Source organism: Sciurus vulgaris, assembly GCF_902686455.1.
Source record: "Sciurus vulgaris genome assembly, chromosome: 4".
NCBI classification, from domain to species: Eukaryota; Metazoa; Chordata; class Mammalia; order Rodentia; family Sciuridae; genus Sciurus; species Sciurus vulgaris.
Window position 1 is genome coordinate 34,765,601 of NC_136464.1, and position 72,089 is coordinate 34,837,689.

General features: G+C 36.3%; 1 protein-coding gene and 1 pseudogene across 2 annotated transcripts; one reads left to right on the plus strand and one right to left on the minus strand.

The window, feature by feature from the left end:
- Window positions 1-4,764: 4,764 nt before the first annotated feature.
- On the minus strand, window positions 4,765-47,241 carry LOC306658894 (cytochrome P450 2C42-like; the record flags this gene model as incomplete). Its single annotated transcript, XM_079136200.1, has 7 exons — window positions 4,765-5,039; window positions 6,810-6,951; window positions 14,998-15,185; window positions 17,947-18,088; window positions 36,341-36,517; window positions 39,700-39,860; window positions 46,965-47,241. The coding sequence occupies 7 exons, from the start codon at window positions 47,239-47,241 to the stop codon at window positions 4,765-4,767; spliced, it is 1,362 nt and encodes a 453-aa protein (XP_078992326.1).
- Window positions 47,242-47,744: 503 nt separating this feature from the next.
- On the plus strand, window positions 47,745-48,885 carry LOC306660053 (ubiquitin carboxyl-terminal hydrolase 12-like; annotated as a pseudogene). Its single transcript has one exon. The product of its transcript is annotated as a ubiquitin carboxyl-terminal hydrolase 12-like (transcript).
- Window positions 48,886-72,089: the final 23,204 nt, after the last annotated feature.

The following is a 72,089-nucleotide window of genomic DNA, read 5'->3' on the forward strand; positions in this document are numbered from 1 at the left end:
CATAACCTGTACGATTTCTGTCCTGCATGGTGACACAGGGTTTCCCAGTCTAGAGAAGTTTGACCCTGACCTCTTTCTGGATGCAAGCGACAACTGTGAGGATAGTAACTATTTCATGGCTTTCTCAGCAGGCAAACAAGCTCTGTTTTCATTTCTGCATCAGTAGTCAAGTGAGATCAGAATAAGCTTTGTGTGGAGTCTACTAAGAGCTATACACACAGCCCTTTCTTGGAGGTCAGAGGCACTATTTCCAATGTCCAGGTTGGTAGTTATTTTTCTCAGTGACTAGAGCCCCCACCCACTAATTCTGCTTCCTGAAGCTGCAGAGATTCTTAGGAGCTGCTAGAAGCACAATTCTACCAAGAGTCATCTCATCCAACCTGAAAAGCCAGTTCAATCAATAGCATTACCAAGCATCTTATATGTAGCAATCCCAACTCACATCCAGGGACACAAATGTGAATGAGAAACTATGCTTTCCTCTCAGAGAGAGGAAGATGAATTAACGGTCAATGAAACTATAGTGTGGCCAGTGCTATACTAGAGGCTGCCATGGGAGTCCAGAGAGAGGAGCTCCTGACTGGTCTTTTTGTGGCAGGGAAGACCAGTCAGAGGGTAAAGGAAATATTTTTAAGGAAGTGACATTTAATATTTTCTCTTACTTTTTAACAGTCTTTGAAAGAAACAGGTGACACACACTGAAGAATGTTAGTTGAAAAGTTTAATGAGGAGGCTGGTGTGTGATAAGCTTCTGTATTTGTTAATTGGTCATGGAAAGCTGAGGTTGGGCACCATCTTGAGGAGGCCACACTGCAGGTTTCTGTTGCAGGAGCCTGGAAGATCATGGCAACATTGTCATAGTGCTCCCAAAAGTGCCTATGTGTGGTCCAGATTGAACCTTGTAGAGAGTGAAGCAGACACAAGGATTGTCCCCAGGGGGATTTAAGTCAGAAATACAAAGGGGAATCCAACTCATTTTCCCTTTGAATCTGGCAGCTCACGTGACCAGCTTCAGAGAGATGGGAAACTGAACAGGAGGGTGTGTACACACTCAAGGGCTCAGTTGGGAAGTCTTTGTTTGTGGGCAGCAGAGTTTGTGGATTGACTCCTCTCCTACAGGAGCAGAATTCTTGGGAGACCCCAAACTTCCAGTCTCCCAGCATAAATCACCATTTTCCTAAGTGTGTGTTGGTCTCATCTTTCCAGGGAAAATATTACCCAACAAAACCACAGAGGCCTTATTAGACTTGAGCCACAACTTTGGAATTCCCTTCATTTTATTCTGTAGCATCTCCACCCTGGGAGTTTCTCAATCATGTCTGTCTAGACAAACTTCAACCTACAGTACTGGCCACTAGTATCTCACTAGTATCTTGTACTAGTGAGAAGGGAACCTGAGAGTTACAACATCTTCAGGTTTATGCCACTCCAATTGACAGATCAGTGAGCAAAACAAAAAGAGGAAGGGGTTAGCAACTTCCAATCCTTTCACTTTCTCTCCCTCTCTCTCTAGTTGGTCTGGAATCCTAGAGCCCATCTATCCTCCTATGACCAACCTTAACATCCTCTGAGGTTTTCACTTTGACCACCCTCTTGGAACTTCTGAGCCTGAATCCAGCTTCTCCTTTGTCTAGTTTTTCTCTCTTGGTTACAAGAACACTCCCCTAGGGGTTGGGGGAATATGCTGGGGATATGTAATGATTAACTTTAGACTTCCACTTGACTGGATTAAGTGATACACAAGAGCATAATTTCTGGGTATGTCTGTAAGGGTGTTTCCAAAAGAGCAATACTCTGGCAATACTCATCAGCATAGACTTCGAGTGACTCACACCACTGGTTTACCTTGTTCTCCAGACTGCAGACCACCTAGCATGAGATTTTTTTTCTCCACAACCACGTGAGTCAATTTCTATAAAAAAATTTCTTATCACCAGTTTATCATCTATCTATCTATCACTTTGATCATCTCTCGCTCGCTCTCTCACTCTCTGCAGATTCCTTAACTAATACAGGAAATTGATTTGCTGCTCTTTCCTTATCAAATAGTTGAAAGTTGGCTGGGCCTAGGTTTCTAGATTTTAAATAGTTTCTCTTAGAATCCTAGAAACAGCCAGGTCAAGTGGTGAACAGCAGTAATCCCAGCATCTCAGGAGATGTGGGGATGTGGCTCAGTGTTTAATCTCCCATGGAATAATCTCCTGTACCCAAAATAAACTAATCTAAACTAAAATCACAAGATCTATCTCTAGTACATTCTAGTCTCCTGAAGAAATTGTATTCCTTCCTGAATATTGATCTTTGGTATGAAGTCTGGTTGTTTTTCTTTGAAATCTGAAAATATTTTCTCTTTCCGTTGAATATTAACAAATAGATCATTACATCATTACCTGCCAATAAAACGTTAAAACGAAAAGACACTGAAAGAATTAATATCACCTGATTAGGAAAGTTTAGTTTTATAATCAGATGGCCCTGGGGTTCCCCTCCTTGTTCTGACATGTGAACACAAACACAATACTTAGCAAAGCCTTGTCTGAATTATCTCAGTAGTAATAGGATATAATCATAATGTTATAGTCTTAATAATGACCTCACATCCCAAAGCATCTACATCTTAATCCTTGAAACCTGTGAACACATGAATTTAGTACTTTACATAATAAAAGGGATACTGTAGATATGATTATGTCCAGGGTCATAACATGGATAGATTCCACTGTAGTATTCAGGTGTGTTCAATACAATCACCAAGGTTTTTGTTGTTTGCATTGGGAGTTGGTAGCAGACATTGAATCCAAGGTTGCTTACCCACTAAGCCACATTCCCAGCACTTTTTATTTCTTCTTTTAAGATAGAATCCCTCTAAGATACTTAGGGCCTTTCTAAATTGCTGAGGTTGGCTATGTACTTGTGAACATTCCACCTCAGACTTGCAATGCAATGGGATTACAGGCTTGCACCATCACACCTGGATTCAAAAAAGATTATATAAAAGAAAAATGAGAAGTTATGAGGAGGTAGCAGATGTGAACACTGAGATTGAATTAATGTGACAAAGGACTCAGAAGCCTAAGGGATGCAGGCAGTTTCTACAAGAATAAAATTTAGGGAAATGGATCTCCCCTAGAGGCTCAAAAATGAACTGTATTGGTTGACAGAATCAACTTACCCCAGGGGAGATAATATTGGATCTCAAACTCCAGAACTCTAAGATAGTTAATGTGTGTTGTTTTCAGTCACTATATCTGTGGCACTTGTTGAGGCAGTAATGGTGACTCATACAAGTACTATGTATCTCACAGAATTATGAGAAAGAGTAAGTAAAAGGAAAAGAGGAAAGAACTAAATAAGGGCAGGGCAATCAGAAGTTGAATGATGGGGAAGATGGTGATGAAGGGTGTAAGGGTAAAAAGCAGCTCAGGTTGGGATCCGCGGTGGCGATTGTAGCCACTGCTGCGTGCTCCCGAGATGTAAGGCAGCCACCACTGTGGGATCCCGCTGAACTGCCGCTTGCTTGCTTGGCTCAGTTGTGGCTTGCCAATAGCTCCCAGAAAAAATGCTCCGCAGACACGAGGTCTCACACAAGATACTTTATTTATGCAGACAATTAGCACGTCGCTCAGGGCAAAAAGATGGGGCAAAAGAGAAAGATGGTGCGTGGCTTCTCCCAGATATTGGAATCTCGTGGGCTGGAAGGAATCAATAGCAGAGGAGAATTCTTGCAAGCTGACTGATGAACCAATAGCATGTTAGGATGTAACATTGGAAGCAGTAAAACAGTGGCAGTGTAAGCCGAAAATTCTTGTAAGAGGCAGGGAGAGGGCAGATTGACAGGTGATGGGGAGACCGGAAATTCCTGTAATGGAAGAGACGGGTGGAGCACAGATTGACAAGTGGTTGGGAGGCCAAAAATTCCTGTGACAGGAGAGGTGGGCAGCTTTATACATTACAAAGGCAAAATTATAAATTTTGGTAAGATAATTAAAGTAGCAATTTGAGAAATTGTTCTGTCAGGGTATAAGGCTGCCTGTTGTTCCACACTTCTGTCAACACCTCATTAATATATATTCCTTTTCCAATGAGGATTGTTAAAGATGGAAACAATGTAGTTTTCATGTGCATTTCAATTTTTAATCTACTCCACATCTTTTTTAGTTGAGAAGTAGTGATCATATGTATCTATGGGGCACATTGTGATATATGTATTCATCGAATGAAGATTGATCAGGATAGTTAGCATAGTCATTATCTCAGAAATTTATCCTTTATTATGGACAGGATATGTAATATCTCCCCTTTTAAATATCTTGAAATATGCAACAAATCATTATTAATAATACGGACAATGTTCTGCACTATATCATCAGAACTAGTTCCTCCTTTCCACCCTAAACTTTGAAACTTTAACTAGCTTCTCTTCTTTCTCCATCCACGCACACTCTCACCTTGTCCCAAGTTCTAATAACCATTGCTTATCACTAATCTAATTGTTTGACATGTTTATATTATTCCAAAATTGAAACCATGTGAATTTATCTTGCCTTGCATGACTTATTGCACTTGTCATAATGTCCTCCAGATTCTTCTTGGTTTAAAGTGATGGTATAGTGAAAAGCCACCAATGTTTTAAAATACAGAATGTCTAATGCAAGCGTTGGATTAAGGAAACAGGAAGCACACATTGATGAAAACTGGGGACACTCTCTACAGTGGGGTTGGATGTTCACTGGATTTCAAAGGAATAGTGTGGAGAGAAGGAGGTCAGAGGAGACACCTGACAGAGAAGGAGGTGAAGCATGCCGAAAAGAGGAAAATCCAGATGACACCACAACAGCCAAAAATGACTGCTCTTCTTCCGACAGGAATAAAGCAGATCTGGTATGCAGGTGGCACTGAGACAAGCCCCCTGGAAACTGGGGTGGTATCAAGATCCTTTGTGTCCACCACAGATTTCAGGTGAAAGTTCTGTAAGATGGTGGTCAGGAATAAGAACAGTTCCATGCGGGTCAGACCTTCTCCTGCACAAACCCGTTTTCCTGAATGAAAGTAAGAAAAAAAGAAAGAAAAAAAAGTGAGAGAGAGTAAATTCCTTCCACAGTATATTTCTGAGTGGGTACAAGAAAAACATAGTCACTATTCATGAATTATTGGAGGGATGGATGGATGGATGGACGGATGGATGGATGGATGGATGGATGGGCCAAGAATAAATATAAGGCAGGTATTGTAGCCTAATAGTAGTTACCTAGTTCATGTGAGATACTGGGTTGGATCCTCAGCACGACATAAAAATAAAAAAAATTAATCAATAAAAATTAAAGTTATTGTGTCCATCTACAACTAAAAAATTTTTAAATGAGTAAATATAAAGGACAGCTGATTAGATAGAAAGGACACACCTGTTATCCACCAAATAATTTAATATTACTGTTCATTCCATCAATATTTATTGAGCATGAGCTCTATTCCAAGAAATAAATTAACCATACACACATTAAAACTGTTGTTTTCACATTTCATGTTTCCACCAATTTTTCTCCAGAAACACACACTGATTACTTGTGTTCCCTGTTCCCAATCTGATTTCCATGATCATTCCGCCCATTCATCTGATCCGATGAGTCTCATCAGCTAGAAAAATAGAATACAGTTTCAAGCTTTATCTCATCTGTTCCTTTTGCCCAGGATCCACTTCATACTTCTCTCAGATCCTAGATCAAATGTTATTTTCTTTAACACTGTTTGTGATTCCACCAGGATCTAGAGTCTTATCCTCTTTGGTCTTACTCAGCAGTGAAGCTTTTATTATTTAAATCATTACTCATGATTTGTCTAACCTTCTGAAATAGGAGTTCCATAAGGTGGGGCTAATCTTTGTCATATGAGTATCTATAGTGCAAAACCTAAAAGCAAGCCTGAAGAGACAAAGAATAAATTTGGGCCAAGATATACTAGAGATTAAGCACACCCTAGGTTTGAGGGCCCTGTGTCCCAACAATTAAGAATGTAGGGAGATTAGGGTGCTCTGGTGTCCTAAAAGGATAGTGTTCCCCACTCACAAGGTTTGCTGACCATCATTCACCAGTCAGAAGGCTCTGGCATCCTTAACCAGAAGCAAATATCCTACTCCTATGGTCAATGGCCTCTGTAAAAATGCCCTGCCTCTCTTCATTTATTTTTCTTTGCCTCTTATAAGGGAGCTCTAGTGTCCTTTGTTCTATTTGAATGTCACTCAATCCTTTTTATCCCTCACTATGTGGTATGAGAGAACAGGCAGCAGGCATTTTCTCCCTCTGCCATCATGAACAGCCAATCCTTTCTTCTATGTCACAAGACTAGTCATATTGGATTAAAACAATCTCTTTTTCAATCTGCTTGGTTAATTGGGACACTTCTGCTGCCCTATTCCGTGCTGGGGATACTTACCATGGAGGCAAAATATGGAAGGTACTCACCAAAGTTATGGAATTTGATACTTTTCACAGGGAAGATGAGAACAGTAGAGATGAATTTCATCTTCTGAGAAGTGTTCTGGGAGCACAGTGTTGTATTTTGAGGCATGACTCTATGGACCCTCTCACTACCTTTCTTACTTTGGAAGAACTAGGTCAATTGACACCATGATTCATTAAGCAGACTGATGTTGTAGCCTGATCTTGGGACAGTGTATGGGCACTGGGAGTGTTGCTCTTGATCATGTGCAAAGAACATTTCTACCAGCTCCAAAATGACCATTATGCAGGTTTAACTGATCCCATGAAGGTGTCTGGCCCACTGAATTCCCAGTGGAAATAAATTTCTATTACCTGTTGAGAAAGGTATGAAGTAGGCACTCTTCTTGAATTTTCCATTCTTATCCAGGAAATGGCCTGGGTCAAATTTCTCTGGGTTGGGGAATTCTTTGCTGTCATGCAGCACAGATGTCAGTGATGTTATTATGATTGTTCCCTGCAATGAGCAGAAATAGATAAACCGAGTTGTAAAGATGTCGTAGAGCTACAGAAAATGTTGAATATACTTAGTCCCATTATGATCTACAGATAAGAAACCCTTTTCCAAAGAAGAGCTGTGATATTTCCAGTTAGCCAATCAAATAATAAAATACAAGTGTAAGGCCAGTGACTAGGACATTGTTAAAATGCCCCCAGTAGCATTTGACATAGGGAGTTCTTGAGTACTTGAGCTCCAAACTTTCTTTTCTACTCATCATGTTTGGATGCTGATGTCTGCTCCTAATCAATGCTGTATTTTATCACTTCAGTTTTCACATGTCGTTATAGGATTCTGCTTCAAAATGGGTCTGTGGATTTTTAAATATCCAGTATATTTTTTATAAGACCTTTCTGAGATAATAAAAAGTACAGCAAAACCAACTTAATGTATTTAACATTATCACAAAATTTGAGTTTTCTTAGAACTGTGCAGATCTCTCATTTTTTTAGATGAATCCTATGTTCCCCAAAATACAAAATGGATGATAAATATTGAAAAAATTATAATTTTCTAAAATTTCTTGATAATCATAAAAGGGCCATAGTTTTATAAATGTTTCATATTTCTTTAAAATCAGTATGTGAAAATGTTTATTTTTCTACATTTTAATCATACTTTACAATTATACATAATACTGTGATTTTTTGTTTTACATTCATATTTGCACATAATATAACACTATAATTTGGTCAGTATCATTTCCTTGTTCTTCCCCTTTTTTTTCACTCTAAACTACCCCTGGTTCCTTTGTCTTCTCCACTGATTTTTATTCAGTTTCAATGAAACTTCCCTCTGATTTCTTTTTCCTTTTTTCCCCCTAATTTCTACATATAACAGTAAGCATGTGTACCTTGGCTTTCTGAGTTTGATTTATTTTGCTTGACATACTTGCTCTCAACTTCCATCTCTTTTCCTGTAAATGACATAATTTCATTTTTATGGTTGAATAAAACTCCATTGTGCATATGTACCATATTTCTTTATTCTTTCATCTGTTGATGGATATCCAAGCTGGTTCATGTATTGACTGTTGTGAACATTGCTGCTATTAACATGGATATGCATGTATCACTTTAGTATGCTGACTTTATGTACTTAGTTAAATAGAGGGGTGTATTTAATTATGCAGTGGATCCTAGGATTACAGATGTTTCTTGAGGTTGGAAAGATAGATATAATTGCAAAAATTGTATGAATTCAACACTTTTTATAGAGAAAAAAGTAGACTGGGCATGGTGGCATGTGCTTATAGCCCTAGATGCTAAGGAGACGAAGGCCTAATGATTGCTTGAAGTCATGATTTTGGAGTCAAACAATGAAACATAGAGAAATCTTGTCTCAAGAAAAGAAAGGAAAAGAAATGAAACAATTACATGATCATTTACTCTAAGACACAAATATTTAACTTGAAATCAATCACCAATTTAATTGTAGGAGCTAAAACTATTAGAATTCATGGAAACATGTAATAGCCAATTGTGCAATTTGAGCTGTCAAATAATTTTTACTTACAAAATAAAGGGCAAATTATAAAAGAAAAACTGATTCTGTCAGTTTATCATAAAGTTAAAAAATTATGCAATATTATTGGTCTTAGGTAATTACTTAAAAGATATGAAAATATAATAAACTTCACATTTTTACACAAGTGTTCATATTGCTTATATTTTAAAAACCAAAAACCAGAAACAACCAAAATTGTCTAACTCCTTATGAGTGAATAAAAAATTTAAGGTATTTTTTGTAATGGAATACTATTTAGCAATAAAAGGGAATGAACTACTAATACATGTAAATGAAAATGAATCTAAAATTCATTCTTCTATACTAAGAAAACAGAAACATGACAATATAAGGGAGAACAGTGAAGTATAGGGAGGGGATTAGGAGGAGGAAGAGGGGAGGGGAGGGCACAGGAATATACTGGGGAATGAAACTGATCAAATTATTTTATGTGCAAGTATCATTTGGCCACAATGAAACATATTATTCTGTACAATTATTATATGCCAATAAAAAGATTTAAAAATTTGGATCAATAAGAAGAGTATTAGAGAAAGAATAAATGAAGGTAAAAAAGCCAGAGAAAAATAATTTTATTATGTATTGTTCTATATCATATTCTATTGTACGACTTTCTTGATAAATCAGAACCATAGGTACAGAAATCAGTACAGAAATTTGGATGAAAATGATATGCCCTAGTGGTAACCAGGGCCTAGACATGAGGAAGTATGATTGTCTGTCATCAGAGGATGAAGAAACTTTATGGAGTGATGGAAATATGATATCCATAGACAAAGTATCTCTCTGTGATTCTTAGGCTGTTTTCAAACTTGTGGAAACAAGCTATCCTCCTGCTGAAGTCTCCTGAGTAGCATGGACTCTAATGTCCAGCAATATTTTATATTTTAATTTTTCTGTGGCTGCAGCAGTGCATATATTTGTTGCAACTCATTGGACTGTATACATAAGAGATTCAGTGGGAGGTTGGGGATGTAGCTTAGTGGTAGAGTGCTTGTATAGCATGCACAAGACCCTGGGTTTGATCACAACCAGGGCAAAAAAAGAAAATGAGGAAATTTATTTTACATTGAATCATTTATAACTCCACCAAAAATAGAACAAAGTTGAGTAATATTCCATTGCATTTCTATGCCACATTTTCTTTATCCGTTCTTCTGTTGAAAAGCATCCAAAATACATTCTACTGTCATGTATAACATAAAAGCACAAATAAATAAGAATATAGAATAAGGAACTGTATCAAAATGAATATATGGTGAAAATTAAGTTTTCCTCTCACTTTACCTCAGAACACAATTTGGACTCTTCAGAAACCATTGTTGCCGGAGGTTTTCAAGATGGCGGACTAGAGGGTGGCTGCATTTCATGTTGCTCCAGGACTCAGGATTCAAAAAAGGAGATATTGAGAGATTTGGGACCAACTCAAAGCAGCCGGGTGAGTCTCTTCCGTTGGGAAGGAGTCCCGGATGGGGCGGTAGTCCTGGAATGCAGGGACCTTTGTGAAGTAGAGCTGCCCGGCGAGACACCCCTCCCCCCGCTGGAGCAGTGAACTCGGACAACTGGGAGCATCATAGAGGAGGCCGCTCAGCACAGTGTTGGATTCGGAGCAACCACTGGGGCTTCAGGTGGCGGCCCAGAGGAGGGGCTACAAGGAGAGCTGTTTGGACTCAGAGTGACCACCCCTGAACACCGGGGCCTGCCCGCAGGAGGAGGAGTAGGAGAGTGGCCGCTTGGATTCGGAGTGACTATACCAGAGCTATGGGCAGTTGCCAGACGAGGAGTTTTGTGGTGAGCTGTCTGGACTTAAAACGACGGTTCGTGAACACCAGGGCCTGCCCGGAGGAGTAGGAGGAGGAGAAGGAGGAGGAGGAGTGCGGCACATCGCTTGGACTCGCAGTGACTGTGTTGGAGCTCCAGGCGGCTGTTCAGAGGAGGAGGCGAGTGGTGAGTTGTTTGGACTCAAAGCGACCACTCCTGAACACTGCGGGGGCTGCCTGCAGGAGGCGCGTGGTGAGTTGCTTGGTCTCAAGTGGCCACACCAGAGCTCCGGGTAGCTGCCCGGAGGAGGCATGCAGCAAGTCACATGGACTCAGAGTGACCACTCCTGAATACCCGGGGGGGCTACCTAGAGGAGGAGGAGGAACAGGGTGGGTCACTTGGACTCGGAGTGACTTCCCAGGGCTATGGGCAGTTGGCGGGAGGAGGAGGCATGCAGTGAGTTGCTTGGACTCCTAGCGACCGCACCGGAATACTGGGTGGCTGTCTGGAGGAAGAGGCGTGCGGCAGGTCTCTGGGACTCAGAGCGATTGTACGGGGCCCCAGGTGGCTGCTCACAGGAGGGGCCGCATAGCCAGGCGATTAGGTGCAGAGCAGGGTCCCAGGACCTAGGAAGCTTCTTGGTGAAAGAGCCCCACAGAGACACTCTTAGGGGCAGAGCGAAAGTTCCAGGACTACAGGCAGATTCTCTGAGGAGAGGCAGCTTAAGGAGACTCGTCTGCGAAGGGTGAGGATCCCAGGCCCAGGAGGTAGGTCCAGGCCCCTGGGAACGTTGCAGAGGAAGGCAGCCCAGCCCAGGCGGTAGCTGTAGATTTAAGGGAACATCTAGGAGGGAAACTGACCAGCGAGACCTCCGTACCAGGTGAGTCTTCCCTGACAGGTGAGGTTTTCCCACAAGGACCGTAAAACCAGAGACTTAGGCCCAAACAGGCCTTGCCTCAGCCCACAGCCTAGTTCCCCTTTGGATGACCATTGGTCAACAAGTGGAGGCACCTCTGCCCACTAGCAGGGAATATACCCCACCTGAAGGCCACCACCCCTAGAGAGGCAGCTTCCTTGTGGAGCACTGCATTATCAACTTCCTCCAAGACTTCAGCCTACTGAAGGCTAAGAGAGGATATAATAGAAATCTTCAGGAACATTATAAGTCAATAAAGGAAATCTGCAATATCTCAGCAGTCCACTGATACCTGAACAACATGAGAAAACAAAGGAAGAAAATGCCACAAACAAATCTAGATGTTACATGAATAAAATCCAATGAGAGCATGGCAGAAGAAATGACAGAAAAGGAGTTCAGAATGTACATAATTAAAATGATCAGGAAAGGAAGAACTCAAACTATTCCTATTTGCTGATGATGTGATTATTTACTTAGAGGAACCAGGAAATTCCACTAGAAAACTTTTAGAACTCATAAGTGAATTCAGTAAAGTAGCGGGATATAAGATCAATGCATATAAATCTAATGCATTTTTATACATAAGTGATGAATCTTTGGAAAGAACAATCAGGAAAACTACCACATTCACAATAGCCTCGAAAAAAATAAAATACTTGGGAATCAATCTCACAAAAGAGGTGAAAGACCTCTACAATGAGAACTACAGTACACTAAAGAATGAAATTAAAGAAAACCTTAGAAGATGGAAAGATCTCCCATGTTCTTGGATAGGAAGAATTAATATTGTCAAAATGGCCATACTACCTAAAGTGCTATACAGATTCAATGCAATTACAATTAAAATCCCACTGACGTACCAGATCTTCAACTCTACTACAAAACAATAGTAACAAAAATAGCATGGTATTGGTACTAAAATAGAAAGGTAGATCAATGGTACAGAATAGAAGACACGGACACAAACCCAAATAAATACAATTTTCTCATACTAGACAAAGGGGCCAAAAATATGCAACGGAGAAAAGATAGCCTCTTCAACAAATGGTGCTGGGAGAATCGGAAATCCATATGAAACAGAATGAAACTAAACCCATATCTCTCACCATGCATGAAACTAAACTCAAAATGGATTAATGTCCATGGAATCAGACCAGAGACCCTGCAAATTATAGAAGAAAAAGTAGGTCCAGTTCTTCAACACGTGGGCTTAGGAAGAGACTTCCTCAACAGGACACCCATAGCACAAGAAATAAAAGCAAGAATCAACCACTGGGATAGATTCAAACTAAAAAGCTTTCTCTCAGCAAAGGAAACTATCAGCAATGTGAGGAGAGAGCCTACAGAGTGGGAGAATATCTTTGACTCTCATACTTCAGATAGAGCACTAATTTCCAGAATCTATAAAGAACTCAAAAAACTCTACACCATGAATACAAATAATCCAATCAACAAATGGGCTAAGGAAATGAACAGACACTTCACAGAAGAAGATGTACAAGCAATCAACAGACATGAAAAAATGTTCAACATCTCTAGTAATAAGAGAAATGCAAATCAAACTATCCTAAGATTTCATCTCATCCCAGTTAGAATGTCGATTATCAAGAACACAAGCAACAATAGGTGTTGGCGAGGATGTGGAGAAAATGGTACACTCATATATTGCTGGTGGGTTGCAAATTAGTGCAACCCCTGTTTAAAGCAATGTGGAGATTCCTCAGAAAGCTTGGAATGTAATCACCATTTGACCCAGCTATCCCACTCCTTGGCCTATACCCAAAGGACTTAAAATCAGCATACTACAGAGATACAGCCACATCAATGTTCATACCTGCTCAATTCACCATAGCCAGATTGTGGAATCAACCTAGATGCCCTTCAGTTGATGAATGGATAAAGAAACTGTGGCATATATATATACAATGGAATATTACTCAGCCATGATGAATGATAAAATTATGGCATTTGCAGGCAAATGGATGAAATTGGAGAATATCATGCTAAGTGAGATAAGCCAATCTCAAAAAACTAAAGGACGAATGATCTCGCTGATAATCGGATGAGGTCATATAATGGGGGTTAGGAGGTGTTAGTGTTAGAGTTAGGGTTAGGTTTAGGGTTAGGGATAAGGAGGGTGGTAAGGATGAAGGAAGGAAGGACTGTATAGAGGGAAAAGAGGGGTGGTAGGGGTGGGGGGGAAGGAAGAAAATAACAGAATGAATGAAACAACATTACCCTATGTAAATTTATGATTTTTAATTAAAAAATAAGAATAATAAAGACTGGTAACCTGACTTTTGTCAACAGATACAACAAAGAAATAGATTGGGAGGATAGAAAGATAATAGGTCCTCTCAAGGAAGGAAATACAGTCTCTCTTATTTTATGAGGTCAGCATTATTTGAGAGAAATATGACGAAGTATCAAGAGGAAAATTCAGAGAAAAATCAGTGAAAAATATTAATAAAAATGCTGGGGAGCTATTTGGCCAAATTATATTATTATTTAATGTGAATGCGTATGTATGTGACAACAAATCACATCACAACAATAATGCACTGATAAAAATTATGGGAAGAGAAAAAGCCTTTATCAAAATTGAGAAGATCAAATACTGCTGTATGTCTTTATTTACAATATGTGTATTTAGTGGAGAAGAGAACAGAATACATGACCATCAACACGTAATCAATGGATGCAGAGAATCTATTTGATAGAACTGTACGTTACTCCCTAAAAAATGATATAGTATAAGAAAACATCAAACACAAATATGAAAAGGAAAACTTCCCTAATCTGGTCAAGAATATCTGTCAAAAAGAACATAAAACATCACACTCAATAGTATGATGCTAAACCTTTACCTCCTGCTAGGGTTAAAAACAATTAAACAAATGCTTGATGCACCACTTCCACTCAACACTCTCTGGCAATCCCAGACAGTGCAATAGCATAAGAAACAGAAATCAAGGTCACTAGGAATGGAAAATAATAAATAAAACAAATACTAACAAGATAGCAGGATAAGGTACATAAGAAATCTCAAATGGATCTAAACACAAATTATTAGCAATGATTTAAAAAGTTACTAAGAATTATAGATATAAAGTTATTAAAATAGAACTAGCAACATATCCAAATGCCTGGAACATCACATTGGAAAAGGCATTAGTCAAACTGTAACATTTATATTAGCTTTCAACATTAATTAACTAATTAAAATCTTTCAGGGATGTGGATATAGCTCAGTTGGTAGAGTACTTGCCTTGCATGCAGGAGGCGCTGGGTTCAATACCCAGCACCAAATATATATATATTAATACAAAAAATTTAAAAATTACTCTGAAAGTATGAAATAACTCCATTGAAATCAAAACATTATCAGAAAAAAAAGAAAATACAAAAAGAATGAGAGCATATACTATATTGTTAACTGAAATATTTACCATATTAAAATGTCAATTCTTTCCAAGATGATCTATAGATTTAATATTATGCTGAAAAATATCCCAGGAGAGTGTTTTTGGAAATTAACAAACTGATTCCAAAATTCAATTGTAAATAGAAAGAGCTGAGAGTAGAAAAAAAATATCTTGAAGGAGCAGAACAAATATGGAAAATTCACACTGCTGAATATCAGGAACAGTTATGGAACTTCATGACCTAGTCTGTCCTGCACTGAGGTCATCAAGGTGCTTCATTGGATGAGTTTTGTACTTCTCTCCCTTGGGTTGGCAGAGGATTGGGATCATAATGCTAATTTGTGGACTTCAATGTGAGAAAAACAATCTTACCTTAGGGATGAAGTAGCTTCTGAATTTACTGTCACAATTCACTGCATGGGGCAGATTGGTTGGGATGAGGTCAATGTATCTCTGGATCTCATGCAGGACAGCCTCTGTATAAGGCATACTGCTCTTGTCCTGCATGCAGGGGCTGCGGTGTCTGCCAATGACACGGTCAATCTCTTCCTGGAATTTTTCTGATAAGATATAAATAAGACTAATGAAAAAGAAAAAATAGTATATTTCTTAAAATAATTCAGAGTTATGTGAAGCAACATGGGTGTATCCAAACGTTATTAGAAATATGACATATATGCAATAAGTACTTCCGGACAATAAAAAGATCACCATGATGCTATATTATCTATTTATATCTATTTATCAAGATCTATCAACAAATACTGATACACATACATAAATACATGTGTATACATAAATGTATGATTCATATACATTTATGACTCTCCTACACTTTAAGTATTAAAACATACCTACAAATTTATATGAGTTTAACTTTCTAGCATATATCAAATATAAATATAAATGATAAAATGTTTCAAAATATCAGGTTATCTCATAATTCATTATCATTGCCAAAAGCAAAACATGTATAAGCATTAGTTTTATGCCAAAATAAAATATGATTATAAAATTAAATTCTAATAAATCTATTTGTATGCATGTATGTGTGTTTTTGTGTTTTTATAGAAGTGTTTGTGGTTTTCATTGGAATCCTTTTCGATTCCTCATACCTTATATAGTCTTTTTGAATCATTCAAGTAGTTTCTTCTAAAATGTTTATATTTCTAAATAATATTCTATCTTGGTTTCTTGATTTATCCAATTTTACAAAATTTCTAATGACAGACTGGTAAGAAAGATTAAGATCTGTCTCTACTCCATGCAAAATACATACCATGAATAAATATGCACACCCACACCCCTCACATACTTTCCCTCTTTATTCCAATTTATATTGCTCACCATTTTTGATTATATTAATATATTTTATTTACACCCTTATAACCTCATAAACAGTGTTCACTGGTAAGGGAACTATATTTATGTTTTGTTAATTGCATATGCTTAACTTATATTTCAACAACGTATTCCAAATTCTAATTTTCCAGTTTCTTGTTTTATATTCTATCCAAATCGTTATGTTAACGTTTCAAACTCTTAGTAATGATTTTCTAAATTTTAAACTTCAGACTCTCCTATTTTCCTGATCTTCCATCACATCAGCTTTGTCTATATAATATGGACAATTGGTTGTTTCCTAGGCCTGCTGCCCAGAAGCCTCCCCTCAAAAACCAACTTTATATCTAAGGTCCCCTCAGTTCTGGAACCTGTGACTGCTTCTGCCTTGATTTTAAATATTTGGATGGAGCATATGTTCTAAAATATTCCTGTGAGAGTGAAAAAGAGGAATAAATTTTGAAGCAAACATGGATCTACAAACATGTTTCCTTTCTTTTTGTTGATTTTTGTTTCGGTGTTCTTTTGGGTTTGTTGGTTGGTTGGTTGGTTGGTTTGGGTGGGGGGTTTTGTTTTTGTATTTTGTTTCCTCTTGTTTGTCCTGGGGACTGACCCAGAGGCCCTCTACCTCTGAGCCACCACCACAGCACTTTTTCTTTATTTTGAGACAGGCTGGCCTGGCTAGCCTTGAATTTGCCTAAACTTCCTGCTTCAACCTCCAAATACCTGGAATTATAAGCTTGTGCCAACACAACTGGCTCTTATATTTTTCATTAACACACAAAACAACTGTCACTCTTTAGAACTCTGATGCCCTTCTGATTCATAATTCCTTATACAAGACAGAATTTAATTCTGAAAGTTTATGTGATTTTTAACTTTACTTTGATGTTCTAAAATTGATTGCACAACCTCTTAGCTTCAGTTCCTCTAGAAAGTAAATCTCTCATCCTATGAAAGGAAAACACTTAACTGCTCAAAGGAGTTGTAGAGGGCACCTGAGCACAGAGGGGCTCCTATGTAATGCCTCAATTTCCCCTAACTTGATTGACATATGGGGCTTCTAAATCTTGAACTTCATGGATTATATTTGGTACTCAGATTGACTTTTCCACACTAATGAAACTTCTGACATATATGTTACAGCTTATGCTCTCTGCAGAGTTCTGTCCCTTCTTTCTGATTCTGTGTTTCAGAAATTTGTTGAAGTTTTGTTGACCCCTTCCTTTACTCATCTTCTCACACCTTAACAAGAGTAATTCTCACTTGTAATTACAATATTATAATTTTGATGGAGTCCTGAAACAGGAAACGATGGTATTTGCTTCTATTCTGCTATGCATTATTGGCACTCTTTAAATATTCATTCCTAAACTGTGTGAAAAATAAACTTAATAAAAACATACTTCTGAAATATAAAGTACCTTTAGTCATATCTTCTAAGTAGCAACACTGAAAAAAAAAGGTTATTTTTCTAACCTTTTAGAAAACTTTTCAGACACTAGTAACACAACTGCAACCTCATTAAATTTCTAAAGTTTATATTTACACTCCCATCAAGAATTTTAATTCTCCCTGTCTAGCACTACAGCATATTTTCAGAAAAAGGAAAGACTTCCACAGAAATCTTGCAAGAACACATCTAATATTCCAAGTGGCTTTTCCTTGGAAAGACTAATATGCAGTGTTAGACTGACTCATGCTGGCTGTTGCATGCTGCAGATCACTTCCCAGTGGAATCCAGACATGAACAGAGCTCCACTGCTTTGCTACTGCCCATGCTGTCCTTCACTTCTCTGTACTGTCCCCTACTGTGCCATGTTTTCTATTCATATCCCTTCACTAAATTTGGACAAATATAACTAGAAGCACAGAAATTTCAGTATGGACACTTATTTCAGAGAAATAGATGAGGGCACTAGCAGTGTCTTCCCATATTTCTGTTGTGAAATTCACCCTGCTCACCATCAGCAGTCATGCCTGTGACCTCTGGGTTCTTCAATAGGTGAAGGAGTCCATATCTCAGAGTGGTGCTTATTGTCTCTGTCCCAGCTCCAAACAGGTCATTCACAAGATTTACTAAGGCTTCAATGGTAAATTCAGTCTGTAGATTATCCTTTTCCTAGGAATAATTCAATGCACTTATTTCACAATTCATTTAGCATTTAATTATAATATTTTCAAAAGAAATCAGCTGGTTATAAACATAAGCCAACATAAAAACAAAAGAATAAAATTATCAAAAGAGTCTGTGTAGTATGCTAAACTGCACATTAATTGACCAAATGTCCATTTCTTACTCTCTTGCCCATTCTTGCCTAAAGATTCTGTTCCCCATACTTTTCGCAAATAGGAAGGAAATGCAAAGTATTTCTCTTCCCTTCATTCTATGTAAAATATAGACACATAATGGAGTTAAGACAAAAATATATTTGACATTGCAACACTTAAGCATGAAGATAAAAACTAGTATATTAAGTATAATGTTTTAGTTCATTTTCTGTTGCCACAACAGACTACCAAAATGTGGGTGGTTTGTAAAGAATACAGGTTTATTTTGTCCCAGCAACCTATCAACACTGTTACATTGTGAACCAACTTTCATTATGAGTTTTGAGGGGCACTATTTAAATTCAATTATAAGATATGGTGGAATGATAATGGAAGGCACCTGAGTCTCCAAGGTTTCTGGGCTATTGTACCAACCATAGTATAGACCACCACAAAACTTCCTTGCATGTAAGATGAATAAATTCACTACCCGAAACACTGGCAAATGAGTATTCTCCAACTTGTAGGTAAAGATGATCATGTTTGATAGCAAGAGGTAAATTGGTAAATTAGGGCTATATCATGAAAGATAAAATAACCAATCAAGAATATCCACATTTCTTCTGATGATGATTCACTTGGGCTCAAGATTTCCCACACATTCATTAAGAATTGGAAAATGTACAAAAGCTAATATGGTATAAAACAATCAAAAAGAGAATGAATTACAAAGGCAGAATGTACTCCAGATGTGAGGTGTCAGGTAACTTGGCTTATAAAATATCCAGGTGGGCTTACAGGATATTCAATAATATATAATCAACATTTAGAGAGTCAGCTATCACATTAGGCATATAATTTCTGGACAAGGTAACATTGATTTTACCTAGTTTTCTGAGAATGTCAATCAAAATTTCCAAGAAGATTCAAATAGGAGCATATTCCATGGCACGGAGTAAAACATTCAGTATAGCTAAATCAAACTACTGAAAATAAGTAAAATAGAAGACCAGAGGAACCCACAATATTGTAGTAGTTCCTTTTGCATCAATGAAAACATCAGTTCTACACAGAAAATCTCAAGCAGGAAGACTGTGGGAAATTTTCATAGAGCTAGCAGACAGGTGAATATCAAAAATGTCATGTTTTCTAGAAAAAGAGAATGAATAAAAGCAACAGACAGGTGCAGCATTAGTGAGTGGTGGCTCACTGGGTGAGGGAAGCTCCCCTCCAAGAGACAAATGAATCTCTCTCACCAAGTTTGGGAAAAGCAGACATCATTGTTTAACACAGTCACATCTGAGCAGAAAACAAACTCAGATGACATGATCTGATACTTAGAAGTACATCCCATCTAAAAATAATATAAAATAAAACAACAAAAACAAAATCACCAAAAAAAAAAAACAAGACGTGTAGAAGTGACTTTTTAAAAATCATGAATATAGCAGGATAAAAGATCAACAAGCAAAAATCAATGGACTTCCTGTACTCTAATAATAAATCTTCTGAGAAAGAATTCAGGAAACAATTCCATTCAAAATGACCTCAAAAACTCAAATTGAGTTAAGAATAAATCTAAGAAGATGGCGGCCTAGAGGGTGGCTGCATTTTTGTTGCTCCAGGACTCAGGATTCAAAAGAGGAGATATTGAGACACTTGGGACCAACTCAAAGCAGCCGGGTGACTCTCACCCCCTGGGGGGGCATCCCGGATGGGACGGTGGTCCCGGAACGCAGGAAACTTTGTGAAGTAGAGCTGCCGGCGAGACGCCCCTACCCCCGCCGGAGCAGTGAACTCGGACAGCTGGGAGCGCAGTAAAGGAGGCCGCTCCCCACAGCGCTGGGACTCAGAGCAACCACTGGGGCTCCGGCGGCTGCCCAGGGGAGGAGTGGCGAGGAGAGCTGTGTGGACTCAGGACACCGGGACCTGCCCTGAGGAGGAGGAGGAGGAGTGTGGCCGCTTGGATTCGGAGTGACTGCACCAGAGCTACAGGCGGTTGCCAGAGGAGAAGCCCCGCGGTGAGCTGTTTGGACTCAGAACAACCGCTTCTGAACACCGGGGCCTGCCCTGAGGAGGAGGAGGAGGAGGAGGAGGAGCGCGGCGGGTCGTTTGGACTCGCAGTGACAGCATTAGAGCTTCAGGCGGCTGCTCAGAGGAGAAGGCGAGTGGTGAGTTGTTTGGACATAAAGCGACCGCTCCTGAACACAGGGGGGCTCCCTGGAGGAGAAGCGTGGTGGGTCGCTTGGTCTTGAGTGGCCACACCAGAGCTCCGGGCGGTGCCCAGAGGACCCGTGCAGGGGGTCACGGGATTCAGAGCCACTCAGAGCGACCGATCCTGAACACCCGGGGGGTTATCTGGAGAAGGAGGAGGAACGGGGAGGGTCACTTCGACTCGGAGTGATTGATTGCCCAGGGCTACGGGTGGTTGGTGGGAGGTGGAGGCACGCAGTGAGTTTCTTGGACTCCTAGTGACCGCACTGGAATACTGGGCGGCTGTCTGGAGGAAGAGGCGTGTGGCGGGTCTCTGGGACTCAGAGCGATTGTTCGGGGCCCCAGGTGGCTGCTCAGAGGAGGGGCCGCATAGCCAGGCGATTAGGTGCAGAGCAGGGTCCCAGGATCTAGGAGACTTCTTGGTGGAAGAGCCGCACAGAGACAGGCTTAAGGCGGGACGAAGGTTCCAGGCCTGCGGGCAGATTCTCTGAGGAGGGGCAGCCTAAGGAGATTCATCTGCGAAGGGTGAGGCTCCCAGGTCCAGGAGGTAGGGACAGGCCCCTGGGAACTTTTCAGAGGAAGGCAGCCCAGCCCAGGCGGTAGCTGTAAATTGAGGGGAACCTCTAGGAGCGAACTGAACAGCGACACCTCCACACCGGGTGAGTCTTCCCTGCTGGGTGAGGTTTCCACACAAGGATGGTAAAACCAGAGACTCAGGCCCAAACATGCCTTGCCTCAGCCCGCAGCCTTGGTCCCCTTTAGATGACCATTGGTCAACAAGTGGAGGCACCTCTGCCCACTAGCAAGGATTATACCCCACCTGAAGGCCACCACTCCTAGAGAGGCAGATTCCTTGTGGAGCACCGCATTATCAACTTCCTCCAAGACTTCAGGCTACTGAAGGCTAAGGGGGGATATATATAGAAATCTTCAGGGACATTGTAAGTCAATAGAGGAAATCTGCAATATCTCACCGGTCCTCTGATACCTGAACAATATGAGAAAACAAGGAAAGAAAATGCTGCAAACAAATCTAGATGTTACATCAATAAAACCCAGTGACAGCATGGCAGAAGAAATGACAGAAAAGGAGTTCAGAATGTACATAATTAAAATGATCAGAGAAGCAAACGATGAGATGAAAGAGCAAATGCAAGCATTGAATGATCGCACCAATCAACAGTTAAAAGAGCAAATACAGGAAGCAAAAGATCATTTCAATAAAGAGTTAGAGATATTGAAAAAACCAAACAGCAGTCCTTGACATGAAGGAAACAATAAACCAAATTAAGAACTCCATAGAAAGCATATCCAATAGGATAGAACACCTGGAAGACAGAACCTCAGACATTGAAGACAAAATACTTAACCTTGAAAACAAAGTTGAACAAACAGAGAACATGGTAAGAAATCATGAACAGAATCTACAAGAACTATGGGATATCATGAAAAGGCCAAATTTATGAATTATTGGGATTGAGGAAGGCCTAGAGAAACAAACCAAAGGAATGAACAACCTATTCAATGAAATAATATCAGAAAATTTCCCAAACCTGAAGAATGAAATGGAAAATCAAGTTCAAGAGGCTTATAGGACTCCAAATACACAAAATTACAACAGACCCACACCAAGGCACATTATAATGAAAATACCTAACATACAAAATAAAGACAGAATTTTAAAGGCTGTGAGAGAAAAGAACCAAATTACATTCAGGGGGAAACCAATACGGATATCAGCAGATTTTTCAATCCAGACCCTAAAAGCTACAAGGGCCTGGAACAACATTTTTCAAGCCCTGAAAGAAAATGGATGCCAACCAAGAATCTTATACCCAGCAAAACTTACCTTCAAATTTGACGATGAAATAAAATCCTTCCATGATAAACAAAAGCTAAAAGAATTTACAAAAAGAAAGTCAGCATTACAGAACATTCTCAGCAAAATATTCCATGAGGAAGAGATGAAAAACAAAGAAGCAAATCAGCAAAGGGAGGAATTATCCTAAAGGAATTGTCAAATAAAGGAGGAAACAAGTTGTGTCAAACAAATAAATAAATAAAATTTTTAAAATGAACCAAATGACGGGGAAACCAAATCATTTCTCTATAATAACCCTGAATGTTAATGGCCTGAATTCATCAATCAAAAGACATAGACTGGCAGACTGGATTAAAAAGAAAGATCCAACAATATGTTGCCTGCAAGAGACTCACCTCATAGAAAAAGATACCCATAGACTAAAGATGAAAGGAAGGGGACAAACATACCATGCACATGGACTCAGCAAAAAAGCTGGAGTATCCATCCTCATTTCCGATAATGTGGACTTCAAGCCAAAGTTAGTCAGAAGGGATAAAGAAGGTCATTTCATACTGCTTAAGGGAAGCATAAATCAGCAAGATATAACAATCATAAACATCTATGCCCCAAACAGTGGCTCATCCATGTATGTCAAACAAATCCTTCACAATTTCAGAAACCAAATAGACCATAACACAATATTACTAGGTGATTTTAACATGCCTCTCTTACCACTGGACAGATCTTCCAGACAAAAATAGAACAAAGAAACCATAGATCTCAATAACACAATCAATAATTTAGACTTAACGAACATTTAAAGAATATACCATCCAACCAAGAGCGAATACACTTTCTTCTCAGCAGCACATGGATCCTTCTCTAAAATAGACCATATATTATGCCACAAACCTAATGTTAGCAAATACAAGAAGATAGAGACACTAGCATGTATTCTATCAGATCATAATGGATTGAAGTTAGAAATAAATGAAAGAGTAAAACACAGAAACTATTCCAACATCTGGATATTAAACAATATGCTATTATATGATGAATGGATAACAGAAGATATTAGGAAGGAAATGAAAAAATTATTAGAGGTAAATGATAACAAAGAAACATCATATCAAAATCTCTGGGACACTAAGAAAGCAGTACTTAGAGGGAAATTTATTTCATGGAGCGCATTTAATAAAAGAAATAAAACTCAACAAATAAACGACCTAACACTATAGCTCAAAGCACTAGAAAAAGAAGAACAGAACAGCAACAAAAGTAGTAGAAGACAGGAAATAGTTAAACTGAGAGTTGAAATCAATGAAAGTGAAACAAAAGAAACAATACAAAAAATTGACAAAATAAATAGTTGGTTCTTCGAAAAAATAAACAAAATTGATAAACCTTTAGCCACACTAACAAAGAGAAGACGAGAGAAAACCCAAATCACTAAAATTCGGAATGAACAAGGAAATATCACAACAGACAGGATTGAAATACAAAACATAATTAGAAGCTATTTTGAAAATCTATACTCCAACAAAATAGAAAATTTCGAAGACATCAACAGGTTTCTAGAGACATATGAATTGCCTAAACTGAATGAGGAGGACATACACAATTTAAATAGACCAATTTCAAGTACTGAAATAGAAGAAGTCATCAAAAGCCTACCAACAAAGAAACGCCCGGGACCAGATGGATTCTCAGCCGAGTTCTACAAAACCTTTAAAGAAGAGCTCATTCCAATACTTCTCAAAGTATTCCATAAAATAGAAGCGGAGGGAACCCTCCTAAACTCATTCTATGAAGCCAATATCACTCTGATACCTAAACCAGACAGAGACTCATCAAGGAAAGAAAATTTCAGACCAATATCCTTAATGAGCATCAATGCAAAAATTCTCAACAAAATTTTAGCAAATCGCATACAAAAACATATTAAAAAGATAGTGCACCATGAACAAGTGGGTTTTATCCCAGGGATGCAAGGTTGGTTCAACATCAGGAAATCAATAAATGTAATTCACCATATTAATAGACTTAAAGTCAAGAATCACATGATTATTTCAATAGATGCAGAAAAAGCATTTGATAAAATACAGCACCCCATTCATGCTCAAAACAGTAGAAAAAATAGGGATAGTGGGAACATTCCTTAACATTGTAAAGGCCATTTATGCTAAGCCCATGGCTAATATCATGCTAAATGGTGAAAAACTGAAAGAATTCCCCCTAAAAACTGGAACAAGGCAGGGATGCCCTCTTTCACCACTTCTATTCAACATCGTTCTTGAGACTCTGGCCAGAGCAATTAGACAAACCAAAGAAATTAAAGGGATACGAATTGGAAAAGAAGAACTCAAACTATCCCTGTTCGCTGATGACATGATTATATATTTAGAGGAACCTGGAAATTCCACCTAGAAAACTCTTAGAACTCATAAGTGAATTCAGTAAAGTAGCAGGTTACAAGATCAATGCCCATAAATCCAACGCATTTTTATACATAAGTGATGAAGCTTCAGACAGAGAAATTAGGAAAGCTACCCCATTCACAGTAGCCTCGAAAAAAATAAAATACTTGGGAATCAATCTCACAAAAGAGGTGAAAGACCTCTACAATGAGAACTACAGTACACTAAAGAAAGAAATTAAAGAACACCTTAGAAGATGGAAAGATCTTCCATGTTCTTGGATAGGAAGAATTAATATTGTCAAAATGGCCATACTACCTAAAGTGCTATACAAATTCAATGCAATTCCAATTAAGATCCCAATGACGTACCTTTCAGAAATAGAGCAAGCAATTATGAAATTCATCTGGAAGAATAAGAAACCCAGAATAGCTAAAGAAATCCTTAGCAGGAAGAGTGAAACAGGGTGTATTGCAATACCAGATCTTCAACTCTACTACAAAGCAATAGTAACAAAAACGGCATGGTATTGATACCAAAATAGACAGGTAGATCAATGGTACAGAATAGAAGACACAGACACAAACCCAAATAAATACAATTTTCTCATACTAGACAAAGGTGCCAAAAATATGCAATGGAAAAAAGATAGCCTCTTCAACAAATGGTGGTGGGAGAATTGGAAATCCACATGCAACAGAATGAAACTAAAACCATATCTCTCACCATGCATGAAACTAAACTCAAAATGGATTAAGGACCTCGGAATCAGACCAGAGACCCTGCAGATTCTAGAGGAAAAAGTAGGTCCTAATCTTCACCTTGTTGGTCTAGGATCAGACTTCCTTAACAGGACTCCCATAGCACAAGAAATAAAAGCTAGAATCAACCACTGGGATAGATTCAAACTGAAAAGCTTTCTCTCAGCAAAGGAAACTATCAGCAATGTGAAGAAAGAGCCTACAGAGTGGGAGAATATCTTTGCCAATCATACTTCAGATAGAGCACTAATTTCCAGAATCTATAAAGAACTCAAAAAACTCTACTCCAAGAATTCAAATAATCCAGTCAACAAATGGGCTAAGGAAATGAATAGACACTTCACAGAAGAAGATCTACAAGCAATCAACAGACATATGGAAAAATGTTCAACATCTCTAGTAATAAGAGAAATGCAAATCAAAACCACCCTAAGATTCCATCTCACCCCAATTAGAATGGCGATTATCAAGAATACGAGCAACAACAGGTGTTGGCGAGGATGTGGGGAGAAAGGTACACTCATACATTGCTGGTGGGGCTGCAAATTAGTGCAGCCACTCTGGAAAGCAGTGTGGAGATTCCTTAGAAAACTTGGAATGGACCCTCCATTTGACCCAGCTATCCCACTCCTTGGCCTATATCCAAAGGACTTAAAATCAGCATACTACAGAGATACAGCCACATCAATGTTCATAGCTGCTCAATTCACAATAGCCAGACTGTGGAACCAACCTAGATGCCCTTCAATTGATGAGTGGAAACTGTGGTATATATATACAATGGAATATTACTCAGCCATAAAGAATGATAAAATTATGGCATTTGCAGGCAAATGGATGAAATTGGAGAATGTCATGCTAAGTGAGATAAGCCAATCTCAAAAAGCCAAAGGATGAATGATATCGGTAATAAGTGGAGGATGACACATAATGGGGAGGGAAGGGTTAGTGTTAGGGTTAGAGTTAGCGTTAGGGAGGGGGGCAAGTATGGAGGAAGGAAGTACTGTATAGAGGGTAAAGAGGGGTGGGAGGGGTGGGGGAAGGGGAAAAAATAACAGAATGAATCAAACAACATTATTCTATGTAAATTTATGATTACACAAATGGTATGCCTTTACGCCATGTACAAACACAGAAACAACATGTATCCCATTTGTTTACAATAATAAATAAATAAATAAATAATCTAAGCAAGGAAGTGCAGATCTCTACACTGAAAATCATAGAATGCTAAAGAAAGTAATTGAAGAGAACCATAGAAGATGGAAAAACTATCCATATTTTTGGGCAGGCAGAATTAACATTATTTAAATGGTGATATTATAGAAAAAATGAGATTTAGGTTTAATGTAATCTTGATCAAGATAAAAAAGTTCTGTATTCACAGAACTAGGAAAATCAGTCCTAAAATTAACAAGACTCAGAACATCCAAAGTAATAATGAGCAATAAGAATAATTCTGGATGCAACACAATACATACTACAAATCATACTACAGAGTATTAGTAATAAAAATAGCATAGTATGGCAAAAAAGAAGGCATATAATCCAACAATACAGAGACAAATCCACATAGATACGGTCATCTGGTACTTGACAAAACCACCAAAAACATGTTGGAGAAAAGATTATATTTTTAACCACAGATGCTGAGAAAACTGGTTATTGATATGTAGAGGATTAAAACTCAATTATTGTCACTCACCCTCCACAAAAGAAAACTCAAAATGGATTAATGAGAGAAGCATTAGACCAGAAACTCTGCAACACCTAAAAGAAAAGATAAGGTCAGGATTTTAGCATATTGTCACAGGTACCAACTTCCTGAATAAGATATCTAAAGCTCAAGAGCTCAAGTAACAAATCCAAGAATCAATCAATGGGATGCCTTCAAATTAAAAAGATTCTTCACAGCAAAAAAAAAAAAAAAAAACAAGAGAATGAAAAGCCTATATATTTGTAGAATATCTATTCCGGGTGCTCTTATGACAGGAGATTACTATCTAGAATTTAAAAGTATCCTTAACACCAAACAGATAAAACAATCAGGAATTGTGCAAATAAACTAAGGAGACATTCCTCAAAAGAAGAAATGTAAATGACCTACAAATATATAATAAAAATGCTCAGCATCCCTGGTGATAGAGAAATGCAACACAAATTTTTATTGAAATTATTACGCTCCAGTTAGTATGTTAACCATCAAGAATACCCATGTTTATAGCAGTACAATTCACAATTACCAAATTATAGAACCAACCTAGATGTCTTCAATAGACAAATGGGTAATGAATATTGATAAATATACTCAAGAAATTTTCATTCTTCCATGAAGAAGAATGAAAATGTGTCACTTGTTAGTTAATGAGTGAAACTCGAGGACATCATGCTAAAAAATATCCTGACACATAAAGCCAGAAGAGCCATGTTTTGCTTATATGTAGAGTGTAGAGAGGTAAAAGAAGTAGAAGGGAAAATAATGGAGTAAGAGGATCCAGAGGAAGAAAAGAGGGGAGGACATGGTGAATTACTAGTGCACAAAATCTACCAAATTATGCTATGTTCATGTATGAACCATACTACAATGTTCATGTATATACAGGATTCAATGTAGCATGTTCACACATGTGTGTATGTTTGTGTGTGTGTGTATACACACACATACATTTACAGATAGCTCATCAACAGCAAGCTAAGCAATCTCAAAAAACTAAAGGACGAATGATCTCGCTGATAAGCAGATGAGGACATATAATGGGGGGTAGGAGGGGTTAGCGTTAGGGTTAGGGTTAGGTCTAGGGTTAGGGATAAGGAAGGACTGTGTAGAGGGAAAAGAGGGGTGGGAGGGGTGGGGGGAGGGAAAAAATAACAATAACAGAATGAATCAAACAACATTGCCCTATGTAAACTTATGATTACACAAATGGTATGCCTTGACTCCATGTACAAATAGAGAAACAACATGTATCCCACTTGTTTAAATAATAAAAAAACCCTACATTATAAAAGCCTCTTGCCCAAATAAAACACATTTCATCACTTTAAAAAAAAAAAAAAGAAAGAAAGAAAGAAATCCCCAGCATCCCCCAATGGAGACAGTTAAAGTAGAGAAACCAGGAAGTCTGAATAAATAAATAAATAAATAAAAACTGTTTGAAATTCTAAAGTGTCCAACTAGAAATCCCTGAAGTTTACCTTTTCTTTCAAACTGCAGTACGTTTCCCCCTTTTGTCACTTGTCACTTATATATAATACTGGGTATTGGTACACTGGCTTTTAAAATGCACAAGACCAGTAGCCACTTATGCTCTACTATTCACTGGGTTGGTGAGGGCCCAAGCTGTGACTCAGTCTGGGCACAGGGAAGAAGTGGAGGAAAGGTCTCTATTTAAAAAAACCTGAGTAAGAAAAATTACTTTTTTAATAGGACCAATATTGCATCAACTACTTGATATAAACTGTTTCCTACTGTCTGCCCAAATTTTGTGTTTTGTCAGAATTATCTCTCATTTTATATATTTTGTCAATTAATTCAACCATCTCTTAATATACCTTTTCTTCTCTTTGGTGTGCATTTCCTACCCATGTAATTCATCCTTTATATTTAAACCACTTTAACTTGTGTCTCCAAATCCTGCACCACACTCTTCTTTCTTTCGTTATATATTCCACTTCTTTCTTTGTTATTTGCACATTTTATCACTTTTTCAATAAAATGTAATGTACTATTAATCTTAATTTTCTCTGCCTATGCAAATCAATACTCTTTGGTCAATAGAGGTGTAATTGTCAGTAATAATAACTTCTGTGAACATTAGTTTGATATATGGTTTGTTCTTAAATTATCATTGCATATTTGGCTACTTTCTCCTTTCAAAGTGGTAACACTGATTGAATTAAAATTTATAACATGCTAATTGGATGTGTTGAAACTAAGTCAGAGGCACATTATTGAGATGTAACTACTTACAAAGGAATTTCACTTAAAAGAGGAAGAGGAATCCATCTCAAGAGACCCACAAAACAAGACCCAAGATAACATGAGTAAACAGGTCAACAGAACATCTACAAAATATATATAACTTACCAGTAACTGAAATCTACCAATGGAGATTCAGATGAAGTGTCAAAGAATTAAAAATTTTAATGGTTAAAATGATCAATGAACTAAATGAAGATATAAGTAAAGAAATATAAGAAATGAAATAGAGAAAATATAAGAAATGAAAAAGCATTCCAAAGAGCAGATAGAGATTTTGAAAAATGAATATACAGATATCCTGAAAAATAAAAAAGTAAGTAAACCTAATATTCAGTTAAAAATCACATGAATAAATTAGACCACATAGAAGACAGGATTTCAGAGATTCAAGACAAGGTGTATGAACTTTAAAACTCAGACAGCAATAAATGAAAGAAATAAAAAATCATGATCACAAGTTAAAGAAATCTTGGACAACTCTTAGAGAGTTGTCTAAAGAATCATTGGGATTAAAGAGAGAACTGAAATTAAATCTAAAGAAATGAATAACCTTTTCAGCAAGATATTTCAAAGAAATTTCCATACTTATGGAGTGTGAGGGGCTCCAGATAGGACACATTCAGAACCCCAAATAAGCAAGATCAAAAAAGAACCTCTCCAGGACACATCACACATTCAACACCTGTATTACAGGAAACAAGAATTTTAACAGTTTTAAACATAATATTATGTCACATTGAGAGGTATTCTAGGCAGAATTACTCCTGATTTCTCAACTGAGAATGTAAAAGACAGAAGGAAATGAAATGGTGTCTTCCAAGCCTTGACTGAAAATAATTGCTAATCAGGATTACCGTATCAGGCAAGATCAGCCTTCAGAATTGAAGAGAAAGTGTAAAACTTTCAAAATGAGAAGAAACTAAAAGAATCCATGACGATTTTGGGGGCCAGTTGTGGAATGTTATGATTCAGTGCTGAGGGATTCCCCCAAAAGATTATATATGAGACAATGAAAGAATTTTCAAAGATGGAATGATTTAAAAATGAGAAGTATAAAACACTCACTTCATTAGTCACTGATGTGTGTTCACTGGGCAGGAACTTTGGGCAGGTAAGGTAAGGCTGAAGGAAGGTGGTCACTGGGAGTGTGCCACTGAGATTTATATTTTGTCCTCGGTGAGCAGAGTATCTAGGCCTCCTGCTTGCCATGCCCTGAGCTGGTTTCCTCCACTATGCTTTTCTGCCAAGATGTTCTGGCTTATTGTAAGTGCAGAGCTATTGAGTCATCCACCATGGATTGTCCCTCCGAAACCTTGAGTCAAAATAAGCATTTCGTCTTCTATCTTGTTTTGTCAGGTCTTTTGATCCAGAAACAAAAAGGCTGACTAACAAAGATGAGTGTAAATAATCTAAACTCTCACATTAATAGACATAGAAAGGCTGATTGGATTAAAAAATAAGACCCAACTATATACTGTTTTCAAGAGACTCAAAGGCAAAGACATATGTAGGCTAAAAGTGAAATGCTGGAAATATATTACATGAAAATGGAGAAAAAAATAACAGGCAAGTCATACCTGTAGAAAATAATTCGCTGAAAAGGTAGATAGTGTTTATACCTCAAATATCAGTGCGCCTAATTACATAAAGCGCGTACTACTAAACTTAAAGATCCAAATAGGGAACAACTCAACAATATTGTGTAATTTCAACACACCTCACTCCCCATGAGATAGATCTTTCACACATAAAATCACTAAAGACCCTTCACACAGAAAAATATTATATATTAAATGGACTAGCAGACATTCATAGAATATTTCATTAAACAACAGATATATTCAACTTTTTCTTAGCTGCTCATGGAGCTATCTCCAATTGGACCATATTACAGGAAACAGTAGTAAGCCTTAGCAAATATTCGTCTTAAATTCCTATAATTACATGCATGTAAACTGTCAGGTTATCATGGAATGAAATTAGCAAGATAACAACCACAGAAATTACATATGGACATGGAGATTCAATAATGCTATCTGAAATGATAAATTCATCATTGAGAGAATGATGGGACTAATTTAAAATTTCCAGACTCAAAATATAATAGAGAAGAAATGTACAAGAATCTTAGAAACTCTAGGAAAGCAGTTGTAAGATTAGAGCTTATAAACTATGATATATTTTTATATATTATTTTTATATATTAAAAATCAGAAAGACCCCAAATAACCTAATAATGCATCTCCAGGCTGTAAAAATTAAAATACAATCCCAAATACTGAATAAAGGGGAAATAATGAAGATGCAATATGAAATTAAAAAGAAATTTAAAAACTGCAAAGAAACTATGAAACAAAGACGATTTTTGAAAAGAGTAACAAGACTGATAAATGTTAGCCAAAATAAGCAAAAACGGAGAAGACAGGAAGTACTAAAATTCGAAATGAAAAATGAGCAATGCCAGAGAAATCTCTGAAATCCAGAGGATTATTATGGACTACATTCAAATATCATATTCTAATAAATTAGAAGAAATGTACACGTTTATACCCAGATATGAACAACAATTGAAACAACAAGATAAAAAAACGCAGTCACACCAGTTGTATACAATGAGATTGAAGCAGTGACATAAAGCCCTCCAGAAAACAAAAACCCAAGACCAGATGGGTTCTCTGATGAGCTCTAGCAGACCTTTATAGAATTAGTGCAGCTCTTTCTCACAATATTGCATGAAATAAAAAGGGGAGGGGGAGGGGGATAACTCCCACTTCATTTTGTAAAACCCATTCCACCATGATTCCCAAAACAGATAAAGACACACCACGGAAAGAAAACTAGGATCCAATAACCCTGATGAACATAAGCACCAAAATTTTTAATAAAATTTTGACAAATCATGATTGAAACCACAATAATATTGCCAAATGTTTTCCCTGAGAAGTGGAGAATGATATATAATGGGGGTGGGGGGGTGGTGAATGAGAGACTAATGGGGGAACTTAAAACATGTAAAAGGAAATGAGAGGGAGGGGGGTATGAAAGATGGTGGAATGAGACAGACATCAATGTCCTGTGAACATGTATGATTAGGTGAATGGTGTGGATCTACAATGTGTACAACCATAGAAAGAAAATGATGTACCCCATTGTGTACAATGAATCAAAATGCAGTCTGTAAAAAATTAAAAGCTAAATTAAAAAAATAATTTAAAAAATTAGCTGCAAAAATAAAATAAACCAAAAAAAAAAAAAAAGTAATAAAATGGCTAATTCACACAAGCAGGAAACAGGACACTTTTAAGGACCTATGAAAACATTTTAATGTCTTTTAAATAAAATCAGAAGAAAAAAATGAAAATAGGGCAACATGGATCATATTTATCTTTATGCAAATAAAGTCATAAATGCCCATATGGAACAAATAAATAAATTTTAAAATTTCCAAAAAAAGAACAATAACAAAATTGTAAATTATGATCAAGTTTGTTTCACAAATTTGTTTAAAAAACTGTATAAGAAATGGACAAATTTATACCCAGATATGAACTACAAAGACTGAAACAACAGGATATAAAAAACTTAATCATAGCAATTCTATACAATGAGATTGAAGCACTAACATAAAGCCTTCCAGAAAAAAAAAACAACCCAAGACCAGATGAGTCCTCTGCTGAACTCAACCAGATCTTTAAAGAAGAATTAGTGCAGCTCCTTCTCACAATATTGCATGAAATAAAAAGTATGGGGGGAGGGGAATAATTCCCAATTCATTTTATAAAACCCATACCACCATGATCCCCAAAACAGATAAGGACACGCCATGGAAAGAAAACTAGGATCCAATAACCCTGATGAACATAAATGCCAAAATTCTTAGTAAAATATTGGCAAATCATGTTTGAAACCACAAAAAGACAGTACATCTAAAAAGGACGATAACAAATTTGTACATGAGAACAAGTTTGTTTCATTCCAGGGATGCAAGAATGGTTCAACACTTACAAATCTATAAACATAACTCATTACATAAATTGAATTAACGAAAAATAATCACATGATAATCTCAATAGTGCAGAAAAACACTGTGGCAAAATCTAGCATCTATTCATGTTAAAAATGCCAAAGAAAGGATAGAAAGAACTTCTCTAAATATCATGAGGGCTATGTATAACAAACTCCAATTCAACACATAGTGAATGTTAAATGATTAACAATATTTTTTCCTACACTCAGGAAAAAGACAAGGATGTCCATTGTCCCTACTTCTCCTCAATAAGTATTTGATATTGTAGACAGAGCAATTAGGCAAGAGAAAGAAATAAATATGATATGAATAGGAAAGAAAGAAGTCCAATTATTACTCTTTGCAAATGATATGATTTTGTATTTGGAAGACCCAAAAAACTTCACCAGAACAAAAATAAATCCATTAAAAAACAAATCAGAAATACAAATCCATTCACAATAAACCTGGAAACAAAGAAACCCAAATCCAATACTCTAGGAATGAATCTAACTAAAGAGGAGAAAAATTTCTATGATTAAAAGTTTACATCATTGAGGAAAGAAAATGAAGAAGACCTTAGAAGAAGGAAGACTTCCGATATTCTTAAATAGGCAGAATTAACATTATCAAAATGACCATATTACCACAGCAATCTATAGATTCAGTGAAATTCCAATCAAGATAACAATGCCATTCTTCATGTTACTAAAAGAAAAGGTCCTAAAATTCAGTAAGAAAAATAAAAGACCTAGAATAACTTAAGCAATATGGATCGATAAGAACAATGCTACAGACATCACAATACTTAAGATCAAATTTTGCTGTAGTGCTCTAGCAACAGAGACCACATTGTTCTGTCATGTAGACTAATGGAAAACAAATCACCAAGAGAAAACCACATGGATTCAGTGATCTGATCCTTGACAATGGTGCCAAACACATACATTAGAGAAAAGGCAGCTTTGTTTTAACAAGTGGTGCTGAGAAAACTAGATATCCACATGTAAATGAATGATACTAATTCCTCTCTTTCATCCTCCTCATAGGCCAAATCAAAGTATATCAATGCCCTAGAAATTAGACCAGAAACACTGAAATTCCTGGAATAAAACAGAAAGGGAACACTCTAACTCAAAGGCGTAGGCACTGACTTCTAAAATAAGACTCCTAAAATGCAATAAAGAAAGTAAAAGATTAATAAATGTGATGGCATCAAGTTACAAAACTTCTGTACAACAAAGGAAATAAAAAGAATGTGAAGAGAAAACCTACAGAATGGAATAAAATGTTTGCCAGCTACTCACTCTGAAGAAGATTAATATCCAAAATATGTAAAAAACTTGAAAAGTTTAACACCAAAAAACACAAATAAACCAACTAATAATCACACAAATGAACACACACTTCTCAAAAGAGAAAATACAAATGCTGAACAAGTATGTGAAAAATTATACAGTATTTTTAACAATTAGGGAAATTCAAATTGAAATGACACTGAGATTTCATCTCACTCTGATTAGAATTTCAGTCATCAGGAACACAAAAATAATAAATGGGGATACGATGTGGAGAGGAAAAAAAAAACACTTTCACACACTTGGTAGGATTGTATGTTAGAATAATCAGTATGAAAATAACTACGGAGATTTTTCAAAAGGGAAAAATCGGAACAACAGAATGACCAAGCTATCCAACTCCTTGGTATTTATCAAAAAGAACCAGTCACATACTCTAGCAATACAAACATGTCCATTTATAGCAGTACAGTTCACAACACCCAAGTTATGAAACTCACCTAAGTATCCTTCAACAGATGGATGGGTAAAGATAATGTGATAGGTACACACAATGAAGTTTTACTCAGTCTTAAAGACAGAAATGTCATCTCCACGGAAACAGATGGAACAGAAACATAATGCTGAGATAAGTCAGACTCAGAAAGTCAAGGGTCCCATGTTTTTCTCTCCTATCTGGCAGCTAGACAGAAAAGGAAAGGCAAAGGGACCTCATCAAAATGGATAACAGACCAGAAGAGAAAAGAAAGGGAATGGGGAAGGGAGAAAAAGAAGAAAATGGGAAGTATAGGGGAAAGAAACTGACAAATTTGTAGTATATCACTGTATGAATATAGCACAATAAATCCCAATCTTATAATAATTATAATGGATAAATAAAAATCATTTTAAAAAGACGACAGTACGGGAGTAATGACCCAAAGATGGTGGAGTAGGAAGTTCCAGGGGTCAGTCCTTCCAGAGAAACAACTATTGACCTAGTGTGAACTGTCTGAAGCAACTCTTTTGGAACTCTGGTATCTAGTTGAAAATGATACTATCCAGGGAAATAGTTGATAAAGAAAGTTCTCAAAATTCTCAGTGTCTCACATACCAGCTACTATTCCCCACAGAGCAGCACCCACTGCAGGCAGCTGTGAGGACAGATTCTACAGTCCTGTTGCATCTTGGTGCTAGAATAGGAAAGAAGGATTGTTCCTACAAATATCCCACTTGTATGCCTTGGTCACTTGATCTTGAACAAGGAGAAGCCATTACACAGACTGACCATTAGGTACTTTCCCTTTCTCCCAATCATTTCAATTTGCATTTCATGGTTCCAATTTTATATTTTCTAAGTTGTTTATGAATATTTCCTTTTCACCTCAGGTGTCAATATTGTCTTTCTTCAGGTAGATTTTTTATGTCTCTAGAAGAGTGTTCATGTATTCTAGATATTTAATGATTCAATTTTATTTCTTCAATGATAATTCATATAGATCTTTAAAGACAAGATATGCATGAAGAGTTTGTCAGGAATGTCTTTCCTGACCATGTGACTAGCCCTAGTAACCATAGAATCAATCAATGAAACACAAAACATAGAAGCAATCAGATAACAGAGTTGTGGTTCACATGCTACCTCTTCCATTTTGATCAGGAAGCAGTCGACAAGGTCCCGAGGATTGTTCACATCCAGGGATTCTTGGTGTTCTTTTATTTTCTCCACAAAATACTGTCTTATATCCCCAACATTCTTAAAAAGTGTTTTATGACTCCCTGGGAAATAATCAATGAGAACAGGAAAATTGTTGCAGACCTACAAAATAAAAATATATTTTAGTTAGAAACAGGTAAGATAAACAAGCATATTATCCCTAGTCCATTGTAGAAACTATAGCTTTAGAAAAACTTAAAAAGTTCTCCACCTTCATAGAGAATTATACATGTTTAAAAATTCCCATGCCTGTAGAAAGATTTGAGGGAGAGAACAATGATCACGGGATCAGAAATGATAACACTTTCCTTTACTCATACATCATTTTTAGAGAAAAAAATATGAATATATAATTTTTTTTCCTTTTTTCTAACAATCTGTAAATATGGAATAGCATGATTTACCATGATTGATGCTTTGAAGATGAGAACAGAGTTGAAGGGACTTTGGATAACCAGAGAAAGAGTATAATGCTTGATAATAGAGAATTATGCTCAACTGGTACAGGGCAGAGAACAGGATGGGGGGAGAGGGGAGGGAACAGGCAAGTGGTGGGGACTGATTTAGAATGTATTATATCCCATGTTTTTATAATTCTGTCAAAATGAATCTTATGTATACTAAAAAGAAATAATACAAATTTTAGTAAATTAAAAAATAAAGAGCACAATGTTGTTCTGTGCTTTTCATTATATGATGCAGCCTCATAAATGATGTAATTACCATAGATTAGGGGAGGTTTGGAAAATACCATGAAATGAAATTGGACATTCTATGGAAGAGGTAACTGCACACAATAGTTAGGAGTCAATTTACTTTAAGATAAGCATAGGGTAAAACTGTTTGTTCAGGGTCCTACACTCTGAAATGCAATCATTTCATTAGCCTAGCCCTACTACCTTGTCAGGTCAGATGCCATCTGAAGCATTATTATGGATTAGATGAAAATTGACTGCCAAGAGCTCATGTGTGAAAAAATGCTAGAGGATTTAGAAGTGAAATGGTTATGAGAGCTTTAAACTAAACAGAGCATTAGTCCACAGATAGGGATTATTTTGGGGTTAACTCTGGGCAGGTGTGGCTAGAGGAGGGGGTTCCCTTGGGTGTGTCTTTGGTGTATGTGTTATTTTCATGGTGAGTGGGGTCTGTGTGCTTCCAAGTCATATGTCCTGAGTTGCTTTTCCCACCACACCCTTCTGCTACTATGTTGTGTTCACCTCAGGACCCAAAGAATGGGTCCAGTCATCTATGGACTGATTTCTAAAACTGTGAGTTCCAAGAACCTATTGGTCCTCTAAATTGTTCTCAGGCCTTTTGGTCACAGCTGTCAAAACACCGACTAAAACAAACATCAGTAATCTCTGCCCAGTTCAGTTTCCTTGCAGCATCTATACTCCCTTTTCCCTCCTTAATATTAGAAATGAAGTTATTGTGTGGTGTGGTGTATGTGTGTGTGTAGAGTTGATCTTTTATTGGTTCCTATTAGTTATACATGACAATAGAATTTATTTTGACATTGTTATAAAAGCACAAATAACATTTATCCTAATTCAGTCCCCAGTACTTTTTCTCCTCCACTCTTCCTCCCACCACTGGTCCCTTCCCTCTACTCTTCTGATCTTTTTGCTATTATCCTTTTTTAGATTAGTGACTTCTGTATGTACATGATGGTGAGAGTCACTGTGGTATATTCGTATGTGTTCACGGGAATGTTAGGACAGATTCAATCCACTGTCTTTTTCTATCCCTTCACTCCTCCTCCCTTTCTTTCATTCCCCTACATCTACTCCACTGATCTTTTTCCTAGTCTTTCTCTTTTTTTTGACCCACCTTAGTTTGGATTATCTGTTGCATATCAGAAAAAAACTTTTGATCTTTGGTTTTGTGAAACTGATTTATTTTACTTAGCATGGTAAGTCTCCAGATCCATCCATTTACTGGCAAATGCCATACAGTCATTCTTCCTTATAACTGGATAAATAACACATTTCTCTGTCCCCTCATCTGTTCAAGGTCACCTAGGTTACTCCATAGTTTAGTTACTGTGAATTGCACTTCAATAAACATTGATCTTGTTGCATCACTGTAGAATGCTGATATAAAATCATTTTTATATATGCCAAGCAGTGAGATAACTGGTCAAAGTGTGGTACCATTCCAAGTTTTCTGAGGTATCTCCATACTACTTTCCACTGTGAATGTAACAATTTGCAGTCCCACCAACATCATATGAGTGCACCCTTTTCCCCATATCCTTCCCAACGTCTCCTGTGACTTGAATTCTTGAATATTGCCATTCTGTCTGGAGTGAGATTAAATCATAGTGTAGTTTTGATTTGCATTTCTCTAATTGCTAGAGATGTTGAACTTTTTTCATATATTTGTTGAACATTCATATTCCTCCTTTGGATAAGTGTCCGTTTAGTTCTTTTTACCATTTATTGATTGAATTATTTGATGTTTTGCTTTTTTACTTCCTTGTATATCCTGGAGATTAACATTCTGTCTGAGTTACATGTGGCAAAGATTTTCTTCCATTCTGTAGCACTTTCTTCATGTTCTTGATGGTTTCCTTTGCTGTGAAGATTTTAGTTTGATACCATTCCATTTATTGGTTCTTGATTTTACTTCTTGCGCTTCAGAAATTTTATTGACAAAGTCCATTCATAAGCCAACACGATAGATAAAGGCCTCCATTTTCTTCTGGTAAGTGCAAGGCTCTGGTTCAATGCCTGGGTCTTTGATCCACGTTGAGTTTGGTCTTGTGCAGGTGAGAGAAAGAGGTTCAATGTCCTTCTACTACATATACATTTGCAGTTTCCCCTAACTGTTTGTTAAGAGGCTATCTTTTCTCCAATATATATTGTTGGAAACGTTGTCAAGTATCAGATAACTCTATTTATGCCAAGTAAAGTGATAAAATTCTAAGAGGTGATTGGAGGGCAGCATTGTCAGTGATGAGTCCCCAACAGGGTCCTGAATGTCCACTGAGTGCCATGACCTTGCTCAAATGCAATCACCAAAGTACTTTATAAAGATTAGGCTCTGGGGGTTGCTGGGGAAAGCATTGGCCAGAGACCCAAAGGATTTACATGTCATCTCTAATGAGGGCATTCGTTTTCCTCTGCATAAATGACTCAGTCATATTCTCCTGATACTTCATGATGCCCAACCAACTCTGGGCTAGACTTTGGTGTCTAGACACACTTCACTGCTTGGGCCATTTTAGTCAGAATAAAGACTATATGTGTTTTCTTAGGAAGAAGGGATAGGATTTTTCTCACCTGGATCCATGGGGAGCTCAGAATCTCCAGGTTTTCATTTAATTTCTCTATGAAGTTGAGAAAACTCAGATCTTCATAATCAAAACGACTATGGAAGATAATGGAGCTGATCACATTGCAGGGAACACAGCCCAAGATAAAGGTGGGGTCACAGGGTGAGGCTAAAGAAATGGAAACATTACAAGTTAACATTAAAATATACATAAAATGCGTTTCTCTTTCAGATAGCAGGGAAAGGTAATTGTAGAGCCTCTAAGCAATATCTATCAAGAAATTCCTTTGAGATTAAAAAATATTCAGCATGCTAAAAGTCAGTATCACTTTTACATGAATCTCGAATTGACTTTCACCTTCTAGCCAGTTCAATAGTGGTTTTCATAGTGCTCCACTCAAGTCCACTGCCCTTTTTAAGACATTCTAACACACACTATCCCTTATTTTTTGAAAATATCACTTTAAAAACACCTGATAATATGATTTCAGTGCAGAATCATAGTTGTCGTCAAACCACTATTCATATATATATATATATAGAGAGAGAGAGAGAAAGAGAGAGAGAGAGAGTGACCACTGAAAAATTCCTGTGTGAATTTTTTTGTTTCATTTTGGTATCAGTTAATGAACTCAGATGCATTCAACCACAGAGTCACATCCCTGGCCCTATTTTGCTTTTTATTTAGAGACAGGGACTCACTGAGTTGGTTACCAACTCACTGTTGCTGATTCTAGCTTTGAACTGGATCCTCCTGCCTCAGCCTCCTGAGTCATTGCAATTACAGGTGTGGGCAACAGCCCTGAGCTGAAAGATTCATGTGTGAAAAGAAGTAAAGACTAAATAAAGTAACTATCTACAAATTTCTACATTTGTGGAACAAATTAAAACATTCATGTTTTATGAGGAAAAGTTGCAAGATAAATAATGATAAGTACTTATGAAAAGTGAGAATTTTTATTTTATAGTAAATTCTGCATTAAAAAGTTTAAATTCATGAATAGTTCTCTTTAACTCTTCATTAGAGAGAGAGAGAGAGGACAGACACAGAAGGAAATTTTGCCACCTTAAAAAATAGCACCCATCATTTTCAAATGCCTCAAAATTTAATCTGCTTAGCAATGCTGCCCCCTTGTGAACTTCAGAACATTTCTCTGAATCATATAGTCATACACAGATTAATATAGATTAGTTGATTTTAATGCTGGCCATCATTTTGGTCAATTCTGTCCTTTTATAGGGAAAGAAATTATAGTAGTGCGAGTTTCTATTTGTGGGACTGTATAAACAGGAAATTACAATTAGGTGATCAATAAATTTCATTTGAAAATAAAAGTCTACAAATTCACAACTATAGATTTAAAGTTTACTTAATAAAAATAATTAACCATGGAAGTAAAAGACCTCTAAAATGAAAATTACAAAAAACTGATGAAAGAAGTTGAAGAAGACACACACACACACACACACACACACACACACACACACACACAAAGATGGAAAAACCTCCCATGCTCATCAACTGGATCATCTGGATCCTACTATTCAAATCAATTTGCAGGCTTCATTGAATTCCCATGATAATACCAAAGACATTCATCACAGAACTAGAAAAAAATCCTGAAATTCACATTTAAGCACAAAAAGCAAGACAATAGTGAGCAGAGGAGCAAAGCTGGAGGCAGGACAATGCCTGAATTCAAGCCATAATACAAGATCAGAGTAAGCAAAATATCATGGCACTGGCATAAAAACAGGCAAATAAAACAATGAGAGAGGAGATTCTTGGGAGTGGGGCAGGGAAGACATACATCTACACTCAACTGATTGTTATAAAAATTACCAAAAGTTATGGTGGAAAAATGAGACCCTCCTCACCCTCCTCAGTAAATGGAGCATGAAGATGATTGCAACTTAACCCATATCTCTCACCTCATACGAAATTCAACTCAGAATGGCTCGGAGACATTACTGTAAGACTTGAAACCCTAAAGGAACTAGAAGAAAACATAGGGGAAAAACCTGGAGATGTATACAATTGATGATATTGTTGCATAGGACCCTAAAAGCAAAAGTAGGCAAGTAGAGTACATCAAACTGAAAAGCTCTTACATAGCAGTCAAGAGACTGATGAGACATCCTACAGAATGGTAGATATTGTATGTTTTATTTTTCTTTGTTTCTTGACTGGTACATTATAATTATACAAAAACTGGGATTCATTGAGCTGTATTCATACATGTACAAAGCATACACATTGACTATATAAACCACATTTTCTCTGTTTTTTTTGGGGGGGGTTATTGGTGTAATATAGAATAATAAATATTCTCCTCTGAGGTATAATTTGGGCAAGAGTAAGAAAATAGAAATCATGGGCAGTCTCTTCAAGGATTAACCCATTAAGTCCTAACTCTTTACTTAAATTTGTTCTAATTGGTTATAGGTGACTACAGAATGCATTTTGACACATTGTACACAAATGGAGCACAACGTCTTCTTCCTCTGGCTGAACATGGTGCAGAGTCACACCAGTAGTGTAATTATACCTGTCTGTAAGGTAATAATGTCTATCTTATTCCATTGTTATTCCCATTCCCACACCTCCTCCTCTTGCCTCAGTCCCCTCCACAAAATTCGATGTTCCTTCATTCTTCCCCACCCTTGCATTATGAATTAACATTCACTTATCAGAGAAAACATTCAGCCTTTGATTTTTTGTATTTGGCTTATTTTGCTTAGCATGATATTCTCCAGTTCCATCCATTTATCTGCAAATAACATAATTTTGTTCTTCATTAAGGTTAAGTAACATTCCATTGTGCATATGTACTGCATTTTCTTTATGCATTCATCCATTCAAGCACATTTAGGTTAGTTTCATAGTTTACATATTGTGAATTGAGCTTCTATGAAAATTGATGTGACTGTGTCACTGTAGTATGCTTATTTTTAGTCCTCTATGGATAAACCAATGAGCGAAATAACTGGTCAAAAGATTGTTTCATTCCAAGATTTCTGAGGAATCTCCATACTGCTTTCCATAGTGGTAGCACCAATTTGAAGTCCCACCAGCACTGTATGTGTACACCTTTTTCCTCATATCCTTGCCAACACATATTGTTGCTTGTATTCTTGATACTTGCCATTCTGACTGGAGTGAGATGGAATATTAGCGTAGTTTTGATTTGCATTTTTCCAATAACTAGAGAAGATGAATATTTTTTCATATGTCTGTTGATCAATTATATGCATTTGTTTTGTGGTGAAGTGTCTATTTAGTTCCTTTGCCCATTTTTTTGTTTTTGTTTTTTGTTGTTTATTAAAATCTTTATTTTTACAGACTGCATTTTGATTCATTGTACACAAATGGAGTAAAACTTTATTTCTATGGTTGTACACAGTGTAGGTTCATACCATTCCTGTAATCATACATAGACATAGGGTATGTCTACTATCTTTCTGTCCCCCACTCCCTCCCACCCCATTTTCCTCTACACCATCCAAAGTTTCTTCTTTCTTCTCTTCCCCCTGCCACCCCCCCCCCATTATATATTGTCATGGACTTATCAGAGGAAACATTCAATCTTTGGTTTTTTGGGATTGTCCTATTTCACTTAGGACATTTACCTGCAAATGCCATAATTATATTCATCTTTATTGCTGAGTAATATCCTATTGGATATATACGTCACAGTTTCCTTATGCATCTGTCAATTGAAGGGCATCTCGGTTGGTTCCACTATCTGGGATAGGCAGAATTTATATTACCAAAATGGTCATACTTCCAAAGGTTCTATACAGATTTAACACAATTCCAATTAAAATCCCAACGACATTTCTCATAGAAACAGAAAGAGCAATCATGAAATTCATTTGGAAGAACAAAAGACACAGAATAGCCAAAGCAATCCTGGACAGAAGAGTGATGCAGGATTTATCACAATATCAGACCTTAAACTCTACTATAGAGCAATAGTATCAAAAATGACATGGTATTATCAACAAAATAGACAGGTAGACCAATGGTACAGAATAGAGGACATGGAGACATACCCACATAAGTACAGTTATCTCATACTAGACAAAGATGCCAAAAACATACAATGGAGAAACGATAGCCTCTTCAACAAATGGTGCTGGCAAAACTGGAAATCCTTATGCAGGAAAATGAAATTAAACCCCTATCTCTCACCCTGTAAAGACTCAACTCAAAAAGGATCAAGCATCTAGGAATTAGGCCTGAGAACCTTCACCAAATAGAAGAAAAAGTAGACCCCAATCTCTATCATGTTGGCTTAGGACCAGACTTCCTTAACAATACCCTCATAGCACAAAAAATAAAATCAAGAATCCATGAATTGGATACATTCAAACTAAAAAGATTTTTTTCTTCTTTTCCATTTGTTAATTGGGTTATTTGGTTTTTTGTTTTTTGTGTTTTTTTTTTGTTTTTTTTTTTTTTGGTGTTAAGGTTTATTTTGTTTTGTTTTGTTTTTATGTATCCTGGAGATTAGTGCTCTATTTGAGGTGTGTGCGGTAAAGATTTTCTCCCACTCTGTAGGCTCTCCCTTCATGTTATTAATTGTTTCCTTTGCTGAAAGGAAGATTTTTAGTTTCAATCCATCCTGTTTATTGATTCTTGATTTTACTTCCTGTGCTTTAGGATTCTTGTTAAGGAAGTCAGGTCCTAAACCAACATGGTGGAGAATGGTTCTAATTTTTCTTCTATTGTGTGCAGGGTCTCTATTCAAGTACATTCATCTTTCATCAACTTTGAGTTGATTCTTGTGCAGAGTGAGAGACAGAGTTTTAATTTTACTTTACTATATAGGATTTCCAATATTCCCAGCACCATTTGTTGAATAGGCTATCTTTTCTCCAATGTATGTTTCTCATACTTTTGTCTATTATCAGATATCACTATTTGTGTGGGTTTGTCTCTGTGTCCTCTATTCTTAACATTGGTCTACCTGTCTGTTTTGGTGCCAAAACCACGTCATTTTTGTTACTACTGTTCTGTAGTACAGTTCAATGTCTGTTATTGTGATATATGGGGACACATCTACGACTAGCAAGATCAGTCTTGTTTGAACCATCAGAAGCAGAGGTCTCACTTTCAGGAACAGGCAATCATTGGGAGATTGTTCCCCATCACCTGAAGTATGTGATTTCAGTGTAGAGTGACTGGTGATCCATAATTTGCTGGTCCTGTTGTTGTAATGAACTGCTAGAGAAATGGATTCCTTAACTCCACCCTATCCTGTTTGATTCTCACAGTGGAAGCTCCTCCTGCTCCCCCTTTACCAGTACAACTATAAAAAAAAAAACAGAGTTAGGCTCCTCCGTTATTATTAGAGCCACATTGGTATTGTTCAATGGATCAAGCCCCTCTTTCAAAGGATAATTGTCTCCTGTGGTTCTTCTACTAAATAAGTTTCTTACTGATTAACATACAGCCAGCCCATTCCTCCAACAGAAACCCTTTCCCTCACACATGCTGGATGTGGAAGAAACTGGATAGTGATGCCTCCTTCTTCACTCTTTTTCCTAAGGATTGATTTGTCTCTTCTGGGTCTCTTGTTTTTCCAAATGAATTTTATAATTGTTTTTACTTCTTCCATGAAGAATGACTTTGGGATTTTAATTGGAATTGCATTGAATCTGGATAGCACTTTTGGGAGTCTGGCCATTTTGACAATGTTAATTCTTCCTATCCAAGATCATGGGAGACCTTTCTGTTTTCTAAGGACTTCTTTTATTTCTTTCTTTAATGTTCTGTAGTTCTCATTGCAGAGGTCTTTCGCCTCTTTTGTTAGGTTGATTTGCAAGTATATATATTTTTGAGGTTATTGTGAATGGGGTAGTTTTCCTAATTTCTCTTGCAGTGGATTCATCACTGATGTTTAGAAGTGCATTTGATTTGTGGGTATTGGTTTTATGTCCTGCTACTTTGCCGAATTCATTTGTTACTCCTAGATGTTCTTTGGTGGAGCTTTTTGTATCTGCTACATATAGAATTATATCATCAGCATGTTTCTTCTTTTCCTCTTTGTATCCCTTTATTTCTTTCATCTGTCTCATTGCTCTGGCTAAACTTTCAAGGACTATGTTGAATAGAAGTGGTAAAAGAGGGCACCCCTGTCTTGCTCCAGTTTCTCTTTATCCATTTAGTTGTAGGCAGAAGCCTAGGCTAGTTGCATAACTTGGCTATTGTGAATTGCACTTCCTTATTTGCAGTGCATGTATTGCTATAGCATCTTCATACTGCTTTGTTGTGGTAAATTTTATGTGTGGAATAGCTGGGTCAAAGGGATTTCCATCCCTGGTCTTCTGAGGAGTGTCCATACTGATTTTCATAGTGGTTGTAGTAATTTGCAGCAACACTGATAATGTGTAAGTGTTCTTTTTTTCCCACATCCTTGCTAACATTTATTATTTATATTCTTGGTTATTGCCACTCTACTTTGAGAGAGATGAAATCTCAGTGTAGTTTGGAAGAGAACATTTTCCTGATTGCTAAAGATGTTGTACTTTTTTTTTATATATAGTTGTTGGCCAGGCATTGTACATTTGTTCTTTGGTAAAATACCTGTTTATTACTTGAGTTTTCTTTGTTTCTGTGCTCCTGTTGTTTTTGGCATGAAGCTTCTTCAGTCCTTTAGATATTCTAGTAATAATCCTATTGAGAGAATAGTCATGTACACCCACAAGATTGGGATCCCAATTATAATAAGGTAAACTCCATATATGTATAATATTTCAAAATGCTGTGAAATGCAAATACAAAACACAATCAATTGTCATGTAGATCTACAGAGAACAAATTGAAAAGTTACCAAAAAAATAAACATTTTTAAAGAAGATTTCCTGGCAAAGAATTTCTTCAGTCTGTAGGGTGTCTTTGCATGTTCTTATTTCTAGTTTGTTCAGTTTTTATTATGAATGGGTGCTACATTTTTTAAAAGACATTTTCTGCATCTACTGAGATGTTCATATGATGTTGATCCTTAAAACAACTTGTGATTAATTACATGTGGTGATCAAATTATGTTGAACTATCTTACATCTCTAGAAAGAACCCAAATCAATCATGATGTACAAACTTTATAATGCGTTCTTAAATATAATTTGCTAACATTTCATTAAGGAAATTTGCATCTATGTTCATCAGAAACAGTGGTTTTCTACTTTTCTTTCCTAGGTGTATCCTTATCCAGTTTTATTATTAGTGTGATTCTGGCTTCCTAGAATGAATTTAACATAATTTTACCCCTTTCAATTTCACAGAGTAATTTGAGGAGCATTAGCATTAGAACCTCTTTAAAGGTCTGGTAGAATTCAGCTGAGATTTCATCTGATACTGGGATTATCTTTGTTGTCAGGCTTTTCTTACTGCTTAATTTTATTGCTGGTAATTTTTCTCCCTTGGTTTCTAGATCCTCTTTGATCAATGTTGGGAAGTCATCTGGGCCTATGAATATTTCCATTTCCTCCAGAATTTTCACTTTTTTGGAATATACAATTTCATATTCTTCCCGAATTATCATCTGGATTTCATTAGTATCTGTGAGGACATCACCATTTTCATCTCTAATTTTATTGAGTTGGGTCCCCTTCTTTCTGTCTGTAGGATCACTTAGGTTTTGTTTAACTTGTTTGTCTCTTCAAGGAATCAACTCTTCATTACATTGATATTTTTCATTTTGTATTTTTTATTGTATATTTCATTAACTTTAGCTTTGAATTTAATGATTCCTGTTCTTCTACTGGTTTTGGAAAAGAATTGTTTCTGTTTTTCTAGGTCTTTGTAATTCATTTGAAATTTTCTGAATGTTTTTATGTACCAATGTAAAATGTTGACTTTCCTCTAAATAGCCAAAAAAAGGCCTGTGCGCCTGGGCGACGATGGCAGCGGCAGCCCAGCAGGCTCTGTGCCTGGGTCCGCGGAGGCTCCGGGTCGGTGGGTTGCAGTGCAAGCTTGGGGGCCTGGCTGCCTTCCTCCCCCGCCTGCTGCCGCTGCTGTGATTGGGTGGAAGATGGCGCTGGGCGGATGGAAATCCTGACAGTCTCCAAATTCGCTTCCATCTGTACCATGGGCGACAATGCCTCGGCATTAGAGAAAGAGATTGGTCCAGAACAGTTTCCAGTTAATGAGCACTATTTTGGATTAGTCAATTTTGGGAATACCTGCAACTGCAATTCAGTTCTTCAAGCACTTTATTTTTGTCGTCCATTTCGGGAAAAAGTTCTAGCATACAAGAGTCAGCCTAGGAAGAAGGAGAACCTTCTTACTTGCTTAGCAGATCTCTTCCATAGCATAGCCACTCAGAAGAAAAAGGTTGGAGTAATTCCTCCGAAGAAGTTCATAACAAGATTACGGAAAGAAAATGAACTTTTTGACAACTACATGCAGCAAGATGCCCATGAATTCTTAAATTACCTATTAAATACAATTGCTGATATTTTACAAGAAGAGAGGAGAGAAAGCAGGAAAAACAAAATGGTCATTTACCTAATGGAAATATTGATAGTGAAAATAATAACAGCACACCAGACCCAACGTGGGTACATGAGATTTTTCAGGGAACATTAACTAATGAAACCAGATGTCTTACTTGTGAAACTATAAGCAGCAAAGATGAAGATTTTTCAGACCTTTCTGTTGGTGGTGGAACAAAACACATCAATTACTCACTGTTTAAGGGGCTTTAGCAACACAGAAACTCTGTGCAGTGAATACAAATATTACTGTGAAGAGTGTCGTAGCAAGCAGGAAGCACATAAACGGATGAAAGTTAAAAAACTGCCTATGATTCTAGCTCTGCACCTGAAGAGAATTAAATATATGGATCAACTTCATCGATACACAAAACTTTCTTACCAGGTAGTTTTTCCTTTAGAACTCCGTCTGTTTAACACTTCAGGTGATACGACCAATCCTGACAGAATGTACGACCTAGTTGCTGTTGTGGTTCACTGTGGAAGTGGTCCCAATCGAGGCCATTATATTGCAATAGTTAAGAGTCATGACTTTTGGTTTTTGTTTGATGACGACATTGTAGAAAAAATAGATGCACAAGCTATTGAAGAATTCTACGGGTTGACATCAGATATCTCAAAGAACTCTGAGTCTGGTTACATCCTTTTCTATCAGTCTCGGGACTGAGGGGGAAACGTGATGAAGAGATATTTTCTGCTCATTTCTTCTCTGGTTATTTTGGAAAGGATCAAGCACTGATTTTTCAAGAAAAGAGAAATGCAGGAAGCTCAGGGGGCAATAGGGCACTTTGCACACAATAAAGCAAAGACTCTGGATTAACAAGCCCTTCCTATCATGGTAGTTGATTTCTTTGCTCAGGTATCATGCTGTCTGTGCAGTTCCATACAACAAGGAAACGAAATCAGAGATACCAGCTCCTCTTGTAAAACAGCCTTCCAGTTGTTGATATGCATTTTCTCTTTATTAATTGCACCAGTAATGATTTGAATTCTTTGGGAGTGCGGTAGAAAGAATTGGAATCTGTGCTAGGTTGTATTGATGATTTAAGGAGAGGATTCTCAACACACTGCACACATGCCTGTGTTTGGTATGGTTAGAAGCATATTCCATGGTCTTTTGAAGCATACACCAGAAATACTTTTGGGCCCAACACTTGCAGTTGCCTTCCTGATATATAAAAAACTAACAGATACTAGAATCCAGTGTCAAGAAGACAAATATATTTTGCTTCTCTGAAGAAGCTTATAATAATATACAGTATATGTATATGTAGGGAACAATTGGTCAAAAGTGGCTTTTTGTTTCCCCAAGGGGAAAGACTGGCTTTGTAATTATAATTTTTTCCTTATTTATTTTACTTAAAACTGGTAGAGTCTAAGTATTGTATGAAGTGCCCATGATTCTGTCAGTAAATTTTAGCATATTTTTATTAGTTGTGTCAGCTTAAGTAGTCCTTTAGTTTATTTCTATTTTTAAAGTGAATTTTAAATTTTATCTGAAATCACTAAGATACCTTGAGAAAAATTGCAATTAGAGAAGGTAAATATTCTTTTTCAGGAGGAACTGATATCTCTGGCTAAATATTTATTCTTTTGTCATAGTTTATAAGTCAGTTATTTTATTCTGCTTTAATTTCACTAAAATAAAAACTTAAAAATTCCCTGTAGTTCTTGGAATGAAAAAAGTAATTCTAGTGCAGTGGTGATATACCAGTCTTTAGAATTCTTGAATATTTTAATGTTCCAAGTTGAGCCACACTTGGGAAAAATTCATGTCATTGCAGTTATATTATTTTCAAATGTCTTTTCTTTTACCTTGGAAAGAAGTAATATATTCTTTGTAACTCTAGAAACCTGGATAGTAGCTAAAATCCTTTTCAAGATTACATTTTGAAGAAATAGACCAGTAATCCAAAAACAAGCCCCCCATCAACCTTACAAATCTGAGTGTTCAGAAATTAAAATTTGTTCATTGAGGGTTTTAAGAAGTAATAAATGTAATGTAAAATGTATGTAAACCATTGCAGTTGGCATTTTCCCATGCATCAGTAAGTAGTCTGACAGTGGTTGAATGTAACTTGCAGGAAACAATGAAAATTATATTCAAAATAATCAGGCATTCAATTTTTTTTAATGAGCTCTTTTCAGGCATAAATTTTTTTAAATTCTCTAAATTTTCTAAAGTTATTTTACTAAAACTGTTGACTATGGAAAAATAACGAGAGAGTGTTTTTTGTGCTGCTATTTTAACAGTTATTATCTGTATCTTTTAGCTCAGGAAATGACTTCACCTATTCATCCCATAGACAGATCTTTAACAGGGTCACTTAGCTAATTGGGTTGCTTAGACAGATGTGCTGGAGGAAAATTATGATATTTAGTATTTAGTATCATACTAAATATCAAAAATATTTTGACAAATTCATTTTTAAGATGTAGTTTCTAATGCCTTACCCTGGCTGGAGATGTTTTATACAAATTATATATAGCCTGCCTGATCTACTGACATTGCACAGAGAATCACAACCAAGAATGTGAGGAAAGTCTGAGCAGTGGAAGTGCTTGTATTTTAAGGGCTTAAACCTAATTGCGTTGGGACTTAAAACTGTACTTTTACAGTTTTCTGTACAGAGAAAAAGGGTAAAGTGAAGCAGAGTCAATTTTACCATCAGCTAGGACACAACATGTATAAGAAAGATAGATGAAGTCATTTGCATAAAGGTACAGCATCGAAATACTGTGTCGTGTTTGCTTTTATGTCTTTGGATTAAAAACATGCAGGAAAAACCAAGTTAAATTTCATGGTAGAGCGAGTTCTAGCGTTTTTGTTGGGTTCAATGGTACTCACACACTTTGTTCACATTTACACCGTTTTTCATGGTATGATTTGTCGGGGGAGGGAGTATGGGGTGATGGTTCTAAATCTACTTTTTACTCTTGGTGCAGCTGGATCTAAGTAAAAATGTTTTGAAGCTTATCAGAAACTCAGTATACTTTCAGAAGAACATTTAGGGTTTAGATTGGGGGAAAAAGAATAAAGGTATATAATAAGTAAGAAAAGTGACCCACCTAGAAAGCAATGTGAGTTTGTCCATTGGTTGGCTGTGATTAAAATGAGGGGCAGGTTCAAGCTGTAAATGGGGCTAATTGCTATATTACTGTACATGTTTGTTGGGATAGCTGTCCCATATTTTGTATAGTGGAATAAAAATTTCTATAAATTATAACTAAAAGTAAATATTCTAAATTAAGTCCCACTTCCAAGTCACATGGCTTCTGTCTTAGAAATTTTACTTTTAGAAGTACTTTTAAGGCAGGAACCAGAAGACTTTAGGAAAAGGGAAGGAAATGTACTATATGGGTCTTGTGGCCTCTAACCATCAGTGTAGGGTTTTTTCTTTCCTTGATGGCAGTAGAAAGACCTCATGTTCATAACATACTACCTTTGATACTTTCTTTAAAGATACTTTTCATTAAAGATTCTCTCATGAGACATTTGGCTGGGAGCTGGGAGGCTAAGGCGCTTGGGTCCTGGCTCTTCAGTGAACTTAACTGTGTGACCTTGGGGAAGTCACTTAACCTCTCTGTGCTTCAGTCTCCCTGTCTTGTAAAATGGGAGTAATACCTACCTCACAGGGTTGTTGTGGGGATTAATTAGAGATAATGTCTGTAAAGCATTTAAGGTTCTTGAAGAAGGTGCTATATAAATACAAAATAATATCTATTAAAGTTGTTTTATTTGTGAAAAAAATACAATAAATAGCCAAAAAAAAGCTAAGTCTCTGAGATTATGATATATTGTATCTTTATTCTTACTTAAATATTGGAAATTTTATATTTCTACCCTGACTTCTTCTATCACCCACTTATCATTCAAAAACGTGCTGTTCAATATCCATGTTTTCATATTTCAGTACTTTTTCTTTCTTTAGATTTCAAATTTCATCCCATTTCATGATCTTGCTGTTGATTTCCAATTTCATTCCATACAATATTGAAGAAATCATAAAATTTATTGTATTTTCAAGAACTTTCCTTGATCCAAAAATATGGTATGTTTTTGAGAAGGTTCCATGAGCAGTTGATTCAAAAGTTAATATTGGTTAATTTAGCTGGATGACCTATTTTATAGATGTCTGCTAGGACCATTTGATTTATAATATTTTTAGTTCTTAATAGTTCTTAATGAGTTTATATCTGGGTGAGATGTGTTGAAATCATCCCTATTATTGTATTGCAGTCTATCTGAGTCTTCATGTCAAGTAGTTTAGTGTATGTAACTAGGTTTACTGACATTTGGGAGATAAATATGTTTATTGTTTCATCTTCTTTTTGGATTGATCCCTACCAGTATAATCTGACATCTTTGTTTCTTCTTGATTCATTTGGACTTGATGTTTGTATTTTTGAATATGAGAGTAAATACCTTGCTTGTTTTAGGATGCCATGTGCATGAAATATCATTTTCCACCCTTTCAAAAAGGAAATTACTCCAACATTGGTGACTAAATAATATACTATTGAATGAAACATGGATAACAAAAAACATCAGGGAGGAGATTAAAAACTTCTTAGAGGTCAATGAGAACGATGACACAACATATCAAAATCTCTGGAACACTATGAAAGTGGTACTAAGAGGAAAATTCATTGCATGGAGCGCATTCCAGAAAAGAATGAAAAGTCAACAACTAAATGACCTAACATTATAGCTCAAAGCCCTAGAAAAAGAAAAACAGAATAACAGCAAAAGTAGTAGAAGACAGGAAATAATTAAAATCAGAGCTGAAATCAATGAAATTGAAACAAAAGAAACTATTCCAAAAAATGACAAAACAAAAAGTTGGTTCTTTGAGAAAGTAAACAAAATAGATAAACCCTTAGCCACACTAACAAAGAGAAGGAGAGAGAAGACTCAAATTACTAAAATACATGTTGCAATAGGAAATATCACAACAAACACCACTGAGATACAGAACATAATGAGAAGCTACTTTGAAAATCAGTATTCCAACAAAATAGAAACTACCGAAGACATTGACAAATTTCTAGAGACATATGCTCCTCCCAAACTGAACCAGGAGCAAACTGATACATGATTTAAACAGATCAGTATCAAGCAATGAAATAGAAGAAGCCATTAAAAACCTACCATCCAAGAAGAGCCCAGGACCAGACAGATTCTCAGCCGAGTTCTACAAGACCTTCAAAGAAGAACTCATTCCAATACTTCTCAAAGTATTCCAGGAAATAGAAAAGGAGGGTACCCTACCGAACTCATTCTATGAAGCTCATATCACCCTCATGCCCAAACCAGGCAAAAACACATCAAGGAAAGAAAATTTTAGACCAATATCTGTGATGAATATAGATGCAAAGATCCATAACAAAATATTGGCAAACTGTATCCAAAAACATATTGAAAAAATTGTGCACCACGATCAAGTGGGGTTCATTCCTGGAATGCAAGGATGGTTCAACATTCATAAATCAAAAAACGTAATCCATCATGTCAATAGACTTAAGGATAAGAATCATATGGTTATTTCAACTGACACAGAAAAAGCGTTTGACAAAATACAACACCCCTTCATGCTCAAAACACTAGAAAAAATAGGGATAGTAGGAACATACCTGAACATTGTAAAGGCTATTTATGCTAAGTGCATGGCCAACATCATTCTTAATGGAGCAAAACTGAAACCATTCCCTTTAAAAATGGGAACAAGACAGGGATATCCTCTTTCACCACTTCTATTCAACATTGTCCTCAAAACTCTAGCCAGAGCAATTAGGCAGACTAAAGAAATTAAAGGGATACTAATAGGAAAAGAGGAACTTATTTGCAGATGACATGATTTGCATCTATTTGCAGATGACATGATTCTATATTTAGAGGATCCAAAAACCTCCTCCAGAAAACTTCTAGACCTCATCAATGAATTCAGCAAAATAGCAGGCTATAAAATCAACACACATAAATCTACAGCATTTTTATACACAAGCGATGAAACAGCTGAAAGGGAAATGAGGAAAACAAATCCATTTGCAATAGCCTCAAAAAACAAAAAATAGAAAACTTTGCATCAGTCTAACCAAAGAGGTAAAAGATCTCTACAATGAAAACTACAAAACATGGAAGAAAGAAATTAAGGAAGACCTTAGAAGATGGAAAGATCTCCCATGTTCTTGGATAGGTAGAATTAATATTGTCAAAATGACCATACTACCAAAAGTGCTATACAGATTCAATGCAATTCCAATTAAAATCCCAATGATGTACCTCACAGAAATAGAGCAAGCAATCATGAAATTCATCTGGAAGAATAAGAAATCCAGAATAGCTAAAGCAATCGTTAGCAGCAAGAATGAAACAGGGGGTATCGCCATACCAGAACTTCAGCTATACTACCAAGCAATAGTAACAAAAACAGCATGGTATTGGCACCAATATAGACAGGTAGATCAATGGTACAGAATAGAGGACATGGACACAAACCCAAATAAATACAATCTTCTCATACTAGACAAAGGGATCAAAAATATGCAATGGAGAAAAGATAGCCTCTTCAACAAATGGTGCAGGGAAACTGGAAAATCGTATGCAACAGAATGAAACTAAACCCCTATCTCTCACCCTGCACAAAACTCTACTCACAATGGATCAAGGACCTTGAAATCAGACCAGAGACCCTGCATCTTATAGAAGAACAAGTAGGTCCAAATCTTCCCCTTGTTGGCTTAGGATCAGACTTCCTTAACAGGACTCCCATAGCACAAGAAATAAAAGCAAGAATCAATAACTGGGATAGTTTCAAACTAAATAGCTTTCTCTCAGCAAAGGAAACTATCAGCAATGCAAAGAGAGAGCCTACAGATTGGGAGAATGTCTTTGCCACTCATACTTCAGATAGAGCACTAATTTCCAGTTTTTTGAGTTCTTTAACTCAAAAAACTCTACACCAACAATACAAATAATCCCGTCAACAAAAGGGCTAAGGAAATGAACAGACACTTCTCAGAAGAAGATCTACAAGCAATCAACAGATACATGAAAAAATGTTCAACATCTTTAGTAATAAGAGAAATGCAAATCAAAATTACACTAAGATTCCATCAAACCCCAGTTAAAATGGTGATTATCAAGAATACAAGCAACAATAGGTGTTGGAGAGGATGTGGGGGAAAAGGTACACTCATACATTGCTGGTGGGACTGCAAATTAGTGCAGCCACTCTGGAAAGCAGTGTGGAGATTCCTTAGAAAACTTGGAGTTTAACCACCACTTGACCCACTTTTCCCACTCCTCGGCCTATACCCAAAGGACTTAAAAGCAGAATACTACAGAGATGCAGCCACATCAATGTTCATAGCTGCTCAATTCACAATAGCCAGACTGTGGAACCAACCTAGATGCCCTTCAATTGATGAGTGGATAAAGGAACTGTGGTATATATATATACAGTGGAATATTACTCGGCTATAAAGAATAATAAAATTATGGCATTTGCAGGCAAATGGATGAAACTGGAGAATATCATGTTAAGTGAGAGAAGCCAATTTCAAAAATCCAAAAGAGGAATGATTTCACTGATAAGCAGATGATGACACTTAATGTGGGGTGGGAGGGAGGAAAGAATGGAGGAAGGAGGGACTGTATAGAGGGAAAAGAGAGGTGGGAGGGATGGGGGGAAGGAAAAAAATAATGGAATGAATCAAACATCATTACTCTATGTAAATATATGAATATGCAAATGGTATGCTGTTACTCCGTGTACAAACAGAAACAAAATATATCCCATTTGTTTACAATAAAAATAAATTTAAAAAAATAAAAAAATAAAACATTTATATTCAGTATGATTATAGAGTAATATTTGTTAATTACTTCCCTTTTGATGTTTCCAATGTTTAGTTTTCTCCTGTGTCTCATTTGATTAGTTTCTTTTCTAATGACATTCATCCATTCACTGATTCTAAAGTTTGTATTTAATGGCTTCTCTTTGCTTCAAATATTTTCTGTTGTGCTGGCTTAATACTCATCAATTGTTTTGTTTTCCATTCCATTTGAAAGATTTGTTATACCTCCTTCAATTCTGAAGGATAGTTTTGCCTGATATAATCATCTACTTGACAATACTTTTCCTTCAGTTTTTGTAATGATGACCACATGGATTTTAGGAGTTGTGTTCAGAAATCAGAAGCAATTTTATTTGGCCTACCTCTAAATATTACCTGACATTTTTCTCTGGAGGCTCTTAAAATTATATCTGTTCTCTATTTAGGTTTAGCATTTTAATTATAATGTGTCATGAAGAGGGTCTTTCATGTCTTGTCTATTTTGAATTTTGAATCATCCTGTACATAGATGTCCATCTCATTCCAAAGCTGTGCAAATTTTTCTGAAATTATTTCACTGAAAAGTTGTATCTCACTTTTCTGGAACCTCTATTTTTTCCCTTGGTCTATATGTCTGCTTTTATTCAAGCATCATGCTAGCATTCTCACTATGCCTCTGTCATGGATCTGTCATGTATCTGGAAATTATTCAAGATAATAATGGCTTTTTTAAAATTATGCTTCCATATAAATTTTAGAGCTGAATTTCCAGTCATATAAAGAATTTCATTGGTGTTTTCATGGAGATTATATATAATATGTAAATTTCTTTGAATTTTATAATCCTTCCAACAGTACTAATTCTTCCAATGTATGAACATGAGACAGAAGTCTTTACATTTTCTATCTCTCTCATACTGTGTGTGTGTGTGTGTGTGTGTGTGTGTGTGTGTGTGTGTGTGTGTTCTTTAATTTCTTTCATAAATGCTTTGGAAAGATATAGAGATCTTTCATTTCTTTGGTTAAGTTTTTTCCTACATATTTAATATTTCCCTGTAGTCTTAATGAATGGGATTCCTGTCATTGTTTCTTTCTCAGAAATCCTATTATTGGTATATAAAAATTCTATTTATTTTAATATTGTTATTGTATCCTGCAAATTTGTTGATCAATTCTAATATTCTTTTGGAGGAATCTTTAACTTTTTCTATTTTTGAATCATATAATCTCAAAACAGGGATAATATGAATTCTCTCCTTCCTATGTACATCTTTTATTTCTTTCTCTAGCTTATTGCTCTGGCTAAAACTTCTACTTCTATATTTAATAAGAGCAGTGATAGTGGATATCTTTATCTTGTTCTAGATTTGGGAAAAATATTTTATGATTTTCCCAATTTATTTTTATGTTGACTGTTTTTTCCATACATAGTCTTAATTATGTTGTTACAATCCTTCAATAGGTATTCTGTTAAGGGTTTTTATCATGAACTCATGTTGAATTTTATGAAATGCTTTTTTATCCTTTATTTTGTTGATATGATGTGTTACATTAATTGTTTTGCCTTTGTCAAGTCACCTATGCATCCCTTGGAAAAATACAACTTTATCATGGTGAATGAACTTTTGGGTGTACTATTGGATTTCATTTGCAAGAACTTTTTGAGAATATTTGCTATATATCAGAGATATTGATCTATAAAGTTTTGTTGTGTTCTTCTGTGATTTTTGTAACAAAGTGATGCTGTAATTGAAGAATGAGTTTGAATTTCCTCTTTCAATTCTTTGGAATTATTTGACACAACATAATGTTGTTAGTTCTTCTGTGAGTTTGGTAGAATTAATTAATTATATTAGTAATTTAGTAGAATTAACATAAGCAGTGAACTCATTCTATTTTGGACCTTTATAAGTAGGAAAATATTTGATAATCAACTCAATTTCACTGTTTGCCAGGGTCTGTTTTTGTTTTTATGTCTTCATATATTTCAATTTTGGAGGTTTATGTGTCCAGAAACATCTATTTCTTCTAAGTTTTATCTTATTTCAAAATGTAGTCTCCTTAAAAATTTGTAATATTCTATGTTGTATTTGTACTATGAGTTGTAATGAGTCATTTACTATCTCTAATTTTACTTATTGGTTTTATATCATTTTCCCTGGTCTGGCTAAAGGTTTGTTGATTTTGCCTATGTTTTCAAAACATAACCTTGTTTCATTGGTTTATTTTGACTATTGTTTTATCTTTTTCTGATCTAATATTTGCTATTTTACTTCTCCTATTAGTTTTAGTTTTTCATTGCTTTACTATGTCCTTAAGATGCATGTTTAGGTTATTTTTTTGATGTTATTTTTTAAGTTTTTGATGGCAGGTGTTATTGCTATTCTGTCTTAGAGTTACACTTTAATTTTTCCATAACTTTTGATATGTTGTGTGATTATTTCCTTCTATAAAAGAGAAAAGGGGAAGCAAGAGCCTCTGTAGGAGGAGAGTAGAAACATTCTTCTCCTTTAGAATAAACTTCATGACCCAAAGAGAGCAACCAGATTTTATTTTTAATAAGTCAATGTGGTTCTATCAGAGATCAGATTGGTTGGTTTGGACTTTAGATCTCCAAAGTCAGAAAGCAAGTTAGTTTCTTCTTGCCCTGGAAAATAGTTCACTGTGTCCTGGGTTTATGCAAATTCTAAAGATTAAAGAATCAAACATTTCTGACTCCCATTTTAACCAGTATGATGCCACCCTTGTACAATGAGTTTGAAAGAACACCTTCATTTTCAATTGTTATCCAAAAATTTAAAAATGTTGTTAATTTTTTGAGAGTTTGATAGACTTCCATAGTGAAGTCGTTCTATCCCAAACATTTATTTAGTAGGAAATACTTATTACTCCAATTTCACTGTCAATTATTGGTCTTTTTGTGGATTTCATGGCTTATAATTCAATAGAGAAAAGCAACATGTGTTCAAAAATTTAAACTTTTTCATTAGCTTTTCCATTTATCATCTTACATATTTTAGTAAACTCCTGAATGAAATTTATATTTCTGTGATATAAGTTGTAATGTCCACATTTTTCATCCTTCATTTTATTTATATCTTCTCTTATTATTCTTAGTCTAGTTAAAGGTTTTTTGATTTTATCTTTACATTTTTTATTAATCTTTTTTTGTATTTTTATATCTCTACCTCATTTAATTCTACTCTAATCATGGTTATTTCTTTCCTCCCATTAATTTTGAGTTTAGTTTCCTCTTGCTTTACTAGGTCCCTGACACGCATCATTAGGTTGTATATTTGAAACTGATTTCATCATGTAGGCATTCACTGCTATAACTTCCTTCTTAGTACTAGTTTTGCTAGTTCCCTTCATTTTCAATTCCTATGGGACTATCTCTATAAAAAGAGAATGGATAAGGCAAGAGTTTCATGGAATGAAGAAGGACAGGAAAGAAATTCATCTCATGGAGAATCAAGCTAATAAACAAATGATAATGTTTATTTTATCAAAATTAAGAAAATGTGATTTATCTGTTTAGAGTCTGAGATGTTTAGTTCAGAGGTCACAGTTCTGTGAGTAATATGACAAAATACTGCTACACTTTCACATGGATAAAAAGTACATGAAGACGGAAGTTATGGAAAAATCAAACCCTCTGACCCTGTTTTCAGCAATAAATGTTGTAATATTATCAGGAACTATTTCCAAAGTCGATTAATCAGGCATTATTTCAAAATAGGGCACCTTCCTGAATACTAAAAATGTTCTAACTGCTTTGTTTTGTTTTTTAACTTTTTTCCTTCTGTTTTTTTAAGTTGTGCATGGGCAAAACACCATTATTTTTAAGTGGTGCTGATCATTGAACCCAGTGCCTCGCATGTGAGAGGCTAGTGCTCCACTGCTAAGCTACACCCCAGGCCCTGAACTGTATTTTTACTTTGAGAAAACTATCACACCAGGGGATATGATTTACAGTCTCACCTCTAACACCTGCAGTATGAATGCCATTGGCCAAGACATTGAAGCTCTGTGGCCTGGCTTCTCCATTTCTAAAATGAGAATAATTTTACTTTAGCTAAAGATAATTAAGAAAATCAAAAGTGGTGTAAGTGTGAAATTACATGTTAATTTTGAGAATACCTGGAAATATTATGTAACTGGGGTCTTTACAGAAATTTTCCTGACTAAATACATTGTAAATAACAATGCTTGCCAATTTGAAACAAGTACAATGGTCTCTTTATGGGACACATCTTTGTACAGCTTTACCATTAGTGATCTAGTAGTGCACAGCAATCCAATGACATATAACTCATGACTACCAAATAAAGTTTCACATTCCAATTTGCATAGTTTCTTCTGTGCTAGGAATCTGTTTGGTGAACTCTCTGCCTCCTATCCACCTCTAAACCACAGGCCTGTTTATCTGTCACTAATATTATTGCTTATGGTCCAATATTTTTCATTCCTCTAAAACTGACAAGGACATACTAAACAGCAACAGAAACAATCCCATTTGGAAGAGGTGAGAGATTGGCAGAGTCACATTTTTTCAGTCCCTCCCTTCACTTCTCCAAGATCAACTCTTCCTCAGTTCTGCTGAATAAGTTTTACCTCTCTATTGATGGGTGAGGAGAGAATTCCTTCTGTGACTCTTCCTTTTGTTACAATCTATGACCCAATTATCCTGGGAGTGAAATAATGGGTAGTAAAATTAGAAGAAGCTTGTTGGTCTATGAACAGAGCCAGTGTGGTGTTTGCTTTACTTTTCTAATGTGGTGGCTTTGGAGGCAGCTCTGATGTTAGCCACAGCACACCATTATGGGCATTAGATTGCCTTCAAACGACAGTTCTGACCCTTGTAAGCTGTGTGAGTGAAGGCCTCCAGGCTCACAAAATCTCAGTTTCCCCACTTGTCAAATTAAAAATAATAATCTCTTTCTTCTGGTCCCCAGAATTTGGGGTTTTGGGGTACTAAATAGAAAGTGCTATGGATGTTTACTTAGTTACATGATGATGTGTGTTTAGTATTTCAAAATGTTTAAGTTGTTCTACCTAGTGTATTCTTAGGCACTTTTGATGTAATTTCAGCCTTTTAAAATATTTAAAAGACCTGATTTTCAAAGATAAATGATACCTTTGATTAAGTGTTAGAAGTTCAATATTTTATATAAAAGTCAGAGATACACTTATTTCTTCCAAGTCATGAATTTCCTAACAGTCATCAGTGTGAGAATCTAGCATGTTGACCAATGTTTTGTATCAAATACCTCATTTTTTCTTAATCCTACCTGCACACAGGTACCACCAGAGGTTAGGTGTTTCTGTGTTTCCTTGCTTGTTTGTTTTAAAATACCAATCCTTGGGATCTATCCCAGTGTGGTTGAACTAGATATCCATGGATAGAGTTTCAGGAAGTAGAGCAAGAGTAAAAAAGTTTGTTTATATTCTTATCAGGCTACTAATGTACACTCAGAGGGGGTCAAGACTTATCTAGTAGATTGACTCAGCAAGTTATGTCAATAGGACACATTTTGATTAACAGAACACTACAAAGGTTTACACTGATTTCAAGCTCACAGTTGTCTCCAGAAAAGGAGAAGGCTTCAATGGATCCAGTTGTGGTCCTGGTGATCAGTCTCACATGTCCTTCTCTCCTCTCACTGTGGAGATAGAGGTCTGGGAGAGGGAATCCCCTACCATGACCCATGCCTCTCTCAACTCTGGGAATATCTGCAGATAGATGCTGAAACTTCAGTAAATCCTTAAGTAATGTGTGTCAATGCACATAACTTGTAAAGGATTAATAAATTGACAGTTAGTTGTAAAGTGTAAAGTAATTTTTAATTATATTTTATTTTTAAAATTTTATTTATTGTTTTTCATTGTTGGAGGTATTCTAATGAAAAAATGCATCTGGGATAAAAGAAATATTTAAGTTGATCATGTTGACAGAAATATGAAAATGTCAAAATCTGGAGTACCCCTGCCCTTCATTGATTCATGTTCATTTGCTGTGATTTTCTATTTTTTGCACAATCTAATCTGTTTGTGATGCTCTGCATGAATTTTTATTTGTTTCAGTGTGTCTTTCATTTCCAGGAATTCGAACGAGTTTTTTTTTTTTTTTCTTCAATATCTCTATTTCTTTATTGAAGTGGTCTTTCAACCCCTGAGTTTGACTAAATCATGCTAAAAATATTTCTGCACACCAAAGGGAATAATCTACAAAAATAAATATCCCTATCAAAGGGAAGATAATAGTACCCAAAATGTCTAAAAACCCAAAAACATCAAAATCAAAATCAATTTAAACTTTAAAAACCACTTAAATATGGGCAAGGTGAAAAATGAACAAAACAGGAGACCCTCATGCTAAGGAAATGAGTCAGATCTAGAAAGTGAAGAATTGAATGTTTTCTCTGATATGTGAATGCTAGACCAAAATAAGGGACAAAAATTAAAGGAATGATTCCACAAAAATAGAAGAAATTGGTAGAAGAAAAGAAGGGGAATGAGGGGTGAGAAAAGGGATGGGAATATTGAAGAACTGAATGAATCTGACAAAAATTCCTATGCACATATACAAATAGACTACAAGGAATCTACTTTTGTGTATATCCACAAGGCACTAATTAGTTAAAACTAAATCCAGCTAATAGAAATGGACAAAGAGTTGCTATAAACATTGAGCTTACTGTGTCACTATAGTACTCTGATTTTAAGTCCTTGAGGGATAAACTGAGGAGTTGGATAGCTGGGTCAAATGGGGGTTTCATTTCAAGTTTTCTGAGGAATCTCCATACTGTTTTCCATAAAAGTTGCACCAATTTGCATTCCCACCAGGAATGTATAAATGTACCTTTTCCCCATGTCCTCACCAACACTTATTATTGTTGGTATACTTGATAATTGCCATTCTGACTGGGGTGAGAATAAATTTTTGAGTAGCTTTGATTTTCATTTCTCTAAATGCTAATGACATTGAACATTTTTGCATGTATTAGTTGATCAATTGCATTTCATCTGTTAAGTGTCTGTTCAGTTCCTTAGCCCATTTATTTATTTCATTATTTGCATTTTTGATTGATAAAATTCTGAGTTCTTTATATCCTAAAGGTTAATGCTTTATCTGACGTTCATGTCGCAAAGAGTTTCTCCCATTTTTTTTGCCTCTCCAAGTTATTGATCATTTTCTTTGCTGAGAAGAAGCTTTTTGTTTGAATGCTTTCATTAATTGATTTTTGATTTAACATCTGATGCTTTAGGAGTCTTATTGACGTAGTCAGATCCTAAGCCAACATGATGAATATTTGGGCCTACCTTTCCTCTATTAGGAATAGGGTCTCTGGGTCTCTGGTCTAGCACTCAAGTCTTCAACAGATGAGTGGATTTTAAAAAGTGTGATATATACATACACACACACAAATACAATGGAATATTACTCAGGCTTAAAGAAGAATGAAAGTATGGCTTTTGTTGCTAAGTGGATTGAACTGGAGAATATTATACTATAGGAAACAAGTCAAACACAAAAAACAATTACTAAACATTTTTTCTGACGTGTGGATGCTAATTCACAATAAGGGAGGGAGTGGCTAGGGAAGAATAGAGTCACATACATGGAGGGGAGTGAAGGGAGGGGAGGGGTATTGGGGTAGGAAGGATAACAGAATGAATCAGACAGTATTTTCCTATATGCATATATAACTGTATGACTGGTGGTATTCTATGTCATGTAAAACCAGAAGAATGAGAATGCATCAAAGTGAATTCTACTGTCATGAATAACTAATTAAAACAAATAAAAAATTAATTAAAAAGTGAAAAATTAAACAGAAAATATAGTATAGAGATGTATTAGGATGCTAATTAACAGAAATACTTCATTCTCATTCAATTATGATCACTTTCATAAGTAAAAATTTACATTTGGAAACAAATGGACAAAGAATATGAATAGACATTTTTCTAAAAGCATGCAAATGGTCAACAGGTATATGAAAAGATGCCCATATTACTTATCATCAAGAAAATGCAATTCATACCACCATGAGATATCATCTCACTATGTTAAGAATGTTTTATCGATGTCAAAACATAGCAAGTTTTGGCAAAGATACAGAGAAAATGGAAATTTGTTCAGGGGTGGGGGAATGTAAATTGATACAGCCATTTCAGAAATGACTGTAGAGCTTCCTCAAAATATTGAAAAATAGAAGTGCCATATGATCCAATAGTCCCACTTCTTAGTATAAGTCTGAAGAGTTGAAACGAGAATGTGCAAACTGTATCCACACTCCATATTCATTACAGCCTTATGTGCAGTAGTCAAGAAATGATAACAACCTAAGCATCCACCAGTGACTGAATGTGTACATCAAAGTTGATTTATGTATAAAATACAATCTTATTCAATCCTTATTTTGAAAAGGACCACATACTCATTACTACAACATGGAATGAACCTTGAGGACTTTATGGTAAGGGAAATAGTCACATAGAAAGACCTTCACTACATGATCTCACTTACATGTGGAGTCTTACAAAACAAAGCAGAAGGCCTCAAACTCATAGCAACAGTTAGTACACTGGTGGTGATTGGGGGATGGGATCTGTGAGAAAAGAAGAAATGTTGGTCCAAGTGTACAATCCTTTGCTACTAGGTAAATAAGCACTGGAGACCTAAGGAACAGCATTGTGACTACAGTAAATAAGAATATATCTTACACCTGAAATTTGCTAATGTGTTTTCTCCATGCATACATGAAAATGTGTACACTGAGGTGGTGTACATATTTATTAGCTTGGCCATCATAATCAATTGGCAATGTCTACATAAATCAAAATATCGCACTTTTTCACACTATATATATATATATAATATATAAATATATATAAATAAATATATATATATATTATATATATATACCTCAAAAAGGAATTAATAAAAGAAAACTATGGACTGATAAGCAGCATAAGAGAGTGAGGGAAAGAACCATTCAGTGTCCACTGGCTGTTACAGAATCCTTGTGGGTTTTGCCCAAAGCGGCAGTCTGTACACTATGAATTGTGGCAAGGTGAGGGAAATTATTCTTCCATGCTGTACTGCATGGCCTGATGCTGCCTCCATGGTAATCAATCTCTTGCTGTGTTAGAGATATCTGTGGTTTCAACCTATGAGTCTTAAGATCATCTGGGGTCACCATTAAAAATACAGACTTCCAGTACCTATCTTAGACTTACTCAGTCAAAACATTTATGACATAAGCCCTGCTAATGACCCAGAACAATTCAGCTGGGTATTGGTGCAAAGGTGGATAAGCACTGGAAACTGATATATTCTTCAAACTTCCAAAGTGGACAAAATAAAAGTGTAAAATGGGTCTTCTTTTTATTAGTCATGGTATATTGCAAATGATGAATTTGTAACTGTCTGACTTCATCCTTTGCATGTAAAACAGGACAAATAAGTCCTGAGGAGAATATAACCACTCTATTATGTACAAGTCTCCATTATGGCCTTAGGCTTTCCTCTAAGGATTTTTAGGGATAAAGGAACATTGAGTGATCTATAAGATCTGGAGACAATTTTTTATTAATGCACCAAAGAGCTATAGGAAGCACAGGGGTTAAATGAAAAAATTTGGTGGGATTACACTACTTATTCAACCGCTGGAAAAAAAGTGACAGCACATCGGTAAAGTAATATATCATCAGGCCCAATTTAAATGTCCTAAAAATTTTTGAAAATAAACTAAGAAAAATTTGGAAGGAAAAGTTAATTTTGAAACATGAGGAATGGAATAACCTTGGAGTATTTTATGTCCTAGTTAATAGGGAATAGTTGAATTTTTTTTTGCCACATGGAGGCCAGATTTTAATAAAATGTGTTGCGATTTAGTAAAAGTATCTTCTGCAAGTATTGGCCCAGCAATCAAAATATCATCCATATGATAAACAAATACATGTGGGAATAATTGTCAGAAAGGCTAAAGAGCCTTATTCACAAAATGTTGACATAATGTGGCGCTATTTAACATACCTTGAGGAAGAAATTTCTACTGTTAATTATCAGCAGGACTATGATGTTTGAAAAAAGAAACTCTGAAAGCAAATTTTTCTCAATCATCAGGAAAGAGAGGAATAGTTGTTAAAAAAAAAACAGTCTTTTAGGTCTACTATTTATAAGGAAAAATCCTGAGGAATTAGATTATCGTTAGGAAGTCTACAATGAAGTCGACTTATAGGTTGTATACCTTTATTAATCTCTCTTAAATCTTGTAATACTCTCCATTTCCCTGATCTCTTCTTTATGATAAAAATGGGAGTTATCCATGGATTGATAGAAGTTTTAATATGTTCCAACTGTACCTGTTCTTGAATGAGGACCTCTGTGTCTGCCACCTTCTCCTTAGACAATGTATGTGCTCTACCAAGAGAGAAGTGGTGACCTTCTGTTTTAAGAAGAATGTAGTCAAATTCATAGAGGCCTCTACAAGAAAGGTGATTTCATAGACATTTGTAACTTGGGTATGATGTCTCTGCCCCATATAGGAAAAGGAACTGTCATATGTACAGTTGAATATGAGTAATTAATTACTTGTGGGTTAGAAGTATCACAGCATCACAACCCTAAAGAGCTTTAAGACACCAGTTTATTATTGCTTCCTATTCCCCAAACTAGGGTGACCCTTTATAAGGTCCATGCACAAGGCCACATTGAGAGTGGTATAACTAGCATCTGCACAGGTGTTCAATAACCCTGTGATTGAATGCTCACTTAAATAGGGGTTAAATATGGTCTATTTTCAGTAATAGTTAACCATGCTTCAATAACAGGGGTTGTAGAGCAGTAATATAAGGCATCACAATTACTTGAGCTATGGAGGATCCTTTGGTGAGATTTAAGGATATATGAGACTAAACTTAAATGCATATTATACCACTATTATCAGAATCAATTTCTCCAGGTATTATAAAATTTCCTTCAGTAGCACTATGGGAGTGGGGCAAAATTAAAACAAAGGCATCTTTGGGGAGAGGTCTTAAATTTTGGGTAGAAATTTTACAAACTTCCCCAAAGGAACATAGTTGACCATCCTCAATAGTGATTGAATCTATCCCTGCATTGCCTCTTGTGGCATGAAAGGATTTGTGGAAGGAGCTTCTGTTTGAATCAGAAACTTTTGTGAAGGAGACGTCTACTTCTGCTGGTGAAAAGGGTTCCTCCTCCTTTGACCCTGAGCCAGGAAGTTATCTGTAATTGGGTTTCCCAACATGTCTGTTTAGATCTGCATTGATTAGCCCAATTAAGTCTTTTATGACAGATTGGATATTTCCAATTGGGCCATTTTTGTGGCCCTTTTTTCTTTTTTTAATCTTACAATCCTTTTGAAGATGGCCAGGGTATTTACAATTGTACAGAGTTTATTGGGGGGTTTCAAATCAGTGCCCAGTAAAGCTGCTTTATGAGTTTTAGTTCCAAATCAAATCAGAAAGTGTAGTTTTCACTTTAAGGTAAATAGTTTTCATGGCTTCCTTACAATCTTGGTTTGCATTTTCATAAGCCAGTTGTTTGGTCAGAATATTGGCAGCCTCCAAATTGTCTACTTATCTTTCAACAGCTTTAGTCAATAGGTTAAAAAAAATTAATGAAAGACTCCCCTGAGGCTTGTCAAATTACAGCAAAGGACTTGGAAGGATCCCAAGTGTCTGGGATCTTCCCCCATGTTATACAAACTAAGATTCAAATCTGGGCCATGGTGGCTGTGGGCAATTGAGCTTGTTGTTGTAATGTCCCTCTTTGACCCACTCCAAACAAATCATCATAATCAATACTAATATTTACCTGAGCAGGTGTTTGTAAATTGATCTTTCCAAAAGTATTTGAAAATTAGTGACATTTTGTTTAAGAATGCTTAAGCCTTCTAGTTGTCCGAGCTGTCAAGTGAGACTAGAAACCAAAGTCTAGCCCAGGGTTGGGCATCATGAAGTGAGTATTAGGAAATTATGACTGAGGCCATTAATTTAATTTATGCACAGGAAAATGAATGCCCACATAAGAGATGATATCTAAGTCCATTGACTCTCTGACCAGTGCTTTACCCAGTAACCTCCAAAGCCTAATCTTCATAAAGTACTTTGGTTACTACATTTGAGCAAGGTCATGGCACTCACTGCACATCCAGTCCCCCATGGAGGACTTATCACTGACAAGGGCTGCAATTTAATCACCAATTTGAAATTTCATCACTTTACTTGGCAGGAAAAGAGTTATGTGATATTTGACAAATGTTCCAAAACCAGATGTTGGAGAAAAGAAAGTCTTTTAAACAAATGGTGCTGGAGAAACTGCAAATCAATATGTGGTGGATGAAATCGAACCCCTATCCCTCACCCCGTACAAAACTCAACTCAAAGGGGATCAAAGACCTAGGAATTAGACCAGAAAGTCTGCACTTGCTGGTGAAAATGTAGACCCTCACTCCAACATGTCAGCTCTTGTTAAGGAATTAGCTTCCTTAACAAGACTCCTCAAGTGCAAAGAAGAAAATTAAAAAATTAATAAATGGGGTATCATCCATTAAAAAGGTTCTTCACAGCAAAGAAATTAATCAGAAGTGTGAAGATAGAGCCTACACAATGAGAGAAAATCCTTGCTATCTGCTCTTCAGAAGGGAAACAATATACAGGATACACAAGGAACTCATAAAATTTAACATCTTCCCCCCCCAAAAAAAAACATGCAAACTTATCAACGAATGGCAAAGGAACTAAATAGACACTTCTTGAAGGAAGACACGTGAATGATTAACAAATATATGGATTTTCATCACTGCAGTGATGCAGCCACATCAATGTTTATAGCAACACAATTCACAATAGCTAAGCTGTGGAGCCAACCTAGGTGCCCTTCAGCAGATGAATGGGAAAAAAAATATGTGGTATATATTCAAATGGGATACTACTCAGTCATAAAGAGGAAATATTTGTAGCATTTTCCAGATTAGAAGAAAGATCTGTTGAGTAGACAAAGGGACATGAATGAAGGAGAAGAGGGAAGGGATAAGGAAAGAAAATGGTTTGAATCTGTCCTAACATTCATATGTACACATGTAAAATACCATGGTGTTTCTCACCATCATGTACATTCCCAAGACAATAATCCATAAAAAAAAAAAAAAACTATGAGTAAATAAAGAACAATCATAAGGGTAGACTGAATGGGAACACTCGTTAAAGGAAGGGAGGAGGTGGAGAGATCCAGGAAATGAATTAGAATAAATTTTATTCCATGCTGTTAAAATTATGTCAATTCTATTCTCATGTATAAATAAAAAGGACTAAAAAAAATCAATGTTTGACATACACACACACTAGAAATATTTTTATTAAGGATATTAAGGAGGGAGAATGGGATCATAAATTCTGTGAGCACACTAAACAGGTAGAGATTTTTTTATGATTGTTTTAGTCAGCTTTTTCACAGCTGTGACCAGAAAACCTGAAAGAACAATCTAGAGAAGGAAATGTTCCTTTGGAGCTAACCGTTTTAGAAGTATCATTCCATAGATGACTGGCCCCATTCTTTGGGTTCTGAGGTGAGCAAACCCTAATAGCAGGAAGGTGTGGTGGGGAAAAGCAGCACAGGACTTTGAACCAAGAAGCACAGAGACCCCCCTCACCATGGACAAAATATATACAACAAAGACACACCACAAGTGACTGACCTCCTCTAGCCACAACTTACATTCCTAGAGTTAACACCGAGTTAATCCCTATCTGTGGACTACTGCTCTGATTAGGTTAAGGCTCTCAGAACTCAATCATTTCACTTCAAAACCTCTTGCATTTTTTTACACATGAGTTCTTAGGGACAATTTTCATCTAAACAATAACAATCCTTCAGAAGACATCTGACCTGAAAAGGGAGTAGGGTTAGGCTAATGAAATGATTGTATTTCTGTGTGTAAGGCCCTGAAAAAACAGTTTTACCCTATACTTAGCAGGTTCTGGATTCTTCATTCAAGTAAATTGACTCCTAAGTTTGCTTGTGCACAGTTACTTTTTCCATTGCATTCCATGGTATTTTAAAAACCTCCCCTATTCTATAGCAATTACTCTATATTTATCAGACAGCTTCACATAGGAAAAGCAAAGAATAGCATTATACTCTTTCCTTTTTATTTTTAAAAAATTTTTCACAAGGACGGTAAAACAAGAGAAACAGGCCCAAACAGGCCTTGCCTCAGCCCGCAGCCTAGTTCCCCTTTGGATGACCATTGGTCAACAAGTGGAGGCACATCTGCCCACTAGCAGGAAATATACCCCACCTGAAGGCCACCACTCCTAGAGAGGCAGATTCCTTCTGGAGCACCGCATTATCAACTTCCTTCAAGACTTCAGCCCACTGAAGGCTAAGAGGGGATATATAGAGAAATCTTCAGGGACATTGTAAGTCAATAGAGGAAATCTGCAATATCTCAGCGGTCCACTGACACCTGAAAAATATGAGAAAACAAGGAAAGAAAATGCTGCAAACAAATCTAGATGTTACATCAATAAAACCCAATGACAGCATGGCAGAAGAAATGACAGAAAAGGAGTTCAGATTGTACATAATTAAAATGATCAGGGAAGCAAACGATGAGATGAAAGAGCAAATGCAGGCATTGAATGATTGCACCAATCAACAGTTAAAAGAGCAAATACAGGAAGCAAAAGATCATTTCAATAAAGAGTTAGAGATATTGAAAAAAAACCAAACAGCAGTCCTTGACATGAAGGAAACAATAAACCAAATTAAGAACTCCATAGAAAGCATATCCAGTAGGATAGAACACCTGGAAGACAGAACCTCAGACACTGAAGACAAAATATTTAACCTTGAAAACAAAGTTGAACAAAGAGAGAAGATGGTAAGAAATCATGAACAGAATCTACAAGAACTATGGGGTATCATGAAAAGGCCAAATTTATGAATTATTGGGATTGAGGAAGGCTTAGAGAAACAAACCAAAGGAATGAACAATCTATTCAATGAAATAATATCAGAAAATTTCCCAAATCTGAAGAATGAAATGGAAAATCAAGTTCAAGAGGCTTATAGGACTCCAAATACACAAAATTACAACAGACCCACACCAAAGCACATTATAATGAAAATGCCTAACATACAAAAGAAAGACAGAATTTTAAAGGCTGTGAGAGAAAAGAACCAAATTACATTCGGGGGAAACCAATACGGATATCAGCAGATTTTTCAATCCAGACCCTAAAAGGTAGAAGGGCCTGGAACAACATTTTTCAAGCTCTGAAAGAAAATGGATGCCAACCAAGAATCTTATACTGAGCAAAACTTACCTTCAAATTTGACGATGAAATAAAATCCTTCCATGATAAACAAGAGCTAAAAGAATTTACAAAAAGAAAGCCAGCATTACAGAACATTCTCAGTAAAATACTCCATGAAGAAGAGATGAAAAACAAAGAAGCAAATCAGCAAAGGGAGGAATTATCCTAAAGGAATTGTCAAATAAAGGAGGAACCAAGTTATGTCAAATAAATAAATAAATAAAATTTAAAAAATGAACCAAATGACGGGGAAACCAAATCATTTCTCTATAATAACCCTGAATGTCATATCAATAGACATAATCTGGCAGATTGGATTAAAAAGAAAGATCCAACAATATGTTGCCTGCAAGAGACTTACCTCATAGAAAAAGATACCCATAGACTAAAGGTGAAAGGATGGGGAAAACCATACCATGCACATGGACTCAGCAAAAAAGCTGGAGTATCCATCCTCATTTCCGATAATCTGGACTTCAAGCCAAAGTTAGTCAGAAGGGATAAAGAAGGTCATTTCATACTGCTTAAGGGAAGCATAAATCAGCAAGATATAACAATCATAAACATCTATGCCCCAAACAGTGGCTCATCCATGTATGTCAAACAAATCCTTCTCAATTTCAGAAACCAAATACACCATAACACAATAATACTAGATGATTTTAACATGCCTCTCTCACCACTGGACAGATCTTCCAGA